Source organism: Triturus cristatus, chromosome 4_1 (genome assembly GCF_964204655.1).
Source record: "Triturus cristatus chromosome 4_1, aTriCri1.1, whole genome shotgun sequence".
In the NCBI taxonomy this organism is placed as follows: Eukaryota; Metazoa; Chordata; class Amphibia; order Caudata; family Salamandridae; genus Triturus; species Triturus cristatus.
The window spans coordinates 521,764,217-521,836,305 of NC_140585.1; the positions used below are offsets into that span (position 1 = coordinate 521,764,217).

A 72,089-nucleotide genomic window follows, 5' to 3' on the forward strand; every position below is an offset into this window, starting at 1 on the left:
CCTAACTCCACCCCCATAGGTAACCAGCCCTGATCCTTACCCAACCCCTACACATATTCCTAACCCTTGCCTTAAAATGAACCCTAACAAGCCATTGTCCAACACTAACACCGTAACCATAACCCCAACTTTACCCCAAGGAAAATCTTAACCCTTAAACTAACCACATTCGTACCCATAACTTTTAAAAATACTCCTCTTTTATTGAAACAAATTAACAAATTCTTGTGGATTGTATTTTTAATGTGCATGTTAAAAATAAGCACATTTTCATTTTTTAATGAACTGTTTTATAAAATTATTAGGGGTTTACTAAACGTTTATGCAACACAACTTTATTACTACTACATTGCTAGTGCAAACCGATTGTCCCTCTTCTGACTTTACGCCCAGGCGATAGGTGAGGGGAGGGAATGAGGGTCAAATACAAAATTCTTTTTGATTAAATTGATAGTCAGCTCTTAGCACATGAAGGTGTCATGGCTGCCACCACTTTGACCCTGTCCACTCAGCTTCCCTTCTTTTCCACTGCTCTTCTGAGAGATTACACACCTTTTAATTCCAGCAAGTATAAAGTACATTCTGCCTAATCTGATTGGCAGTCCCAACATTCCATCAAATGTGCCCATTGCAGGCTCCTAAAAATCTTGGTTGGTATTAATCTATGTGTTACTCTTTCACTAGAAGCCTGGGCGTTTTATCTGATCATTTGAACAATATAATATTTTGTTTCTATTGCAACTACAAGATACTATATCTACAGGCTTCATTGAATTCCACACCAGATGCATATCTCATATGAGATACGTTACACGCATCAGGGGTCACAGGGGTGAGGAACTTGGATCTTTGTTGAGTAAAAAATTCTTTGTTACCTACCTCACTTTTCCTTGCTAATGGCATCTACAGTGGCATACACAGCCGTACCACTGGTGCAAAGCCATTCCATCTCTTAGACTCTCTACACAGATGATAAATCCAGCCATTATGCTAACTCAAAACTTTGCACCAGACACTACTTCTAAATCTACCCCATAAAGTTCTTTAATTACATTCTTTTGTAGTCGCTCGGCTACATCTAGACTAACAGGGCCCAATTCATAAGCATTTTTGTGCACATGAATATAATTTAAGTACCTCAAAAAAAGCTGTTTGCAGCAAATAATATACTTTTCCTCAATAAAGAATTGAAATGATTTTCTCTATATGAATTATATTTTCACCAGCTTGTTTACATTTCCATCTGACCAAATAAACTGCTAGGCGCGAATTTGCAGTTCTTTGGTGAGTCCACCAGCAAAGTTGTTAAACGCCTACCAACTCGTTGTAGGTTCGTGTGAATTCCCAAATTATTTGCGGAAAATAGCCCAGCCCAAAAATATAGAAGGAAACTATTTTTCAGGGTGGCAATTAGAAGTGGGTGGAAACAAGGAGGGGGGATTATATGGGCAGAGGTTTCTACATGGGGAAAAATATGTTTCACGTGGAAAAAGATAAAAAATTACCAGTGCAAATGCACTTAAATTGCGCATTTTCCCTTATAGGAACATTCACCTCATCATACATTTGAGTATTCAGGTTTGGTCATATTATCTCAGCACACCTAGGAGCCGCATCCATTACAGATTACCATGAATATTCCAGGTATTCTTTACAAAGTTCCAAAATAGTCATTTTTTCTCGAAATGTAGGCGTACCCAGTACCCTTATGGGAAACAATGTCTGATGTTCTCAGGAGTTTTGTGAAATAGAACCGTGGTTTCTAAGTATAACAAAGACACCATGCGATGACCAATCTTTAAAATCAAGGGTTTTGTGCTTTGAAGCAGTGATCTTCTGACCATACTACATCTATGCATAAACCACCTTAGGAAAGCATTACAGGTCTGGGATCCTAATGAGGTGATGGCATTAAAGCATGCCCCATTCAAATGAAGACCTCCTCTAGCCTCTAATGGACTGCATTCCACCACCACCATATCTGCTCAAAACCACAACCTTACATCCTAGCCAAATTTCCAAAACCCTACCGCGGGCATTCACAAGCTCCCACACCCGATCATTCTTCCCTCCAACTGAAGAGCTTAAACAATTTCCCGACTGCAGCATCTAATAAGGAAGCTTCCATCCTGTTAAATAAAACCATGTTTGCTGATATTAATGAGACGCTGAATTAATTCAGAGGAATTCACGAGACATTCACGGCAGCTGGCCAACTACTGCTCCATCTTAAACTTACAATAAACCAGTAAGATTCTGGAGAGGGGGGGTATTTAAAAAGTACAAGAATATACCGTTTTTTTCAATTTACTAAAATTTCTTACTAGCAGACACATTTTGCGGATGCACATTTGTGCCACCAAGGGTTTTGCAAATTAGAAGTTGCACACATTGTGCCCAATTATATGGGAATTGACAATGGCACCCAAATAATGCATGTTATGCTTCATTCCTGCATGCACAAACAGAACAGTTTAATTCCTTGCTCCTGTGATTTGCATAAGGCTTCCCAATTGCAAATTGTGGGATGAATCACCCATATTTTGCACAGATATCATAATCCTGATTTGGGTGCAACAGACATTGCACCCAAAAACTGATTTTGTGGGCCAATGTTGATCAGGTCATAAGGAGCATACCGTGTTCTGGGTGCAACTCCTATTTATTCAGAAAAGGAGATTCCAAGTCACCCATGCGCTAACTGCACTAATATTCTTTGCCAACTTCCAAACTGCACAGCTCGTTCTACTTGCCCATGCATAACTGAGTAAAGAGTCGTGATGGTCAATAGAGTGGCATTCCGATCTTCACACTCTGGGAAGGATTCCAGGGTACGGAATTCAGCCTGGATTGCAAAACATACCCTGCAACATGTTCCAGGGTGCACAAACTGGGATTTCACAGCACCTGTCAACAAGCTTCCTAGTAGGATATTGGCGGTGGTAAATGTGTGGGCAGATAGTACAGAGCATGCATACGGGGAAATAGCACAAATGTAATTAGAGCATGAGAGAATAACACACGACTTACATGTAGGTTTTGCATGAACAACATACAAAACACGATTAGAGCTAGAGATTTTTCGTTTGTTTAACTTTAGATCCTTCAATTCAAACCGATTCATATTAAATGTCTCTCCTTCCAAATAGACCAATTAAAAATGGAAATCTGGTGCATTTTGCTTTCGACACGTTCTCCTCACTTAACACCTGGTTCACTAAGTTATATCTGCAAATATTAGTGAGAGATGAACTGAGAAACGTTTGTGAATGCCCACATGGTAACAACTTACAGGCCACCTCCTTTTTTCACACACTGTTGTGGGTAAGAATCTTTTAATATGAGTCGGAGTATACTGCACGTACCATTTGGATGAGTTACGACCATTACTCAGACGCAGACTACTTCTCGCGCAGCATCACGTGCAGGCCACTATTGAATAAAGGACCGTTTTTTCCAGAGGGACGTTGCAATAACAGCTAATAAACCTTTATCGGCCCCACTGTTGCCTACAAAGATTTACTTTCACCAATCCACCATACACCTCCGCCCTGCCTCACTCTCACTGGCACACACTCCCAGCATCTGCAAGAGTGAAACTGGAAGTCGCTCATTCTCCTACACCGCACCCAAGACATGGAATTACCTCTCTCAGCACATCAGAGCCTCCTCGATACTTCTTGAGTTCTGCAAGAAGCTAAGGACCTGGCTCTTCATACAAGCACCCTGGGGACTACACACCTGCCCAAGCGCCTGGATACCCTCTCAAGTGAGGAGTGCACTATACAAATAAACATGACATAACTTGCTGTGGAGAGGGGCAGCAAAGGGGCTCTGAAAATAGACCGGTTCATATGCTCATTCCACCCCTGACTGATCCCTCATAACGAACAGCCTTGCAGACATCTACGGCTCAATTACTGCTAGTAGCGGTGCCAGGTGTACGGCAGCTCCTTCTATTATGACCTTAATAAACCTACCAGACAGCTGTACGAGTCTCAAAGAACAGCCATTCCAGCTCCCGAGCTTTCTACTGTTTTTGGTCATTATCCAAATAGCCTTTCCACACATTGCGTCTTTGACTCCCAATGAAACAAGTTAACCAGACGTTCTACAACATATAGGAAATGTATCATGCGTGCATCCCTCTCCGGGAATCCGGTGTCGTGAAGCCCCGGCACTTGCTCGGCTGTCCTCATGTGAACTCCCTGTCAGCTTCTCTGCAGAGTGACTGAAAGGTGGGATGTTGTGCTTGGCGCCCTCCAGCTTACAGCATGAAGCACGCGTCAGCACCACGAAGGTCGCCTTCGTGGCGTGCAGTAGAGGCTGGCTGCAGGGGGCATGTCGTCACTACTCTGTCGCAGACATACGGATGCTCTGTTCAGCAGACAGCATTTATTTCCTCAATAATTTAAGACAGCGGTACCAAGCAAAAGCATTATCACAAAAGTGCAACTTTTGTTCTCATTTCAGCAGAACCCTAATGAAGAGACATTTTGAGTGAAAACCTCGATCAGAAGACACATTCCCTCCCCCCTACAAAAATAGCTTGTCAGACATCATTCGATGGGTGTATTAACAACTATTTACACGCAGCCCCTCCGAAGGCGCGTAGGATGTGTTTAACGTTGTTGAAACACAGCGTTTGAGGCAGAAGAGCAGGAAACAGCAGCAGCAGACGTCCATGACCGAGTGGCAGACCCAAGCTGTTGTGTCTCACCTCTTACATAACATTCAAGTGCGGCTTCTCACAGTGCTACCTTGGCAACAAACTAAAAATATCCAGGCGAGGTCTTCTTTTAAGTCTTATTAAAAATCTCTCGCTGTGATTGTCTGGTGTCTGGCAGCCTCCAGCTTGGGAAACCACTGTGTCAGAGCACTGGGCCTGGGGGGGCCTGCCTGGGACCACCCGGCAAAAGAACACAAGGACAACAACGCGGGAGTTGCTTTTGTTTTCTCACGTTTTAAAACTGGGTTCTAGTCAGACATCAAATAATTCATTTTGGGAGTTTAAAATCGTGTAAAAAAATAAACTAAGTCATTTATCTGCTTGGCATGGCAGACATAAATGATATGTGAGTTAGGGGGGCCAAGGGAACTGAAAAGAGTCATTTCCTTTGCCTTAACTGCTCCTATTCGTCACAATGCAAACATAAAAAACAATATTAGTACATTAGTTCAGCCCGGGTCACTGTGTCAATAAAGTGCTAACAAATATATTTCAATACCTGCACCCCCGCCCCATGCCATGTTTGAGCTGTTATTGAAGGGATGGTGCTGGCCAAATAAGTGCATTTTTACAATGTGGAATTTAAAGACAATAAAAAGCATTCAGAATTAAGGTGCAACATTCATTACCTGCAAATCGTACCCTCGGCCCTTAGATATATGAACTTAAGCCCATCTTAAAAATATATTTGTGTTTTTGAATGACTTAAAAGCAAGAGAAGCATACTGGGGTGGCGAAGAGCTCCTGGTGTCCAGGCACATTCGGGGGGGGGGGCAGTGCAGGAAAAAGCGCATTAAGGTACAGGAGCGGACATTATTCCTAGCCTAGAGGAGGCAGCCGCAGGGGGTGAATGGAGCTTTCAGCCTGGGTGACTTGCCGCTTTCACTTGCTGAAACAAACTGAGGAACCCTACAAACATGGCCTCTAGGGACAGGACGGAGACTACTTTATACAGCAGGAGAAACAGGCTTTCAAAATGCATACAAATGAAAGGGAACACAGCCCCTTCAAAAAGTGTAAAATCAGTTGTATCTGTTTACAAGATACTATTCGCGTCTGTGTTATTTAAATAGGAGCGGGGGTTCGCTTCCGGCAGCCTCAGGTGCTTTCCTTTGCAGGCTGCTGGCCCTCCTGCACAGGGGCCTCCATGTCCTCCGCCAGCCCTGCCTCAGAGATTGAGGCTGTCCCCGCCAAGAAAGCTTGAGCGCTGGCTGCCGTCAGTTCCTGGTTCAGGAGGGCTGACGAGGAGCAGCCCTTCTCTGGTGTCAGCACCGATGACAAGCAGGGGAAGGAGGCCACAGCGGCAGCAGCCGCGGCGGCAGCGGCAGCCTGGGCTTGGATTCCAGGATACAGCAATGGAAGGGTGGCTGCGGAGGGATACAGGTACTTGTCCAAATTGATCTTGTCCAGGAGGGGCATGTAGGCCGCAGCTGCTGATGGGGAAATGAAGTAGAAGGGCAGGCAAAAGGGGGTCTGTTGTCCAAATGGTGCCCCCCCAAACCCCATCAAGGAGCTGAGAAGGGCTGCGTCAGGCCTCATGGCTGGATCCGCCTCGATCAGTGCGCCGCCAGCGCAATCTGTTTTCAACCGTTTAGGTGGGGGGTCATCCGCAGGCTCTTGTTTGATGGAAATATTTTTGGCCGCAGGCCCCTTGCTCGTGCTACCGTCTGCCTCGGACTTCCCCTCACTTTTTTCCCCCTCTCCACCATAGCCACTATCAGTATCAGTGTCATTCTCGTTTTGCTCTGAATTGTTCGTTCTCTGTATCACTGGCACGCAGTTTGTCTGGTTCTCCAGTTTGGGGCCATTCCTGTCTTGTGCAGAAGTTACCCCTTTGCTGGCAGAGACCTGTTGAGCCAGAAGGTGGTGTGTGGACAGCAACTGAGAAGAAGACAAGTGCAAATGGTTGATCAGCTGAGCACACCTCTGTTCTCTGGAGCTCCAGTTCTCAAACCGGGACAGGTATTGCAAGACCTCTTTGGCACAAGTCTGGAATCCGGAGTGAAAGGCGTCCAGGTCGGACTGCACTGGCGAAGTAATGCCTCGTTCACCTGCGACAAAGGACGTGGACAGAACTTTGGTTAGTTTTAAGAGTCTCCATGAGTACATCAAACAGTAAAAGACAGCAGATATATAATATCTAAATGTGTGCAGCGTTGCGTGGTCATGTGGGATTTAGTGGTTCATGCATAGGCTTTGAGACTAAGAACTGTGATCCTGGCTTCTCCACTTTACAAAATGCTGTTCACTTGATACTTGCTATTGGTTACCATACTTACTGGTTGTGCAACAGGGAATGGAGAAAAGTTGTGCCTCGAACTGGACTAAATAACTCACATTTGATAAGTGGAGGAAAGTTAGCCTCATGTCCTTATGTGAAGCAAGAAAAAAGTAACACAATGACAAATTGCTCCTTTTTTACCCCAGTACAAAACTAACACGTTGCACAGTGGAATTCTCAATTTTTACCATGGTACAAACCATAAAATGAGATGGGTGTGAGTTAATAAATTGCATATCCTCAAACCTTACTTCTTCAAGACGTATATTAAGAGTGCCTTGAAGTGTAGAAATCACCTAGAGTAAGCGCTATTAGAGTACTAACCTTAATGTTTACAAAAAAGGAATACATGGAAGGCAATACAAAAAATTGAAAAAAAGGTTTACTCCTGTTGACGTGGAGGCGCTGGAGCTCAGTGTAGAAGGAAATGCCTCTACGTAAGAGAATTCCTGCTGCGGGCACAGCCAGCAGCATTTCAACAAACACTGAGACATCACTGAATGGTTCAATCGATTATAGATAAAGCATGCAGTCACAAATCACCAATCTGCATTTTGGTGGAAAAAGTGAATAATTGAGTGTAGTTCCTTATATCTGTCACTTCCTTAGATGCAAAGACTTAGGCAGCAAGTAAGGTCTGCAGGCCTTCTGTTCTACCCCCTTCCCTCTCTCCGGTGCAACACCACAGACGAAAGGGCGGTTAGCAACAGTGAACGAGAGAAAGGAGTGAAAAGTAGTTCTGAAAGTATGCAACAAGGAATGGTGTGGATGGGCTTGGTGGGCCTCAACTGCTGTCAAGATCTCCCTACATGTGTAAGGAATGAGTGAGAACTTTACTACCCACTGAAACAGGTAGACTCATTTTGTTTCTCTAGATTAGCACCACTCCTTTGGAAATGGGGGTGGGTAGTTGCATCTCCATAACAGGTGAATAAATATGTTATTGCATTGAACTCTTCCAAACTCTTCCACAGTGAGCAATGACAAGCTTCACCTGGGAAAAGGCTATCTTCCTATAAAACATGCCTCTTATTTTCTTACAAAAGACACCTGTACTAAGACAATTATGCAACTAGTTAACTGTAACTTAGGAAAGATGACTATTCATTCACTTAACGAGGATGTCTTTGGCCCTAATGCCAGCAAGAAAAATGTACCCTGTAATACTTCTGGAGAGTGCGCAACAAAGTGTGAAGTGAAACTATATCTGAGATTTTCATTCACGTTTTCCAGGCTACCAACTAGATTCTTACCAAAGAAGGTGGAAGACTGCCTAGTATCGGTGCATTGTAACATGTGGTGGTCGCCCACACCCCTGTGCCTGAGTGCTACTGTACCTGTGACACTATTGACTGCTACAGCCCTGCGGCTAGTGATGCCAACCCCCCATACTACGCCACCATACAACGCGGCTGCAAATAAGATCCTTCAGAGCTTCAGAGAGGTGACAGAGTGTGGGCTTCAAGGCACTTTGCGTGCTGCAAGCAGCCCTGTTCACTTCTCAGAGGGAAGGTGCGTGAATGCAGCACTTCCTCCTCTATGAGTGTCTTACTGGTACTGCAAGAAACAAGACTGTGCCACACAGAAAAACCCAAAGAATGCTAAGGATGATGGGGAGAATGTTTGAAGTTTCCCAGCAAAACCTATACGCATATAAACACTGAAAAATGTGCAAGGAGCCCAGGTGACAATTTTTTTTTCAAATCATATGAGAGGTATTTGGGAATGAAGAGGAGACTATACTGCTAGAAAACACATTTTAAAACCAACCAGACTCCCGAGAGTGATTTAACACAAGGGATTGGGGAGCGGATGGAAAGACGGGGCCAGGACAACAGTGGGTAAAACAACCATTGAGAATAAATATGTGTATTATTCCCAAAACTTCCAACCACCAGCCTGTGCTTGGTAAAAAATGAAATATCCAACTCTGCGTAAATAACCTTGATGTTCCTGTTCCTGCCTTCATGTGATTCTGGAACGCCTCAAGTGACTTGCAGTAGCCTTATGGTGCAGAGGTGGCGACTTTAACCCAAACATAAGATGCCGTAATCAGGTTTCTGTACTTCCTCGAGGACAATCTGTAACAGCGTTGTGAAATGTTACTGCGGCTACTACATAAAGTGTTGCCATACAGTATGACCTTATATAATGACAGTGACAGTTGTGGAATCCTGGTAAAAAATACTTTAAGGGCCCTGGTGAATCCCATGAAGTGCGAGAAAGTTAGTTGTTATTAGTGGGACAAAAGAAACAGCAATGTTTGAATAATTGAAAACAAGACTAGGGCACCCCTTATCTCAGTCTTAGGAAAACGCAGTGACCAGGGGATTAAATTGGGAAGGGAGTGCAGCGAGGAGAGAGGGTTTACAAAAGTTACCAGACTCCCTGGAAAGGATTGCAGCAACATAGCAATACATTGCTGATCATTTTTATATTGCAAGGTATTCGCTTTTGTGTCCACTCTACAGTCACATTCAAGATTTGACCTGTATTGCTGTGAGAAGAACTATATAAATGCATTTTACGTGTGTCCGCTTACTTAAGAAAGGTCATATGCTCTTTATGCATTACATAATGTGTTACAAATTGTACCAGACAAAGGTAATAGGCAAGGGCCCTAAGACGCACACAGCCGGCATGTTTGCCCAATATAATCCCCAAACAATAGACCTCACTGGGCGTCTAGGCTTTCGCCTCCTCCCTCAACACGGCTGAGACATCCATGTGCATGTCTCAAACAATCTACACTGGTGTTAGTGACTTGTCACCATCCTTCCCTGGGAGCTACAACAGTGAATATTCCCTCGCTTTCACTTCTGGATCTCCTCCTGGCCCCCATTAATCATGGTCGCAGGGCCTGCACCAGCCACAAAGAGGCTGTGAGAAGGGGCTATGATACTCAGGGGTTAGGTGAGTTACTGGAGGGACAGGAGTACATCTGGCCTTTCAAATACAATTGGTTTGCATATAATATCCTTACTATAGTAGAGGGTCCTCTAATTTCAGATGCTTGCATCGTGTTCACAGTGCCTGTCTGACGCCTTTGGCCTTTCTCTTTTTATTCCGCTGCACTTTAAAGATTCTAGGTAGGGCGTATCCAGGCCAGACGTCTCCTTGTGCTCAGCTCATGTCCTTGTGCTCATTCAATTATCCAAGTTTGAGGTGATTCTGTATCCGAGTTCTTCAGCCACGTTCCCAGGTCACCAACCAGATTCCAACCCAATAAGGTGGAACCTCATACTGACACCTGTGTTTTGTGAGACGTGGGGCACCCCTGGTTGCAGGGACAACGGGAAATACTACTTTAATGTAAAGCATCGAAATGAATGGGTAGGAGGAACACGTTGGAGAAATGTGGTCTAGTTGTTACATCCGACCCCTGATACCGGGGTTATAATCCAGCTTCTCCCCCATCCCCAACACACGCACGCACCTAAATGAACTGCGCAGTTCACTGAAAACCATGCTACCTCTCCGTGTCTCGGTACTCTTATCTGAAAAAATTGCATGCGATTAAAAATATGCTAAATGTGTGTGTTAAGTTCTATGCGATGGTCATTAACATTTGCATACAATAATTGCACCGTGGGAATCCCTCAACAGGCCGCGCGCGCCCGCGCCACGCCAGCCTTCTGGCATCCTCCAATGACTTACCGTTCTGTAAAGCAATTATTTTCTGGTGCTGTTGCTCTGTTAAAGCCGTCAATGCCTTCAAGTGCTTCAAAGTTAACTCCAGCACGACAGCCTTCTCCAAATGCCCCAGTGTCTGCAATGGGAAAGGAAGGAAGCCGCCAGTTACCTCGCGCGCCTTGGAGCGCTATTTTTCTAGAAACAGTTATTGCCTGCGCTCTGCGAGGTGCACTTTTTTTTCAATGCACTCCGTCTAAAGCTTTTTTTAAAATACAGCTTTTGGGAAGGTCAGACATCACACCCATTCGACAAGGCATTTACACATATCAACGTCAGGCTGAAGCTTATAGCACATTTCTTAAGAACATAATTTAGAAGTACCACAGTGCCCCCGAACCTTGCAGATAAATTACCCCAGTGAAAAAATAAACCCCAAAATTGAAAACAAAAAAATAGCTTACCGTCAACTTCAAATGCTCAGGTAAGAGATCTTTCAGCTGAGCAATACATTCATTGATCCTATCGCGCCTTTTCTTTTCAATGAGTCTGTGGGGCAGTTTGTACGTTTCCTAAAATTAATCAAATGAGACATACGTATTACCTAAAGGAGGTGGCGACGGCTGATTTGGGAGCAGAGGGGCTCCCACGCACTTACAGGAATGCGGACCGACCTTGTCTGCTGGCAAGTTGTCTGGTACAAAACTACCTATTTATTGCCAGATATAAGATGAACGCTGCTGTCTACGGAAAAGGTACACCGTACCGAGCCTGGCCATGTCCAACCACAGGTCAACAACCAAATTCGGAACGGGGCATGCTTACAAAATATAAATTACCTTGCTTTCATCGCGCTTCATCCCTCGCTTGGGCTTGCACATGTACAATGAGGGGTAGTCAACTCTGTAAAGAAGTACAAACCACGCATAATTAAAACCGATTTGGTATTTGCGCGCTCCCCGTCTTCGAATCCCCTTTCCAGGCAGAAGACGCTGCGCCCTTACCCAATGAAATCCCTGGGCTCCAGCAGCTGCCGCTGCTGCAGGTGGTGGAGGCCTTCGTCCATGTTTGGCCAGCGGCGGGTGGCGCAGGTCCGAGGCTGGTCGTCTTTGGTGAGCTCCCGGCTACCGTGCACATCCAGACTTCTGCAGTTAGAAGTGAGAACCGGTCTCTCGCCCCTCCGCCCTCAGACTGCTGCTTCTGCTTTGCAGAGAAAATAAATGGCTGCAAAAGTCATGCGAACAGCGCACACGCGCCCCCTGCCGGCTTGAAGTCGAGACAGACAGAAAATACACACTTGGAACAAAGAATTCCTCCGTCTCCGCCAGCTCTGTTTCGAGGAGGGTCTGACTTAAACACGAGCACCGCAAACTTGTGATATTTGTTGCACCCCTGAAAATGGGTTTAAAAAACATCAGTTGTAATGACGCATGTTATGTATGCTTCCTTTATTCGTAGTTCAGTTGGTCTCCGGTCGAGCATCTTGCAAAACACCATCTGCAAATCCAGGTGCCTGTGAACGGGCGCAAGGTGCCAATTAAAAGAAAACACCACTATGCATCTATTCATTTTCAAATGATATAATGGGCATGCCCGCATTGATAAAACGCGAAGTATCCAATGTGACCCCCCACCCCTCCCGTTTGGTTCAGCTTCCATGCAACAAACTGGACGCTCACTCTTTGTGAAGGTTCATAAAGAATTCACGTCTTCATTTGAGATTGTGAAATATTGGTACTCACATTATGCTCCCATAGTCTTTCAGTAACATTTTCCAAATGCCGCGAAATTCAATTAAACATTATCACCATGTTATCAACATGCATCATAACGAAACTGTCTCTTGGTGCTTTAATAAGTGCTACAAAATCCCACCTCAGTAGTATTTATTTTAATGACCTCTTAAGGCCAAATATGCTGTGCCAAAAATGTGAGACTACAGAGAACATATCTGCATAGGCACGCAACCCACTGAGTTACTTATGTCACCAGCTTAAAAAGTCCTTTCAGTCACACAAGGCTCCTGAAGCCAGTCCATGTAGCTCTGGACACTGACACGGAATCACGGGACATGAAGAGCGCTAGCATTATCATGACGCACACACGTGTCTGGTTGCTGTTCAAAACACACCGCGACAACGAAATGCTACTCACTTTGCGTACAGAGTAAGGGCAGTGCACATTTCAAGCTGCGGCTTCATATGCCACGTCCTACCTCAGCTTGCCGTAAATTAAGTTTCGACCTGCGTGCGCCGTGGTCCTCTCGGCAATAAGTTTGATAAGAGCATCTATGTACTATGGTGATAAGGCACTGGGTTTCACCTACCTGCGAGGCAAATTAAATTATGTTTGAACTTTCTGTCTGCTCCGTGCACTCAGAGGCACTGGTTGCTCTTGCAAGATTTCTCAAGTGTTTTTTCACTGTCAATGCTCACGTGCTGCGCATGGTCACGCTCCCAAGCCCATCGGAATCCAGTCTTGATCACATGAGTAATCTCCATGTATTTCTGACAAAAACAACACGCCTTTCTTGTTCAATGTGGCAATATCCACTCACGGACTTCTGGCCAAATTCTTCTGCTAACCCCGAGCTGCTTGTCACATTGGTCTGCTTTTGCACATGGTACGTATTCAGAAATAACTAAGGGGCAGATTTACAAGAAAGTGGCGCATCTGTAAAGATGTGTCACTTTCCCTGCGCCACCTTGAGAAACCCTTGCGCCACTATGGATGCGTTGTATTTAATAATGTTTTTGCATGTGTCACCCCGAGTGGAACGGGTATGCCCAGACATTGGTCCCGTGCTCTCCATGCCACTGGAATCAAGCTATCCTGGCTGAAGAGGGGTGAAACCCCGAAACCGGTCCTAGGATGCTTGTTACCAGTCCAGGGAGGACCTGGCTTGGCATTTCGGGCTGGACTGTTCCCATTGGGCACAGGGTCAAGACTGATTTGCATATGGCTGGGTTCAAACTGGAATGGCATGGTGAGCAAAAAAACGATGGATTTAGGCCCAGATCTCTGTACTGGGCTGAATGTATGACATTCTTCTGCATTCTGTCCATCAACTGTTGTTTTTGCATGTGTCACCCCGAATGGGACGGGTATGCCCGGACATGGGTCCCGTGCTCTCCATGCCACTGGAATCAAGCTATCCTGGCTGAAGAGGGGTGAAACCCCGAAATCAGGCCTAGGATGCTTGTTTCCAGTCCAGGGAGGACCTGACTTGGCAGTTCGGGCTGGACTGTTCCCATGAGGCACAGGGTCAAGACTGATTTGCATATGGCTGGGTTCAAACTGGAATGGCATGGTGAGCAAAAAAACGATGGATTTAGGCCCACATCTCTGTACTGGGGTGATTGTATGACATTGTTCTGCATTCTGTCCATCAACTGTTGTTTTTGTATTTATAATATGGCGCACCTTGGTGCAAGGATTGACAGATGCGTCAGAAATTCGGAAGCATCTGTTGACGCAAAAGTCTCGCATTGCTGGAGTCGTGTCGCAAGCACGACACAACTCCAGCAATGCAGGGGGAAGCCTATCCTCATTGTGCTGTGTCACTCCTTACGCCTGGTTCAAGCAGGCGTAAGAATTTGACGCAGTGGAATCCTAGAAGTGGCGCAGTGAAATCTTGTAGATTTCACTGCGTCACTTCTACAAGGCTTTTTTGCGTTGGAACGTCCACCCTGCATACATTATACCTGACGCAGGTATAATGTGGTGCAGGGCTTTACAACGTGACGCATCTCCCTAGATGCGCCACGTTGTAAATAAGACGCATTTTTACGCTGCTGCTGCGTCACAAAAAGTGACGCAACAGTGGTGCAAAAATGCCCCAAGGGGCTTGTAAATCTGCCCCTAAGTACGCTAATTCTAAAGCAGAATATTTGACCAAAATACACCAAAGCACACCAAGTGGATGTAACTATTATCCAAAGACTTCCACACTGTGTGGTACAATTCGCCATAGATCAATGTCCTTTTTGTAGAAATCCACAAAGAGTCTTGAATCAGGTCCTTTTGCTTGTTTTATTTCATTTCTTTAAACAAGGAAAACAGCAGCAGCCGACGTACGTTTCGCCCCCCTGGGCTCTCTCAAGGCTCGGATATGAAAATTGAGTTCATTTCCGTATTTTCAAACGCATAGTATTGGTTAGCTACCCTCAGTACTGATCCTTCCAAACGGAATGTATTTGGTGCAATATCGATCGGACTGGCAGAAGCATCAACTTCTTTTAAAATACATGTATCTCCTCTCAGGGATCTTCATCCTTCTTCATCCTTATGTCCACAAATAGAATGGAAGTATTAGCCCCACATCCTCTTTCTTCATCGTCCATTTTACACCCTTCACCTTTTACTTCTTCTCACTTTCCTCTATTTTAGTTAATTAATGCCCCTTCATTATCTCGGCCTCTCCAGTGATGCAGCATGGCATCCAAGTACAATAAAGTGAAAGGATGGCTGTACTACAGGGCTACTCACATTGCAAGACTACACATTGGATTGGGGATTGGCTAGAGTACCCACAGATAGGGGATAAACATAGTTTGTGTTAAAGGTGTAATGAAATGAAGTGAGGCATTGATTATGAAACTCTGCCTTTGCATTTATATTAACATCATGTTTGTTAGAACTGTGAAAATAAAATACAAAAATAAAAATCTTGGACCCATTTTAACATGCAGAACTCTTAATTAGGCTCATTATCCCTCCAAACTACGCATAACTGCGTACCATAAACACCCATTATTTACAGACCGTTAGAGCCAGACTGAGGCGTGGTGTTACTACAAAAGCAACACATCATTACCTTATCATGTGGACTCCTGGTCCCGTCTCAAGATACCTGGGAGGAATTCTGCACTCAGAGGGAAGGTCCTGACTCTACCAACCCGGTGGCCATGTGATAACCATAAGTGCTGGGACAGACAGGTGGTAACACAATGAACTGAACCTGAGCTAAAAGTGCTGCAGGGACTTGGACGCCCAACTACATGGAGTCTGTGTCTCATTGTCTGTCCTAAGTGAGGTAGCCACCGCAAAGATGTGATGACTGCTATGTGCTGAACTCTGCTGGAGAAGATACTTTCTGAATCTCGGCTTGACCTTTGTAGAGTAAATATGTCTGATTCTCGAGCACCTGCGTGGTTCAGGAACAAGATGAACAGTTCCACCGTCAGGTTTTTGGGTTCAATTTGGCAATCATTTATTGACTAACAGAAAGCAGGTCAATACGTTGTTTAAAGTTTGATAGTGTTACAGCTTCCTTGGGCCCTATATGCACAACACAGGCTCGCTGCAACATTCCTCAAAATAAAACACAATAGCGACATTACCAGGACGACTCTCATACGGCACGTGACCTGATAGCAAAGGTAAATTGAGAGGGTGTTTCACCTCTTACTCCTACCCTGTCTAAAACTACATTACTGCAAGCTACAAAAAAGTAATGAAAATATCACTGTCTTTAATAAATAGTTTTAAAACATAGTTCCCATGAATATCCTCTTCAGCAAACATTAGTCACCAAGTCCTTTCCGATCCTGGCTGCAGAACTGAAACCAGGGGTCGCATTGGCACAGCCAGGGTTCGCAAAGGGCAAGTTAGGGGTCACAGCTGCTACCCCTGGTGACCTCTAAATGACATCCATATGTTGCCATTAGCATCCAAATGTTCAATCCAAAGGCAAGCCAGTCTGCGCCCATCCGCACCTGCACTGTGCCCAGCGCCACGACCCCTGTCCCTCCCACCCCTGAAGATACATCATTGCCAAGCTCTACACCCTCAACCAGGATGCCGCAACAAACACAGCCACTGCGCTGACCTACGCTCCTCCACGGTAAGACCTTTCACCTGCACCCATTACCACTTCACCTGCCAATGTACACACACCAGCCAACCGACCAGTTCCACCCGAAACACATCAAACACACCACCTGAACAAAAACACCAACTCACATGTGCCCTTCTCAACACACACTCACTATGCAAGCAGTTCACCGAATTATGGGACCTCATAACCACTCTCACACCCAACATCGTCTTACTCGCTGAGACCTGGCTCAAACTCACATTTGTCCCAGACATTGCCACAGCAATCCCCAATGGATATAAAATCACTCACCAGGACCACTCCAACAACCCGGGGGAAGGAAGGAACAGCCATATTCCACAAAGAGACCATACAGTGTACCACCACCACCGACAACACCACCCCATGGAACATCTGAACTTCAATCTCCACTTGGACGATAAGACAACCATCAGAGGCACCCTCGCATACCAACCCCCAGGCTAGCGCTCCAGCTTTTGCAACACCATAACAGACTTCATTGCGCTCCTAGCCTTAGACTCCAAGGACTACATCTTCCTCAGTGACCTAAATTTCTACATCAGTGACCCCAACGACAAAATCACTGCACACCTTTTCGACAGTATGAGCATACTCGGATTGACCCAGATCATCTATGACTCTACACACACCGCAGGACACATGCTAGACCCAATTTTCACCTCCAGCAACCGCGTCAAATACAGCCATGTCACAGAACGCACATAGACCAATCACTCCATCTTTCACTTCAGCATCTTCAGCATCTTCAGCCCCTACACCGCCACCCCCAAGGTGACCAACACCCCCCACCAGATGTGGAACTAAATCTCAGAGACCAGCTGGGCAAACACCCTCAACATTCCAACCCTTCTCTCGTCACCAACCTTGAACAGGAAATGAGAAACTACAATGCCTGGATTATCAATTGTGCAGACAGCATCATACCCATTGAGAGCAATATCCAGAGAAAATCCTCGCAAAAGGCCAGCTGGTACACCCAAAAATTCAGAACAATGAAATGGGACAGCAAACAGTTGGAAGAGAGATGACGTGCCAGCATGGACACCTTCAGCAGGGCATCTCCCTCAACTTCTACCACTGCCTGCTGAGAGCAATAAAGAAAACAGTCCTTGCTGCACTCATCGAAACCAGCGCCAACAAAACCATGGAACTTTTCAACATCATTAAGGAATTCTCCAACCTGGCTGGCAGCAAAATCAACATCAGCCACCAATGACATCTGAACCATCCTCATCGAGGAGAAACAGTAGATTTGATCCTCTTAACCTCTCAGCAGCCTTCGACACCGTATCCCACCACACACTGATTGAAAAACTCCACCAAATCGCCATCCAAGGGTAGGTGCTCAGGTGAATCATCTCCTTCCTCACCAGAAGAACCCAGAGGATCCACCCACCAGCTTTCACCTCTGAACCCAGGGAGATCTCCTGCAGTGCCCCTCAGGGATCATCCTTCAGCCCCACGCTCTTCAACATATATATGACCCCGCTGGCTAACATCATCAGATCTCACGGTTTCAACATAATGTCCTTTGCAGATGACACCCAACTCATCTTCTCACTCACCGATTACCTCACCACCACCAGAACCAACTTCTACAGAGCATGGCAAACGTTGCATACTGGATGAAGGACAACTGTCTGCAGCTGAACACAGACAAGACGGAAGTACAAATTATTTGGTAACAGCAGCAATACATGGAACAATTCCTGATGGCCATCAGACCTAGGACCCGCACCCTCTCCCTCTGAACACACCAGAAACCTCAGAATCCTAATTGACAACAAGCTCACCATGAAATCACAGATCAACGTCGTCTCATCTGCCTGCTTACTCACCATGCGCATGCTATGTAAGATCTTCAAGTGGCTATCCCTACACATGAGATGCACCATGACACAGGCCCTCATCACTGGCTGACTGCACCACGTCAATGCCTTCTATGTAGGAATCGTCGCATACCTTCTACAGAGACTTCAGATCATATAGAAAACCGCAGCCAGACTCATCCTCTACCTTCCCTGACAAACCCACCTCACACCCCACCGCAGGTGACTCAACTGGCTCCCCGTACAGAAGAGGCGCTAATTCAAGCTGCTGACCCACACACCCAAGGCTCTACACAACCAAGGACCTGCATACAGTAATCACCACCTGAACTTTCACCAACCGTTGAGAAGACTATGTTCTGCCTCCCTTTCAATTGCACATACTCCTCGCATCCACCGAAGCAGTAGAGGAGGACTCTCCTTCTCACACATTGCAGCAAAGACTTGGAACAGCCTCCCCACACACCTTTGGAACATCACCTCACTTCCGGAATTCCGAAAGGCCCTCAATATTTGGCTGTTCGAATAAGCCTCTGGGACCTGCAAGTGCCTGGATTCCCTATCGGGTGATTAGCCGTTCTTTATAAATCCTGATTGATTGATTGATTCATTAATTGAAGGACTGAGAAGGGCTAGCCAGCCACCTTTTGAAATCTAAAACAGAACACAATGAGCCGGCCTAGAGAGGTTGTTGCAGGGGTCTGGAGGATCAGTTTGTTTCAGAGTGACTAAGCAGTAGAGGTCTAGTGTATCATGCATAGAACCTTGAACTTTACCTTAGGGCTCTATAGATAGCAGTGACATTCTCTAAATTGTGGGTACCATATAGAAGACAAGGTGTAGGTGTTTAAGTAGTCCAGAGACCAGTACCAAACAAAGCAAAAGCTGCCACTTTCTAGACAGAAGCTAATGAGAACCATCACTGCTTTCACCATTCCAGTGGGAGTAGGGTAAGCAAAATGTTCTTCACAACCCTCTAGCATTATCAGGAGACCAAAAAGGGCTGGCTGAGTCAGAATAGACATGGCAGAGAGAATAAGGTCAACTCTTCCTGTAGTGGGAAAAACACTGATCTCGAAAGAGCAGGATTCCTTCAAACCACCGTGTCCTCTAACTTATGGCTGTAATGCCTCTGTCTCTGGCTGCCCATTTACTCATGATTTTCACTCATACATTGTTGGAATTAAACTATTGAGACAGCCCACTTGGAAATGGGTTTGAGCAAGACGTGAGAGATAAGTGTATAACTGAAAGCAAGAGGACCATGTTAAGGCATCTAGTGTTTGGCATTTACTTTTAAAAGACTGGGGAACATGCAGACACTTGCAGGATACCACAGTCAACTGGCTGCAAGTCAGGGGAAGAAGAAGGGATCAAAACAGACTGACTTAGTTTACTCAGAAAGAAAGTACATGAAGTTTCTGTGGCACAAGCCACTGTCACTCCAACCTCACTGTGGCATTTGATCATGTTAGCGTGATCGATGGCATAAATGCTGCCACCATGTCAACCAAAGCAGAGCAGAGACACCACCACCATCAGATGCCATCCTGAGGTCATCAGAATGGACCTGTTTTATTATAGTGTGCACACTTACCAGAAATCCCTCTCACATTGAAAGAATTTCCGTTCTAATAGATGGAAAATCCACAGTGATGTTACAGTTACTTTCTGCTAAACACCATAACATTCAGAGACTTAGACAAAGTTTGACAATTACGGAACCTCCTTCAATTTGTGCAGGAAGGGGTCAATTCTCTGCTGAAGCATGTTCTGCTGGTGAAAATGACTCCTGCAATGGAGAGCTAACACCATCCTTCACAAATTGGAGGATTTTTCATTACCATGCAGTTATAAATCAAGTTTTTAGTCATATGTTCTCTGTCACTCTTCTTATGACATGAGATGAGTTCATACCCACAGAGAGGCACCTTGATCATACAATTAACCTCAAACCTAAATGCAATCTTATTAAAATCCCCAATCAATTCCCTAGGCACCTTCGACTAGGGAGGTTATATCTTGCGTCCTTAATTCCTGAATCTGCTTCCTTCATCCAAGCAGTTAGTTCCCTTCACCTTCAAGATTTGGATCTCATAATAAATAAGGGAGCTCCATAATGATTATGACAATTAAGATTAGTGAAACTGAGTCATTGCCACTTCATCCATCTTACTCATCACATTCCTTACAATATGATGAATATGTCTTAGACCAAGTACTGGACACTAACGAATTGCTGTACTCGAAAATCCCAATACACAGTTTTATTGCAGAATGAACAGCAAATCTTTCAGTGACATCACACAGATCATACAAAAACTAAAGTCTGCAGAAGAAGCACCCATGGACTGAATTTGAAATGGAGAATGAACATGAGAGGAATGCCAACTGAAAGTATTGTAAATATTTTGCAGTGATGCTTTCAGTAGTAAGAATCAGGAAGCAAGAAGGCTTATCTGCTCATTAGGTAGTCCCAAGGTGTGAGTGTGTAAATCACAAACCTCAAGAGTTAGAGAGACCGTGGGTCTCGCTAACTCCCAGGGTGTGGAATTAACAGGATTCTGAGTTCAACCCTGGAAAACCCTGAAGAATTTCTGAAGGAATCAGTAATTTCTAATCTGATTCACCCAATGAGTCCCCATTGTCCCTAATCTGAGGGGAAACGTGAGAGGTCCACAGGAACTTTGCAGTTCTCATAATTCGCAGTGAGATGGTGCCGTAGTTACCAGCTGCATTAGGAACTACAAGCTTCACATAATGAGGGCTACAGACTCAGTTTTAATACCTACTGGCAAGGCAAGGCTTGCTGAGGCAAAGCTTTAGTAATCAACAGCCTAATAGCATGTGTAAAGGTGCTAGACCATATGTTTCTAGCACTTACAACTTGGCACAAATATCATAAATAGACACAAGAGATAAAGATAGCCGCTAATTTCGGTAAACAGACATAATATCGAATAAAAAATATCGACTGGACAGAATATCGAGTTTTTAATATAGAATGGACAGAATATCGAATTGCCAAATTAAAGTGGTGAAGAATATCGAAAATCAGGTAAGAATTATCGATTTAAATAATATAGAAGTAAGTAATATCGACAGTCATAATATAGTTGTTAAAAATATCGAATTTTTTTATAGTGTTTTAAGTGTTAGTATATGTGTTAAAAGTATGTATCAATTTTGGAATGTATGTTTGAATATTTTTAAAGTAATTAATTTTATGTTATTTAATTTTTGTGTAATTTAATTCCGTAGCGGGTTGTGGGTTTATAGGGCATTAGGGTGGGAAGTAATTTAATTATAGTACATTAAATAATAATTTTTAGGAATTAATAATTATTTTTAATTTAATTTTGCGTTTTACTTCTGTAGCCGGTTGTGGGTTTATAGGGGAATAGGGTGGGAAGTAATTTAATTGTTATTAGGTAATTATTAATTGGTATTGAAAATTAATTGGTTGTTGATTAATTATTAATTGGTAACTCATTTGTATTAATTGGTAATTAATTTGTATTAATTGTTTAATTGATAATTATGTTAATTGTATTAATTTATTATTTGTAGCGGGTTGTGGGTTTATAGGGGAATATGGTGGGAAGTAATTTAATTATAAATAATTAAATATTGAAATAATTTTTGTATATTGATAATTAGTTTATTATTAATTAATTAGTAATTGGTTTTATTTGTATTTATTAATGTTTGGTATTGAAAATTAATTGGTTGTTAATTATTAATAGGTAATTAATTAAAAAAATATTGGTATTTTTAATTAATTAATTATTACACAGTGTGTGATTGGTAATTCATTTTAATACGTTTTTTGGTATTAATAATTAATTTCTTTTTAATAAAATATTAAATTATTATTTTCCCTACTATTGCACTCACTGGAGTGGGAATAATAATTTTTACCCCTACGCTATCTAACGCTTTACCTACTGTTGCACTCTTTGGAGTGGGAATAGTAAATTTTACCCTCCTGCTATCCAACGCTTTCCCTACTGTTGCATTCTCTGGAGTGGGAATAGTAATTTTTACCCCTACGCTATCCAACGCTTTCCCTACTGTTGCACTCTCTGGAGTGGGAATAGTAATTTTTACCCCTACTCTATCCAATGCTTTCCCTACTGTTGCACTCTTTGGAGTGGGAATAGTAATTGTTACGCCTACGCTATCCAACGCTTTCCCTACTGTTGCACTCACTGGAGTGGGAATAGTACATTTTACCCTCCCGCTATCCAACGCTTTACCTACAGTTGCACTCTCTGGAGTGGGAATAGTAATTTTTATACCTACGCTATCCAATGCTTTCCCTATTATTGCACTCTCTGGAGTGGGAATAGTAATTTTTACCCTCCCGCTATCCAACGCTTTCCCTACTGTTGCACCCTCTGGAGTGGTAATAGTAAATTTTACCCGCCCGCTATCCTACGCAAAAAATATTGAATATTTTTAATTAATATTACGTTAATATGTATATATATATATATTTTTACTTACATTAAATATTTATTAATGTTAAAGTCATTTAAATATTTTTAAGTGTGTTTCAGTTAATTATATGTATTATTTCATTAATTTTACATTACTTTTAAGACATTTAAAAAATTCGATATTTTGACTAACTATATTTTTTACAACGATATTTTGGTTTCTATATTTTTGTACTTACCTGTTTGGAGATAGGGGTTCGATATTTTGGCATTCTATATTTTTTCCACGATATTTTGGTAGGTCGATATTCTCCTTCTCGATATTTTGTCAGTGATCCGCTAATTTCCAATAAAAAAGCAGAGCTCTAATAATGTGCAATGTCTCAAGTTTATTCTTCTGGGAATTCAAGAGATGAAAAAAGCAATGGGAGAAAAATATGTGAAAAGCTGGAAGAACCATCAGAGTCAAAGCAACTTTAGTGTAAGTCCAACAATATCTATAAAGAATTTAGAGGAAGGTTCATGATCTAGAATAATCTCACCCTTTTTGGTCCTCTCCATTAATTCATGGAGATGTAGCACTCTGTATATTTCTGGCTTGGCCAAGTTTTTTTTCCAAGTCAGTCCTACTCCCATAACGAGAGAGAAGTGGGTTAGAAACTGGAAAGCTGGAATATCATGTTGAATTCTTAAATCATAAAGGTCCAGTCACTTGCTATTTTCATAGAGGTTTCCCATATATCTCACCCGCGACCATATTGATACACTGATTAATTTAGCAATTCGTTGAAATTTGGGAAAGCAACATATTACTAAATATAGGGCACAAGCTACTCTAGTCACAGACTTCCTGAAGCATATCTTACAACTATGTTTAGTCATGCTCTGAAGCCTTGTGTACAGTCCTCTGATGTGCTTTTATCTATCAGTACAGGGCCCATTCCCTGGGATATGCAGTATATTTTTCCTAACACAGCAAGGTACACCCATTCTGCAACCCCGTGTTACTGGATGGACAGATAACAGGCTTCAAAGCCTGCCACAGTCAGACCACCCTCTGTTACTGATACCTGTAGCTTGGTGTGTGTGACTCTACGTCTTCCACAGCCCCTTACTAGATCTATCAGTGGAGAGATTAAAACTTTTAAGACCTGCCCAGGTATTGCCAATGGTATGTTTACAAAATGACACAGTAATCTGCGTAACACAGACATTTTGGAAAGGGCTATCCTCCCAATTACCAAAAAATAGAAGTCTGTGCTAGAATAAAATAGAGCCACGGCCAAAGGTTAATATTTTAGTTATGTCACCTTCTATGGTATTGTCAAATTTATTAAACATTTGGACCCTTAGAAGGGAATTATTTCCTATTTCAGTACTGTGCTTGATAAACTTTCTTGTGTTCCAAAAGTACATAAAATGTCACCCATACAGAGAGAGATTGCATAGGTAGAGCCCCAGACCTCTATCACATGCATTACCCTTTCCTTGTTGAGCTAGTTCACAAGGGGTTCTATAGCCAATGTGAAGAGCATCAGTGAAAACCGGCACCCAGGCCAGTTCAAGTTTCTGCTATACACAAGTCCATATTCATCTTGCCTATCTTAAGCCATGACATGAGATTAGTGTACAGCAAGCTAAACCATGTTATTTTCTCTTTATCAAAATGCATAGCTCCTGATGTCACTAGCTCGGAGTCTCAAAGGCAATTTCCATGTTAAGACATTGAACAATCTATTAGATTGGAGCTTTGGGAGGTTTTTTTAATCCGCACTCATCAGATATAATGGTTGATAGGCCACTTTATCTAGTAGGTCCTGAAGAGGCTTGAACACTTCTACAATAGCACCCTGTCTGATAGTTTGGGGCCACAACCACTGTTCCTAGCAGTTGTATACAACCTCAGAAACTCTTTACAGGTGGCATAGAATCCAGCTAGTAGACAATCAAGCTCTGAGGTCTTGCCTCTTGACAAGTGTTCCACAATATTCCCAGGTTTAGTCATGGTGAACTGGGCATCCAGCCTCTTGTTTCTGTTTCAGGCCCACTACTTACAGGTAAGTGCTCAAGCCAGATATATCAGACCTGTCAGGTTTGTGATGCAGCAATGAGTAATATTTAACAAAACTAGCATTCATTTCTGAAAGTGTTTGAACAATCTGCTCCAGATTTCCCCTAATTGCACCAGAAGTGAAGCTTTTACCATCAGTCTGAGCCAGGTACTTGAGTAGTCTTATCATCTTTGCAATGTTGCTTATACATACACCCCAGTAGTCGAGAAGCCTGAATATTTAAACCCCTACTGCTAAGTAGCTCTCCTCTTACTATGATCTCCATGGGTAACATAGTTCTACCCACCCTATGACGTTTTCAAGGTTCAATATTTTTCTCACCAAAATCTTACCTCATGAGATATCTTCTTGCAAATTCCTCTTATGTGACCTTGAATGCTTCCCACTCCACCAGTATATCTGAACAAAGGTCCCAGCGGGCTAATTTATCAATTTAACCATTTGGTGGATCAACCGGAGCCTCAATCAGGATGTAGAGTTGAAATTAAGTATTTATTTTGACAGATTGACTGAAGCCGAAAGAATGATACCATGTTGTGACTTAGGAAATTACACCATAGAGCAGGGGTCTTCAAACTGTGGGGCGCGACCCCCAGGGGGGCCATGGAGCGATGCAAAGGGGGTCGCGCATTCCCAGTCACACTTCTGAGGCCCAAGGGCTTCAGCCCCCCCTCTTCCCCCGTCCTGTGTCTCAGCCCGTGCTGCTGCAGTGCAACTCGAGCTGCTGGAGACTCAGCTGGGCAGTGTCTGGAGTCTTATCTCCGGCACGCCCGTCCGAGTTTTTCACAGGTCTTTAAAGACCATTTGCATATTTAGATGCCTTTGTAAACTGGTTACAGAGGCTTAGTGTTTTTTCCTGGTTCCAGTACCCCCTGCGTCCCCACTCTGCCTATTCCTTACATTTGTATTTTACATTTACTGCAGAAGTGTGAGAATGCATTTCATGAAAAGGAATATAAAGTAGGGTTGCCAAAAGAAAAATGCCTGCCATGTTTAAAGAGCCTGCAAAGGTCTCCTCTTCACACTAAATAGACTTATAAATAAAAAAGAATGTATTCATTTATTTTGTCACTTTTCTGTCTTTGTTCTCTTATCAGTCATGGATCATTGAGGCAGCCCTAGAACACAATTAAAAGTGCTTTCTATTTATATTTGCTGTTCTATGCACAGATAAGTGCTTAAAATACAGCTTTAGGTGACTGCTTATTTTTGTACCGACTGGGCCATCAAAATAATCTGCTGGCAAGCCTAACCATAGGACTGGAAGTTTGTTGCAGGATCAGCACATTATTTATTTCACACTGATCACCATGCACTCACACCATTCACCCGCTCACCCTGCACTCACAGTGATCACTCTGCACTCACAATGCACTTGCGCTGTTCACCCTATACCTCACCTTGCAGTCACACGAGCACACTACTCACCCTGCACTCATGTGACACTTCACTCACCTGTCCCCCTCACTGCTCAATATGCAACTCACTCAAACAAGCCCACCAGTAATCATATATTCATTCTTTTCAGAAAAACGCTGAAGACATGGCTCTTTAGTCTTGACTAGGCCTGGCTCCAGTGCTAAACCTCCCTGCACGCAATGCTTGCTGCTAGAGCGCCAGGACACCTCTGTTGCTGAGGTAGCTGTTTGCGCTATCAAGCTCCAGTATTATTATTCGTCCCATTCTGAACTTGCATCTGCACCCAAATTCGTATGGCCACCTCACTCACCCTGCAGTCACTCCTCTCACCCTACTCTTACATTGTTGCATCGCTCACCATGCACTCACATGGGCACTCTTGCTACCCACACAGTGCAGAGGGTTAATGTGCCTGCTACAAAGAGTATGTACCATGCAGATTACAGAAATGAGTGTGAGTAAGTAAACTGTGAGTAGCGCTATAAAAAATGAAATGTTTGTCAGAAAGGTGCTATAGAGAGATGAGGTGCATTGTTGGTAAGTGGTAGTGAGGGAATTCATGGAAATGAAGGAAACGGGGGTGGGGCACCAAAAAAGACTATTGCACCATGTGCAACCAGTGTTAGGGCCCGCCCTGGCTGGGGAGTGTTAGCCCCCCCCACCCCCCAAAGTTCTGGTCTAGTGGCTCCCCTGCTTCTGCCTATTATTATTATTTATATTTGTAGTGCGCTACTGTTACCAAAAGGTGTCCTGGGGCTAATAACCATCTGCTGCCTGAAGGCAAATGAGAAACACACAGAAGGATAAGGAGAACCTGCCAAATGGGGTAACCTACAGAGCATAGAGAAAGGTTTGTATATCTTTCCTAAAGGATAATAAATTCTTGGTGGAGCGAAGCAAAGGAGGGTGCAAGTTCCATAACTGTGCGGCCTGCATCAAAACAGCGAGACAGACAGCTCATCCCTTCTTCAATTAGGGAACAATAAGCAGAGTGGCAAAGGCCAAGAGGAGCATACGGGTCCGACCCGTATGCTTTGTTGAGGAGCGATGAGAGGATGGGAGAGGACAGCAAGGTAGTGAGAGAATTTGATTGAAGAGGTCAGGGATGAGGAGAAATGTGAATTGCCGAAGTGTGGACACGCAAGAAGTGAGTGTGAACCAAACGTGAGGGCTTCTGTTAGAAGAAAGGGGAGATGTGAAAGATGAATGGGGGGACTGGAGAGGTTTAAGATACAATAGACAAAAATTTGAATGGAGAGACAAGGTGAATGAGAAGTGATGAGGGGCACGGGAAGTGACAGGGCCAGAGAGGCCATGAGATAAATTCAAGAGAATGTTAGAGATGAGGACAGTGAAAAGACAGAATGGCAAGAGGTGATTAAAGGTGAAGTGAGAGGTTGAATGGGGAGAGTTCAGAAATTGTACAAAGGGGTGAAAGAAAATGGCCTGCAAAGTGAGAGAGGGATTTGGGGTTGGGAGAGGAGAGAGGGATGGAAGGGAGGGGGTGAGAGGAAAGCTGCATGGGTAAACTGCTTAACTCTGCAGAAAACCGCCAGGGTTTTAAGGGAACCCTGCTGCTCCCGGCCAGGGCCAGGTGAGCTTCTAATGTGGCAGCACGTAATCCTGCGGAGTGGAAGGTCCTTCACAAAGGTTGACTAGAAATCTTTCTGATTTTAATTGCTGTATTTTGGTTATAAACACGTACTAATGGGGTAAAATCTTTCCTCAGTGTTACTGTGTGTAAAAAATTAATTTCAAAACAATGAAGCAATGCTATCCCAAAATACGCAGCATCACATAACATCATTTACATTTTCTTCCCACACAATTTAGTCAAGCCTCTCACGTAATTTGGTCCTCACCTGCCTCATAATTCCAGTAGCCCTGCCTACAGGTTTAGAATTTTTGTTAGGAGGGGGTCCTTACACCTCAAAATGTTGACAGGGGGGTCTCGGCATCCAAAAGTTTGAAGACCTCTGCCATAGAGAGATATGAGAGTGCTGGCTTAATTTTGTAAGTGGGGTGGGGAAAAGTTGGTAAGCAAGCAGAGTTGAGTCAGTGGCACAGTTGGGTTGCCCTCTCAGTGCACGCACATAGCAGTAGGTATGCACAAGCTTGCTTTAGCTCGGAACCTCATCTAATGAGATGAGACTCAGTTGTTGGGTAACCTACTTAAACAGGAAGTCTCTGCTCTAGCTCAACTGTATTCTTGTAATGAAGCCACTTGCGTCCACCTCTGGTAAAGGTATTATTGATGAAGAGGAGGCTCTGATGGTGTCTTGTTTCGACCTCCAAGCCATGACTGATGAGGCTGTGAGTACAGAATTAACACAGTCCAGTGCCAAAAAGCAAAAGACAGACCTGAAGGATGAGAGGAAGTTGATTTGAGCACAGGAACAAATATGTGTAAAGGGCTCAGCTCCAAGACTTGCTAAAACATAAGGGATATTTTGGGATTCTAGCCAAAAGATCAACCGGTTGACAACTGTTTTACTCAGTACCATATGCCTTCAGTGAATGACATACAGCGAGGTCATTGAAAACTGTTAGAAATTTGGTCTCTAGTTGGCAGAGGTATGCACCCTGACCAAGTAGGAACCACCACTTTAGTCAGGGTAAGTTTAGTACACAATAAAAGTTTACCTGTGCCCACCCTCTGGTAGCCTGACACAGAGCAGTAGGCTAAACTAAAGAGGCAATGTGCAAAGTATTTGTGCACACACACACCCACACACAGTAACACAGTGGAAACACCACAAAAGTACTCCACACCTGTTTAGAAAAATAACCAATATTTATCTGAGTAAAACAAAACCAAAATGACAAACATCCAACATACACAAGTCAAGATATGACTTTTGCAAGATTGAATTAAAATGCGGTGCGTAGAAGTCAATAGCTCCAACTGGGACTATCAAGTCGTGCTTGGCCGGGGCAAATCCAAAAGTTCAATCCGACCGCGAGGGAGCGCGGGCCGGTTACTGGAGTCACACTCACACAGACCCTTTGATAGTACATTGGATGCATCAATGCTCAGGGATGAGGTGTTGAAATCCAGAGGTGATGCGTTGCAGGCGATGCGTCAGATCAGAAGTCAGGCAAAGTCGCTCCGAGGCATCGATGTTGAAAGGTCAGGCTGAAGGTGATGCATCGATGAGAAGTCATGCCAGGCCGTGGATGCATTGGAGTCCAGAGGGTGAGTCACAGACATCGGTGAAGCGGTATACAAGACTCACGCAGCAGCGTTTTTTCGGATGCGCTTTGGCAAAGTCAAGGCTGCGTTGTAAGTCGAAGTCAATACGTTGTGCACTCAGCGAGTGGGGACGAAGGTCTCCTGTGCAGGCAGCAGTGACGCATCATTTTCGTATGGATGCACCAGTTCTGAAATACTTTTTTTTTAATGATGCATCCCAGGATGGCAGGAATAGCCAAGGCCTGCAGAGAAGGTTTGAAGTTTCTGGCTACTCGGGGACGGGGTGAGGGCAGAGACTGAAAATGACTCTGTCTTTTCCTTCTTGCCAGAGAAGACAAGGCCAGTGTCTACTTCTGCTCTGTCGCTGGCAGCTGCTCCCCCTCCCTTTCTTCCTCTTACGCCCTCTTTCTGTCTCGCTCCTCTTCACTGAAAACCGTGACTTCAAGAAACGGTTCTCATCCTCTCTTTCATCCTTTCATTTATTTGTTCCCCTATGAAATGGATCCAAGAAAGAATAATACTTTTGCTGCAAATGTTGTCTTTTTCTGACTTTATTCTATTCCAAAGTACAGCCTCGGGATGGAGAGAAATAAGGTTCAACTATGAAATAACTAACTAAATGAAGCAAGATAGTGTTCACAAAGCGGCCAGATTGATTTTATTCACAACCAAACACATTAGCGCCACTATGCAGAGTTTGCCAGTGAAGCTCTACTTTAGTTTTATCTTTTCTTTGAACCAGCATTATTTTCCCTGAATGAGGAATTGCACCACTCCTGGAGATACTGCAATGCCGGATTGATCGGTGGATTGGAAAACAAAATGCGTACCGCGGCGCGGTGTTCATGGATGTGGTCTTTTATAACTATACTGCTTGCATTTTGTAAGGATATAAGCAATGGACATTGAAGCAGGTCCTTCCGGGCCCTGTAGTCATGTCTTTAACTTTTCAAGCACAAGCACTCACTGATTTCTGTATAGTGAGTGTAAATGCGTTAAATTATCCATGTTGTTCCTGCTTACATTTCACATGCTTAATTTAATCTTGCATTCCCTATGAGTGTTTGCTTTTTTCAGGATGTTGTTACGTTTTTTTAGGCAGCATATTGCGTAATTTGAACTGAGTCGCATCCAAGTATTTATAGGAGGGCACAATTGTGTTGTAGTTGAAGGGCGTGTGAGTTGCTCTCAGTGGGGCAGTATGGTGTTCAGTGGGAGAGAGGATGTGGCACTATGGTCAGAGCTGCCGAATTTGGAACTAGGAAACCAGGTTCAGCCTTCATGACCAGTCCCCCAGACCACTCTCCTGAGGGAGCACATTCTCAGGCCCCGCTAGACCTTAAAAGTCCTGGTGTCTTAGCACCAGCAAGTGGACCCTAGCGGTGGCACATGTGGGTTAACCTTGGAGGCCTGTTCACCACAATCCATACTGAAGTTCACCTCTAGTCTTGCGGGCAGGTTTATGAAGCAGCACACCCTAGAGCAAAAGTGACTCTGTCACTAAGGTCACAGGACCCTTGAGAAGTGCCAGCTCTAGGGCGGTGCGACCGGTGTGTTTGCACCGGGTGCTGACTTCGGGTGGCAAGTATTTTATGGTTTTAAAAGTGCTTGCTGCCTCCTTCCTGGCCTCCAGCAATTTTCGGAAACAATAAAAATGTTATGATAACTCTGTTGATTAATGTTCTTCCTAGAGAGAGATCGGAGGTTTGTCTAGTGGAAGTTTTGATTCATGGAAACGTTGTGCAGAAGATTAATGTGCCTGCTGCAAAGAACATGTACCATGCAGACCACAAAGTGCGCATAATGTAAATAGGTCAGTGGGTTACTGATTTTGTAAGACAGATCTTTGGTTACTTGTAGTTTGGAAGTTAAAATCCTAACATAGAACAGTGAGCTATTGTAATGTAAGAGCTGCATGCAAACTGCAAGGTATACATTAGATCATTATCGTTTTTCCCCCCAGTATGTGATTATCCTAATGTTGCAAAAAGTGTTCATTTGGAAAGAAATCAATTCTGATTATTAAAGAGAACCTCCAACACTGGTATTACGTTTTAAATTCTGAGTTTGTGCTTGTCCAGACCAATCACTATAAAACTATACTGACCACTAGTATGGATGTCATGTGACTTCTACACCTTTTAGTCCTTTGTCTTATGTTACATTTACAATATAGTGATTTACACATGTATAATTGATTGTCTCTGTGTAGTGTGTGTGATGTAAAGTGCTCTGAAACCATACACTGGTATGAGTGGTGCTGTAAATCAAATTAAATGCATCTGAGAGCTAGTGTGGTTATGGAGACTTGAGGAGCACTGTTAAAGGGTGGAATTGAAGGAATCCGTGGCAGAGGTGGTCATTGGGGGGCACCAACAAACATTGTTGCACAGGGCGCCACCAGCTCTAAAGCCAGCCCTTCCCTTGAGGCCAGTCTGCCTCACCCATTGGTACCTCCATCGGCCTTGTTTCAGCAGTAGTAGCTGCAACTCACTAGGGATTGGCAATACAGGATTTGCACGCACAAGAAACTACATTCGCAAACTTCACATTCTCTCTGCTTCATGCAAAAGCACTTTTAGGATGTGCTGCCTGCTTTGGGGCCACTGGAATTATGCAGCAAAAGAAGACAAAATAATGCTGCAATGTTGACTAAATTATGAAGCAAAAAAAAGGCTGCAACGTTATGCAGTTTATTTTCTGACACTTTATTATTTTGACATTTTTACACATGCTAACAGTCTCTGGAAAGATTGTGCCTTATTAGCACTAGTGTAACATGCAAATGCAGCAGTGAGAAAGGTGATCAGTCAACCTTTGCAAAGGGCCGTCCACTTCGCAGCAACACAAGTCACATTTATTTGTTACTTTTGATCCGATTGAGCTACAAACAATTTATTAGTTAAAATTGTCAGATTATGTAGCAGATGTTGTATTATGTGGCAAATATGGCAGAACCATAATTATATAGAAAACGTTTGCAAACTAGCATATTTTTCCCATTCATGTTTGAACTGCTCTTGTGGAAAAAGGGAGGAGAAGTTCTGATGACAGAAGCTCCATGGATCACAGACAAATGGCTTGTGCTTCCACTTTTAAGCGTATTTGGGACATTCTGTGATTGGAAGCATATCCCACTTTGTGATTGTATTTTAATGTCAATAACTCATATTAAACCTTAAATAATTATGTGTATCCATTGATTGAATTATATAAAATAATACGCTGTAAGTGGTCAGTGAAATGCCAAACAAATACAAAAAATTGGGATGTTTTGCGCATTCTGGCCACACCTCTGACTCCGCCCACAGATCCAGCTCTCGGGTTATTCCCACCCTCTGATTCTCCACCCACAGTTCCCCTACTTTTTTTCCCCCCACTTTGACCACTGGTCAGAGGTCCAGTACTTATACCCATTTTTGCCTTTGAAGTTGGGAGACTTCAAGGAAATGTCTTTGTAATGCACAAGACGCCCCTGCCCTTCCTGGCACTGGCTCCAGACACACTACATTGGAGTATTCAGCTCTTTGTGCGGGGAAAGGCACAGCCCCATTCAGGTGCAAGTGTCAGCTCCTCCCACCACTCTAGTTCAGGAAGACCCAGCAGCCTGGTGATGGTTTATTAGGATATGTACGGCACAGCTCGATTCCCTTTGTGTGACTGTCTAGAGGGAATGCACAAAGCCCAGCTGTTACCCTGACCCAGACCTGTATTCTAGGGACAGGCAGAGGCATAGAATGGTTAAAGTAAGAATGGCAACTTTCTAAAAGGGATATTTTCAGACCTGCAATTTAAAAAACCAACTTCACAAAAGATGTGTTTTTAAATTGTGAGTCCAGAGATACGAAACTCCAGTTATCTATTTGTTCCTAATTGGAAGTTACACTTGTAAAGTGGTACAAAGCAGCTCCAATGCTAACCTATGGAGGGATTGGCCTTGCTGCAGTGAAAAATGAATTTAGACGTTTTTCACTACCAGCACATGTAAACTCAAAAGTACATGTCCTACCTTTTAACTGCACTGCACCCTGCTCATGGGGCTACCGAGGGCCTGCCTTAGGGTTGCCTTACATGAAATAAAAGGGATGGTTTGGACCTGGCGAGTAGGTGAACGTGCCAGGTCAAAATGGCCATTTAGTACTGAACCCACAGGCTCTGTAGTGGCAGGCCTGAGGCATATTTGAAGGTCTACTTGTGTGGGTGGGGAAAACAGTGCTGCAGGCCCACTAGCAGCATTTGATTTATAGGCCCTGGGCACATGTGGTGCACTGGAATAGAGACTTTTCAGTAAATCAAATATGCCAATCATGGAGAAACAAAATGCCATTACATTTTAGACACAGAGCACATGCACTTTAACACTGGCCATCAGTAAAAAAGTGCCCATAGGGCAAGGGGATAGGGTCCTAACCAAGGCCAACTTATGTACCCTGTATCTTACTTCTACAGACCCCCAACAGCACAAGGCCCACCGATACCCTTCAACCATTGAACACAGGTCCCCAGGAGTACCAACACTACCAACAGAATCCTTTTTTAGGGTCTCGCCAGGGCCCCAGGAGGGGAAGAAAAAGGAAGAGGAGTCAAGTACATTGGGAAGCAGACGTGAAACAAAACAGAGTTTCTACCAGGAGCATGACCGGTACCCAGAACAACCAAGCCACAACAAGCAGATGAATAGTCTAGTGGTAAATCTCACTGACTTCATCCTCTCGCACACACAGATGGAAATCCTAGAAAAAGGATTGGGCTTTGTCCCTACGGAGAAGATGGACAAATTCAAACTATGTACGGAGGTGAACGAATTCATCAGAAAACTGAAACTGAGGTCATACTTTGCCAACAAGGAACCCAGCACAGAAGCACAAGATGACACAGGGCTAAGGGTCAAGTCCACTTTCAGCTCCCCAAGCGCTACCTTACTATTGGAGATTTTGGCTTTTGAAAAAGCAGTGTTAAAAGATCTAGAAGAAATCAACCCAGAAGACACCAGAATATACCACTATACAACAAAAGAGCAGAAACAAGCAATAAGGGAGCTGGCCAATAATAAGTTACTTGGTTATAAAACCAGCTGATAAAGGTGGAGCCATAGTCATTCAATTAGCAGAGGCATACCATCGAGAGTGAATGAGACTCCTACAGGATCTGTGGAAATGTGGATTTTCCTGATCAGTTATGTCCCCTATCTTGGACCCCAACGGTTCTATATGCATGTTACAAGTACATGTATGTTCCCTCCAGTTTCAGTTTCTAAGACGCAAACATATGTGTGTCTACCGTTGACATGTTCTCTGTCAGATCCACCATCACAGGGTTGGATATTCGATTCCTAAGTATGAAAAGCCACCGACTTTATATGGCTAAGTTACTCCATTTTTACAGTTCAGGCAAGTAGGCCCGATTCTGTCCTCAAAGCCTTTCCCTGCTCTCTGTCTTTGACAGCTTCAGCTTGAGCTCGCATCTGTATCCATGAACTTTGTCCTACTCCCTGTGCAGCTAACGGTGACTGCCTCGGCCAGTTTTCGCCTGTCTGCCAAGAAGTTGTATTTCACCTTCGAATTATCTATTTTACTCTTCAGCCGATGCATTCCTGTCCAGTGATTTAGGTAAACATTTCCTTTAGCTCACAAGCAAAGGACTCAGCCTTTCCGTCCTCCTGCAAGTGATTCATAGCCCTGTTGCCATGGAAAGTTTTCTATCCCTCGCATCTCATATAGACACTTAGACGCTTGTACACGCACACAGTCAGTATAGAATAGATTCTGTCCGAGAGTTCTTCCTTGTGGATAACATAGTTCTTTAAACATAGGATGTTAGATATGATTTGGGATTAGGTTGACTTGACCCCAGACTTCTCGTCTCCACATGTAGAGCTAAATGTCAAGTCCCCTTCACCCCCTAGTTGCACGTCAATTACACGTCATGCTGCCGCGCGCGCATCTATGCCAAGTATTATCTTATAGATCCACCTATGTCTGATAATTCTAACCAATCATGTTTCTTTTATTCCTTATTACGCCTAGTTTCGATTATGTCACTGTTTTGTCACTTTTCTTATCAAATGTTACGCCTTCTACATTCGTTTCATTGTAATGCACTTATTATAAAAATACATGTCTGTTAATGAATTATTGTACTTCACTTCCTGAACCCTCGTGGTGACGGAACCTGAAGGCCGCGACTCGAGTCGGCCATTTTGAATGGAATAAAGCCCATTAGAAAACCTCTTATACCACGGATTCTGCCTCTTGTTATTTTGAGCTATTTACTTTATTTTAAGATTCCGTATGAAATTCAGTCCGGTATTTTTATTTACCACATAATGGCGCCCGAATAGGGACACTTTCTCATCTCACGCGCCGGCGGTGCGTTGCAGGCCCGGTCTCCTGCCACAGCTGGACGGACCATAAAACGCGTACCAGCAGGATTTCCTGTAAGCTCCCTCCGGTCAAGCGGGGGCGACTGAGGCTGCGATCAACCCAGACGAGGCGGTGAGAAGTGCGAAGTATCCCGACCAGAGCCTAGCTGAGAGAGCAAGATCCGAGGTATACAGAGGCCCACCAGGTTTTCCGAAATCCCGACGTCCAGAGGGTCCGATGTCCGCAGTTATCGAGTCCTGTCCATTCTCTGAGGCCTTCCGTTTCAAGGAGCTACTCGGTGAGTACCATCGCCGGGGAGGCGTGTTGACGCGCACATAGGTTGTGCCGGTCAAGACGGATTTGGGTACACAAATCCGGTCTGCACTGTTTAGCAGTGTATATGTACTGTTTAGCAGTATATCAAGTATTCCGAAGTATTCAGTTATTGTCAAGAATTCAGCGTGGTGATTAGTTAGGCAGACTGTCATCATTGTCGACCATTGTTATAATGTTTAATGTTTAAAGTTTAAAGTATTCAGAAATGTCTTGCATATTGTGGTATGAATGACTGTTCATTGTTCACTGTTCATTATTGTGTTTCTCGTATTAAGCAAGTTCAAGAGTAAGTATCAGATCAGTTGTAAATATGCCGCTCTTCTCGAAGTTAAGACAGATTACTACCAGAAAAGGGGTGCTTGAAGAAGCAGTTCCTATTCCTCCTAGGGATACTCCAGGGCATTTCATGTACCATAAACATGGCTTAGATGCCATATTGTTTCTTGATCTATGGGTAGATTATACCAAAGGATTACCGGAAAGTCAAAGGTGGCCCATAGCGGGAACCTGGGATGCAGAGTGCATCATGAAAGTGGAGGAAGAGTTATGGAAAAGAAAGGTCAGACAGTCACAGAAAGACGCTGTTGAGTTATGGCGTAAAGAATCTCATAGACGAACAGAAAAAGCACGTAGACAAGAAGAGAGGAGTAAAGAAAGTTCAAATAAAGTTCAAGAAAATCTATTAAATGAGGAAGGTATCCGAGTGAAATCAGAACAAGTGAATAGACAAAGAAATGCTCTTATGAATGGTATGTATCCCCTTCTAGCCGAAGGACTACCTAAGGCTGCTCCAGAGATACCAAAAGACTTGCCACCCCCATTATTTCCAATTAAGGTACATCCAAAGGGGCATCCCAGAACCGCAGAAGATGTTTTTCTTTCCTCATATCTAGACGATGCAGCTCCCGAGTATGCTAACGCCACACCACATAGACCGTCTGGCGGAGGGGTCCAACGTCAGGATCAGGTATCTGTCCCCGTGCAACAGCAAGTCCCGATACAAGCTTCGGCAAGCACATCTGTTTCCGCATCTGTCTCCGCAGTCGACTCTACAGAGGTATCGACACCCATAGTTGCTGTGTCACGTTCAACGAACCCATTCACACCCGACGCCCCAGATAGGGCCACGGGAGGTGCTAGCAGTACTTTTACACCACCTAGAATAAATAAACTTGTCTTTCAAGAGTCAGCGCATTCACGTACACCTAAATTCGTAAGTGAACGTACGCTTAAAGAACTCCTTGTAAATTGTAGATATGACCCAGTGGTTGGTAAAGAGGACGAAATGGTCCTGGCATCATTACGTATCAGGCGAGCCGCAGAATATTTAGCAAGGTTACCAGGGATGACTACGCATCTAGATAACATATATCATTTTGTTCAAACAGGACGAGATCCAGGATGTATTAACAGAGCTATGGAATTCCAGAAAGTAGAGATACAGGGGGAACTGTTACGTTTCCTCATAAACTGTGTAATCAGAAATCAAGATCGTCCGGGGGTAGACCCGAATGCAATGCTTATTCTTACAAGATGGAGTCAGAATATATCAGAAGGGAGACACGATAAGCAAAATTGTATAATAGCCATGTGCCGAAAAATACGTAAAGAAATAGAGCGTATTCATGAAGAGAGATTGGGAACAGACGAGTTTGAGCAAGATGAAGTGTCCGAATCAGGGAATTCCGCAAGACAGTCAGAGACCATAGCTTATGTAGGCAGAGGAAGATCTTGTGAAAATACTAGATGTTTTTCTGATCCCATACACTCCGTATGTCCAAATAATAGCAGAACGTATCCGACGCCTGTAATAAATCTGAAGTCTCCTGAACATTCGTTTCAAGCCGCAGATAAGATACTACGAGAACGAAGAGGTTACCACCTCCTCGATTCTATGGATGAGCAAGAATTAGCCAGATCAGCCGTTCACTGGATTGACAGTCCTGAAAAATACGGTGATGAGACCATAGCACACACGTTTCTCAACCTCAGTACAGATGAACAACGCTTAGCTGGAATCTATATGATTCAGCAACTTCTCATATTATATAAGAGCCAACATGCTGACCCTGGTCCTTTACCTGATATATTAACGGAACTACTCACAAACAGATGGAGAGGTTCTAGTAATAAGCTAATTAAAGAGATATTAGTGTCACGTAAGCAGTACGTCCTTTTTGTAAGTCCGGATTCTCTCTCGCTGCCCCACAGAGAAAGAACGCCGTACTATATGGATAGACAAAATCCTTTACGAGAAGTGCACCCAATAAAAGGCGAAGACAATGAGTTTCACCGTGTATTTGTTTACACACCCATATCAAAAATGGAATTATTAGAAATGAAGAAAGTAGTACCTAGTCATGACAAAGACCCAGCGGGTTTCCACCGAGAAATTAAAGACATGTTACTGATGGGAGAGTACACCTTTCCTGATATTATGACGATATTAAAGGTGCTTTTGCCTGCTGGCATATATGAAAAACTGAAAGAAAAAGAGTGGGAAGTGGGAGACCAAAAGATAGACTGGACAGCATTAGCAGAGGAAGAAAGGAGCCGAGCTGCAGGTTCAGGGCTCGGGGATAAAGTTAAACTGTTACCAGGTTTACTAGTACAGGTACTGCCACGTTTATTAACTACAAAAAAGGAAGATTGGGGTGCAATCACAGCCTGCAAACAAAAGCAAGATGAAGACACAAGCGATTATTATGCTCGATTTGAAAAATGTTTTGGTATAAATAGTGGTATAAAAGCAAGTAGTGACTCATATCCACATTTATTTGTGACAAAATTGGTGGAAAATGCATTGCCTCCAGTGAAGAATAGAATATTGAAATTCGAGAGTACCTGGCAAAGTAACACTCCGTCGCAAATGCTACAAATGTTACAGTATCATCACAATAGAATTAGGGATGAACAAGAACACGAGCATAGACGCATGAAGGATACAAAAATGAAAATGCTAGTTTCTCAGACAGTACCAGCAGATGGTCACAAAAAGGGTGTGACACATTCTGGTGATTCTGCAGTTCCTGTAAAAGGAACCTGCAATTACTGTAAACAACTAGGCCATTATGTACATGATTGTCAAGTCCTGAAACGTAATATAGCTACAGGTATTGCAAAAGAGAGACCACGATTAGTTAGACAAGATCAGAATGAACAAGGAGCTATGCAGCATGGACAGTCCATGCCAGTTCAGCAACAGTCTATGCCAGCCTCACAGCAACCCATACAGTTTGTGCCAGCTGCACCACCGTTGCCTGCTACTGCCACACAAACCACAACACGACAAATGTATCAGACTGCACAGTATGAATACCCTGAGTATCAGCGCTACGCATGAACCAGCCTAGAGAGGGAAGTCGACTTACCGCTTATCGAGATTCCTGTAGATCAAGAAGGACCTTATGTACATAGTGAATTATTAGGTCAAGATAGAAAATTCTTACTCGATACAGGGGCAAGTCGAACAACCATAAAACGTAGTGAAGTTCCAGGGGCACCCCTCTCAGGCTCTCAAAATGTTTCCCTTGGTTTTTCAGGAAAACCTATTGTTAATGAAGTATCACAGCCTCTACCACTTACGTTAGGACCTTTGACACGAACTACAGATTTATTGCTTACTAAATCATGCCCAGAAAATCTGTTAGGAATTAAGACTCTGAAAGCACTAGGAGCCATAATATGTTGTTCTCCGGAAGGAGTAAGGTTGTTTTTACGTGATTTTAAAGGTCACTATGTGTCTAGAGACATGGATCCCCGACTACAGACTTTACCAGTACATCTATGGGCACAAGGCCCTACGGATGTTGGCTGCATGAACATTACACCCTATCGAGTTACATTGAAAGCAGGAGTGGTACTACCACGAATGCGACAATACAAGTTACCGCATGATGCTGTAGTGGCTTTGTTGAAAATCATTGATGAGCTAATTGCCCAGGGAGTAGTTGTAGAAACAGACTCCAATGTATGTAATTCACCGATAATTCCGATTCTTAAACGAACTGATCCTACTGCTCCGCCAGTATACCGATTGGTTATTGATTTGCGTGAACTAAACAAGTGTATTGTACCACAATTCCCTGTGGTCCCTGATATATCATCATTGTTGACAGCAATTGATTCCGAAGCAACATTCTTTACTGTAATCGATCTCAAGAATGCCTTTTTCAGCGTCCCAATAGATCCGGAAAGCCAATACTTGTTCGGATTCAGTTTAAATGGGCGCAGTTTTAAATTCTCACGCGCTCCCCAAGGATTTACAGAAAGCCCCAGCATCTACAGCCAAGCACTGAAAAGAGAACTTGACAGTATCCACATGCCAGTCAATACTGCACTGCTTCAATATGTCGATGATCTGCTGATCACCGCAAGAAGCGAGTCAGAATGTGAAAAAGCTTCTCTGACAGTTTTACATTTCCTAGCCGACAAGGGGCACAAGGTGTCCCCTTCTAAGCTGCAATTCTGTGTTCAGCGAGTTATTTATCTTGGTCACTCGCTGTCCAAGGAGGGAAGGCAGCTTACACCAGATCGCATTCAGTTAATTGCTAACATGTCAATACCCCAGACACAAAAGGAGGTGCGAGCTTTCATAGGCCTCACTTCATATTGTAGGCAGTGGATCCCTCAGTACGCATTTCTAGCAAAACCACTTATTCAGTTAACCACACAGGAGGCAGCCACATCGACTGTTCTCCCTTGGACTCAGGAACATACACAAGCTTTTGAAAGCCTAAAGGAAGCTTTATGTCAAGCACCTGTTTTAGCAACGCCATGTTATAGCAAACATTTTACACTCTTTGTTACAGAACGCGAAGGTACTGCCTTGTCAGTACTCACTCAGGATCAAGCAGGATCATGCAAGCCATGTGCTTATTTTTCCAGTACATTAGATCCCGTAGCTCAGGCTTTGCCTGCATGCCTGAAATCAGTGGCAGCGACAGCTTTAGCAATCAGACAAAGCGATGCCATAGTATTAGGACACCCATTGACAGTTCAAGTACCACATGCAGTAGAGGTTCTTGTGAACCGAACACAAACACAACACTTGACCATAGCAAGACTTACCGGTTATGAACTGACATTGTTTCAACCACACATAGAGATCCGACGGTGTAATACATTGAATCCTGCTACACTATTACCTGTAATTGGAACAGACCCACTAGCTCATGATTGTGTTGAAATCATTGAAATAAAGACGAAACCTAGACAAGACTTGACAGACGTTCCATTGTTAGATCCAGACCTGACGTTGTATGTAGACGGATCATGCATGAGAGCAAGTACAGGAGATTTAGTGGCCGCGTATGCAGTCACAACAGACACTGAAGTTATTGAAACAAATTGTATAGATACTTTGTCAGCCCAAGCAGCAGAACTCATTGCTCTAACGCAAGCCTGTATTCAAGCCACAAATAAGAAAGTTAATGTATACACTGACTCACGTTATGCATTCGGAGTTGTACACGACTTCGGCGTGCTGTGGCGAGAGAGAGGTTATTTAACGTCCCATGGTGCCCACATTCAGCACGGACCCCTCATTCATGCTTTGTTAGACGCAATACATCTACCCACTGCTATATCGATTATGAAATGTAAAGCACACACGAAGGTTACTGATACCATTTCTCAAGGCAATGATTTAGCTGACAGAACAGCTAAACAGACTGCTCAGAATCGCACATTAGACATGACAAAGCCAATAGTTCAGACACCAACACAGTGTATGACGATTAAGGATCCCGCACTTGATGTAATTGACATACAGACACATGCCACAGCAGAAGAAATAAAGAAGTGGACTGAACTAGGAGGGATCCAGACAGATCAAGGGTGGATGACAAAGGAGAAATCTGTATGGTTTCTCCCTGATTCCATGGTTCAAGCCATTATAGCTACAGTTCACAGTCCAGCACATTTAGGAGAGAAGGCTATGCTAGACAGCATTCAGCACATTTGGTTCAACAAACATTTACGAGCAGCAGCTAAACAAAAAGTTCGTACCTGTATGATATGTTGTCAGTTTAATCCAGGAAAGAGTGTTCCCGTAGAGCAGGGTGGATTTCAGCCTCCTGACCATCCTTTTGAAGTCCTCCAGATGGATTATATTCAGATGGAACGTTGTCGAGGATTCAAATATGTCCTCGTAGTTGTCTGCGCTCTCTCCCGTTGGACAGAGGCGTATCCCGTATCAGATTACACTGCCCCGACTACTGCCAAGCAGCTAGTTCGAGAATTCTTCCCACGGTACGGTTTACCACGTGTTGTATATTCAGATAACGGTCAGCCTTTCTCATCCGAATTAATGAAACATGTCTCACTCTTGTTGGGATATCAGTGGAAATTCCACTGTGTCCGACACCCCGAGGCAGCAGGTCTCGTAGAAAGACATAACCAGACACTGAAAATCAGACTGTCCAAAATATGTAGAGAGAAAGGTGTCGACTGGATAGTAGCATTACCAGTTGCACTCTTTTATATGAGAATGGTAGCACACTCTAGAACAGGGCTATCCCCGTATGAGGTGATCTTTGGTAGACCACCGAATATGTGGGGGACGCCTATACCACGCAAAATAACTGACATTGACTGTAACATGCTGACAGATTACTTGGCTTCCTTGATGTCTGCACTACAATCTTCTCGTTCACAGGTAGCTGCAGCCTTTCCCGACAACACTGAGGCGAAACCCCATGACATTGTTCCGGGTAATCTTGTCTTTGTGAGAAATTTCGACAGGAAAAGTCAATTGGAGCCCAGGTGGAAAGCACCGAAGTTGGTCCTGTTGACCACAAGAACAGCCGTGAAGATCGAGGGACGTAAAGGGTGGATTCATTCAAGTCACGTCAAAAAATTTCATGGACTACCTTCAGATATAGACACTGTGCCCTGCACTCCCTCACAGACTGATTCAAAACTTCCTTTTGTTGAAAAGAATGACTCTCAGTGCTATAAATTAAAGCTTAGGCCCAAACAGTCGAGCAATTTGATTGTTTAAGTCCTCTCCAAGGTGAAGCGGTTGAATTGTCTCCGACATGTATCCCTTGGACCTGAGTAGAGAAAATACCCGAGAAATGTTGAAACGACAGGCGTATTGTAAATCACTGCGTAGCCACTGTATTGTGACTTTATTAATTTTGTTTTTCTTGAGTTTTTTAATAGTTACTGCAAGTATATTGTTGCATATGTATTATCCTGATTCTAAACGTGTTTTCAATATAACTGATGAACACTCTTTTAGTGACCTACCGCCACATGAGTTGTCCTATAGACTTGCGCTGCGTAATAACACATTCATTAGTATGTTACATCATTCCCATCAGACTAGTAATGCCACCAATTGTTGGGTGTGTGGCCGACTCCCTCCCTATCAGAATAACAAAGGAGTTCTGCCTTTCTTTCCACATCCGTTCACACACAATGGCTCCTGTGGAGCATGGTTTAGTTTATTAAATTCCATAGACCCAGACACAGCAGTTTATCAACAACATTGGATATGGGGAAATCTGAATCTAGTTTTATTCAAAGTCTGTCACCCTAATAAGGAGGGTCACCCCAGTAGAACAGGAACTGATTTAGAAAATGAAGTGTATAAATTAGGTAATTTTACGCCTAATCTTATGATTTTGAATGTCAAATCCGAAGTTGAACTAATTCTGCCCACTATGTCAGTATTTCCAGTTAAGGGTGAATTATGTGTAAGAAAAGTTGGTTCCATACACATGGGCCATAGCCAATGCGTTACTACAGTAGAATATAGTGATCAAGGTAAATCTTCATTTAGAGCTTCTCGCCATTCTTACTTTATATGTGGTCAGACGGCATATATGCGTCTGCCTCTAGATTGGGATGGTACCTGTTACATAGCATTCCTTTTGCCACCTGTTTTCCTAGCTCCCCCTGATTATTATCGAAATGTTCATTTAGTACACAATAGAGAGCAAAGAGATCTCCCAGTTGTCGATTATACTGAAACAGCATGGGACAAGTATGTAGATTTCAATAAAGGTATCTTTCCCTATATAGGTACAATATCAAATAGTAAGCTGATACGCAGACTCACCAAGACTCTTGAAGCTGTAGTAAACGAGACTATAGCCGCCCTAGGCAATCTGACAGAGGAACAATCAGTGATGAGAATTGTTGTTCTCCAGAATCGTCTTGTCCTTGACGTCATCCTGGCCGATAGGGGCGGAGCTTGCAGGGTCATCGGATCCAGCTGCTGCATATTCATACCAGAAAATTCGCCATCTGTATATAAAGCTATAACACGCCTTCATAAGATTGTAAGCCAGATACACGAGAATCCAGGCACTTGGACGTGGTCCGGGTGGTTTTGGAGTGTGATATCAGCCTGGGGATGGAGAGTTCTATCCTTCCTAGGTATTGGCCTTCTTATGCTCTTCAGTTGTTGTTTATGCCTACAATGTGGACCAGCGATTTGTGGTCTGTGTGCCACATCGTGTATTCCACATCAAGGTTTTCGTTCAAAATACCGGAAGAAGAAGGAAGAAGAAATGATGCTCCATGAGCAAATCAATGGAATGATGAAGATTGATGTCTCGTGAAGGGCAAGAAGGGGACAAGGAGGGAATGTGGAAATGTGGATTTTCCTGATCAGTTATGTCCCCTATCTTGGACCCCAACGGTTCTATATGCATGTTACAAGTACATGTATGTTCCCTCCAGTTTCAGTTTCTAAGACGCAAACATATGTGTGTCTACCGTTGACATGTTCTCTGTCAGATCCACCATCACAGGGTTGGATATTCGATTCCTAAGTATGAAAAGCCACCGACTTTATATGGCTAAGTTACTCCATTTTTACAGTTCAGGCAAGTAGGCCCGATTCTGTCCTCAAAGCCTTTCCCTGCTCTCTGTCTTTGACAGCTTCAGCTTGAGCTCGCATCTGTATCCATGAACTTTGTCCTACTCCCTGTGCAGCTAACGGTGACTGCCTCGGCCAGTTTTCGCCTGTCTGCCAAGAAGTTGTATTTCACCTTCGAATTATCTATTTTACTCTTCAGCCGATGCATTCCTGTCCAGTGATTTAGGTAAACATTTCCTTTAGCTCACAAGCAAAGGACTCAGCCTTTCCGTCCTCCTGCAAGTGATTCATAGCCCTGTTGCCATGGAAAGTTTTCTATCCCTCGCATCTCATATAGACACTTAGACGCTTGTACACGCACACAGTCAGTATAGAATAGATTCTGTCCGAGAGTTCTTCCTTGTGGATAACATAGTTCTTTAAACATAGGATGTTAGATATGATTTGGGATTAGGTTGACTTGACCCCAGACTTCTCGTCTCCACATGTAGAGCTAAATGTCAAGTCCCCTTCACCCCCTAGTTGCACGTCAATTACACGTCATGCTGCCGCGCGCGCATCTATGCCAAGTATTATCTTATAGATCCACCTATGTCTGATAATTCTAACCAATCATGTTTCTTTTATTCCTTATTACGCCTAGTTTCGATTATGTCACTGTTTTGTCACTTTTCTTATCAAATGTTACGCCTTCTACATTCGTTTCATTGTAATGCACTTATTATAAAAATACATGTCTGTTAATGAATTATTGTACTTCACTTCCTGAACCCTCGTGGTGACGGAACCTGAAGGCCGCGACTCGAGTCGGCCATTTTGAATGGAATAAAGCCCATTAGAAAACCTCTTATACCACGGATTCTGCCTCTTGTTATTTTGAGCTATTTACTTTATTTTAAGATTCCGTATGAAATTCAGTCCGGTATTTTTATTTACCACAGATCACAGGAACTATGAGGTGCTAACTGAAGACCCCAACAGAAATTCTGTGAGTGCATATCACAAGCATGGTAGAAGAAGCACTTGCTCATGACTGGATCTCACAAAAGGAAGGAGATTTCCTAATAAATAAATTCTCTGTGACAGCATACTTTTACCCAACCCTAAAAATCCATAAGACCCTTACACATCCACCTGGGCGACCAATTTTGTCAGGCATCGGGTCCATACTAGAACCACTATCACAGTTAGCTGATGCTTTCTTAGACCAATGATCCAACATACAGACACCTACATGAAGGACACCAAGGATGTTCTCAGACTTCTACAAAATAGATCATTTGACCCTGAGACTGAATTCCTAACGGGCTTGGATGTTGAAGACCTGTACACCAGTCTCCCACATGATGAAACATTGCACATCATTGAGAATATACAGTTTGAAGTGGATTGGGAGTACCAACCCCACGAAACATTGTGATGGAATGCTGCAAATGGGCCTTAACCAGGAATTTCTTTCAGTTTTTAAGACTCCCTTTACCTTCAGAAACATGGGACCAGCATGGGAAGCACTTTTGCTCCAAATACAGCAGGACTGTATGTGCACCATCTGGAGAAACAAGATCCTGAGTCCTGGCAACCCTTTCCTGTCTCACATCCAGATGTGGAAACAATACATTGATGACATCCTGATCATATGAAAAGGCAATGAAGAAACAGCACACCAGTTCCTAATATGGTTGAAGTGCCAAAACGAGTTCCTGAAGTTCACACACACCATATCAAGCAAGGAACCAGTATTCCTAGATCTCAACATCATCTCGCAAAGGGGAGAACTAAAGAAAACGACACATATAAAACCTACTGCAAAGAATTGCCTCCTAATTTACGACAGTTTCCATATGAGACAGCTAAGGGACAATCTCCTGTTCTGCCAATTCCTGAGACTGAGAAGGAACTGCTCTAATCTAAATGATTTCAAACAACAAGCTATTGATTTATGTCACAAACTGGTGGAAAGGAATTACCCTACCTGAGTCATTGACCAGGCAATGAAGCAAGCCAGAAAGAACAACAGGGAGGCCCTCCTGGAGGAAAGATCTCCGAAGCCAAGAGAGCAAAGACCCATCTGCATCACCACCTACAATACATCGTCAAACCAAGAGAGCAAGATAGTCAACAGACACTGGCGAATCCTGAACTGTGGAACTTTGAAATTACCAAAACCAATGTTCTCGCACAAAAGAGGTAGGAGTTTGAGGTAGAAGATAATACACACCAGACCACGCAAGAAAAAGGATGGGGAAACATCACAAGGATTCCTCTCCCCCTTAACAGGTCAAGTTCAAAAGCTTTATTCGGTTTGTAATAACAACCATATAAACGATAAAAGAAAACAACGGTAAACATTATGTGCAAATTACGCTTAAAAGTATCTTGTGCCAACTATATTCCTATATTAGTGGATAGCAGCATGAACATTATGTGCAAATGACGCTATAAAGTGTCATATGCCAACTATATTCCTAATCAATTTCATTTTGAAAATGGCGCTTTATCAACTATATTCGATTCTGTGCAAATTACTTAACCGCTATAAGCCAAGTACCTGGTCGTTTTATAAACAAACTTAAAAGATGATGGATTTCCTAGCAGCAATACTTTTTAAAATATACAACGCTACATAAAAGCAGACGTCCGGGCTTTCCATGGTAGAAACTAACCTCATAGCATTTTTAGTAGTCCGGACATTATGTTTTAAAAACAGGGGTTTTAAATAAAATTTCTTTAATGGGGAATAAAATTAGCAAAACATAAAAAAATGACAACAACTTTGCTTAGACATATTATCGCAAGGACACGCAGAGCTGGTACTTTTTTTCATAATCGGGAAGGCCCAAGATGGTGGACAATTCCTAGCCTTAGTCGTGTTAAAACAAAGCGATGAGTGATAGGCCTGGCAACCAACTTTAAGGTTTAGTTGTTGGTAGTAAATCAAAGTGGGTTGTTTCCCAATTAATCTCTCGCGGTCCATCTTTTTATATTCTAGGAAGGTTTCTTTAATCTCCCTTTTTGCAATTAAAGTCACGTTCTCTAGTTCTGAGTAGATATTACAATTAAACAAAAGACTGTACCAATAATCGATAAAGCTCAACCAGGGGATACGGGAGCAATAATCCAGCTTCAAGCAATCTTTAATTATACATTGTGTAAATACTGTTTCCTCTTTCGACCATATAGAGTGCCATAATAGAAGAGGGCGTAAAGCAGCTAGATCTGAAATGTATTTTAGTCCCACTTCCTGATGTATCAGGTCTGTAGAGGCCGAAGGGGGAACACTCAGCAAAAAAAGTGTTTTCGTCTTGCTGTAATGATTTCTCGGAATGGTGCCCCCAGATGCCAGCTCCATAAAGAGCAGAAGAGACGCATCTGGCATTATAAATAGTAACCATATCTTTAATTCTTCTGGCTCCCACTTTGGTTGAAAATCTAAAAATACTATCGGTATTTCTACTCATTTTATTTCGTATGTTATCAAATTCACGTAGCCATTTTCCATCTCCAGTAAAGGTTAGGCCAAGATAACAAAAGGATTTAACTGAATTCATTTTAGTGCCTTCCAGGAAAAAGGCCTTACTTAACGTAGATGCATTTTTCCCGCATGACATAACAACTGTCTTGCATTTATTGATTAAAAGTTTCCTGTCCTTAGTAAACAGTATAAAATTATTAATAAGGCACTGAAGGCCTATTGGGGTACGTGACAATAAAACCGCGTCATCTGCATATAATAAAATTGGTACAGCCTGGCCTTCTATCAAAGGGGCATCTGCAGATAACTCTTCTAAGGTTTCATCCACTTGATTAATAAAAAGTGAAAACAAAAGTGGGGCCGAACGCAACCCTGGCGAATGCCCCTTTTAACATAAAAAAAACGGGATGCATTCACCTGCTGTACCATAGCGCACTCTGCTGGAAAGACGTTCATAGAGTCTTGCCAGGAAATAAACTATTTCTTTGGGGGCACCAGTGTCCAGCAGTATGCGCCACAGAATAGAATGATCCACTAGATCAAACGCGCTACTTAAATCAGCAAAACATAAAAACAAATTGCCCCCTTTGGCTAAAGTATACTTACTAATAAGCAAGTCAAGGTTGACACACTGTTCCAGTGTGCCTAAGCCCTTCCTAAACCCATATTGGGCTTGTGAAAGGATTTTGTTGTCTAAGGCCCAAGATTCCAGCCTTTTCAACAGAATCCTACTCATTACCTTAATAGATGAATCTAATAATGATATTGGGCGATAGTTACAAGCTTCTGATTTAGAACATTTTTAAAAAGGGGGATAATTAAAGAATGTCCCCAAGATGGTGGGAAATGATCTACTGCAGCGGCATTAAAAATCCTAGTTAAAATCGGGGCCCAAAGATTAATCTCATTCTTGTACAAATCAATAGGAACCATATCCGGCCCTGGGGCTTTGCCTCCTTTACTAACCGCTAATCCTTCATATACTTCATCAATATTTATCCATAATGGTAAAACAGGCCAGATAGAATCAGTGGGAAAACCATCATCAATCCTGTCCGGGTTAAAAATATTAGTAAAATGATCGATCCAAGCATTGCAGTTTACATACGAGGTTAATTCTGGTTGGCAATCATCTTTTAAAAAAGGGCTATTCACTGTCTTCCAGAATAATTTAATTTACTATTATTAGTTGCTGCAGCCAGACTAAGTTTCTCCCATGCTTCGCTTTGCAATTCTTTTTTGCGTGCTTCAATAGTCCGTTTATAATTTAAACGTAATTCTTGTATGTTAAATTTATTACGTGGCTTAATTCCTAGCGCTAGCTTCAAATTATTTAAGGCCTGTGTGCAATTCCTATTGAACCATCCTGCGTGTAGTTTTTTTGTTACATTCTAATTTCTGGTAAAAAGGTCCTCTATAATCTTGGTTATTTTAAGGAAGCTAGGAATCAGGAGTGTTGGATTTAACTCTTCACTAAGGCAGTGATCTACTTCCTGTCTACATTTTGAAATCATTTCTTTTAGTATTTTCTGGGGGTCAACGCCGGACCATTTGATCCTCGTACCATTTACTCTTGAGGGAATAATATTAGTAATGCTCTTAGTGATATTTGATTGTCTTTTCCTCCAGCATAATAGTGTTAACGAAATGCTGTTGTGATCACTCATAGCCTGTTCTGTAATCCACATGTTGGCATGATCAGTATTACATGAAATCAAAACGTGGTCAATGCTAGTAGCGGCGTTCCTGCCTGTAAATGTAGGGCATTTGATGTTATCCTTATTCATGGTACAACTCAAGAGTTCGGGATCGAACTTAGCTATTAAGGAATTTAATGCTGTGCCATATTCACCATGTGGAAAATGTATAGAATCAACAACATCCTCCGCATTGAGGCCTTTCGAAAAACCACAAATTTTTGTTTGGGCTAGCGGACACACTTGAATGTTAAAATCGCCGACCCATAGGATAATAGCTTGAGTATCTGGTATTGACAATGCCCTCTCAATTTCTATTTCCAGTTTGTAAATTACACTCCCCCATCTCCATTAAAAATGTTATTATAATAGTTAACTAGGAGCAAATCTCTGCCCTTATGGAATTGAAGCCTCATAAGCTGACAGTGATAATCTATTGTTATACAGCTTTTAATATTACATTCCACAAGTTTGTTGGAAATGAGAATTAGCAGGCCGCCCTTAGCCCTTCCAGATCTGGAGTCAATAGCATTAATCCAATTTGAGGTATACCCCTCTACAAAAATTGGATCTCTATGCCAAGTCTCTTGTAGACAGATTATATCATATTTGGAGGTAATAAAATCTTTCCAAAATGGCGTGTCCAATTTCTTTTTAAGACCTGCTATGTTCCATGTCACTATTGTATATCCTTCATTTTCTCCTGCCATTACAGGCTTATTCCTCAAGTGAAGTTTATTAGAGCTGTCCACAGGTAAAGGCTCTAAAGTTGTAGCACTTGCTGTCATCTCAATTTCAAACTGCCCTTCCCCGATTGTTTTTTGCAGTTCACTGCCTATATTTGCATCCATATTTCGATAGGACTTATTATAAACTTCTTGAACTGTGGGCGGAGGGAATAACAGCCCAGCCTTTATTGTTGCGCCTTGTGTTATGACATCATCGGTCCCTATTAAATTAGATGCCTGCCCTATTCCTTCAGCTAAAGCAAGTTAGTCGTTGTCTTCCAAAGAGTTTAGTACCTGATATCTGTTATATAAAGGAACATTTATACCAGATGATGGTTGCGCTAATGATAGTGCTTGGTTGGGAAAAGGGGATTGTGAAATAAATTACCCTGATTCCTACTCAGCCTTAGATGCCTATAGAAATATCCCAGTGGCAAAAGAGTCATATTATAATCTCGAGGGGACGGTGGTGGAGCATTCCCTAAGCTATTTTTCGCCCAAGCAGTAGACTTGAAATGAATAATAATACAATCTCCTTCGAATTTTTTGTTAATCAAAGGGCCTATCCATCCTACCCGTTGTGTTAACAATATCTGGTTAGCCCCTGACAACGGAAAACCACAGTTGTTAGACAGCCAATGCAAGGTTTTATTTTTAAGTGCATCATGGTTTTCCCCCTGGTCTTTCCTTAACTTGGGTACATTCGCTAAAACTGCCACATATGCACCACATTCAGGGGGTAAATCAATAAATGAAGCTGTTTTATTTGTTTCAGAAGGTAAAAAATTCGCATTAACTGTTCTATTAATATCTACTGCAGGTGAATTGCTAACCCCAGCTGGTAGTTTCTCCCTTTGATCTTTGCCACAAATTAAAAAAGGGGCATGTTTTGTTTTGCTCTGCGTTAGATTTTCCTTCAGCACTTGACTATAAGTTTGGTTCTCTACAGAGGGTCTCTCTGTCTGGTTAATTACATTGACTGTTGGTGGATTAATACTTTCATTGATCATAATTGGATTTTCCATTCTTGCATATATTTTCTCAAAGTTACCATGTAGTTTTTTTATTTCCTTAGCTAAATTGTCTATTCTATCGTGAAGTGGCCTAAGTAGCTCAGTTAGTTTATCTAGAATAACTTCTGTGGGTATTACATTTGACACATTATTAGGGGCTAAATCATTAATTGTATTGGCTAAAGCGCCCCGCGAAGGGTATTTCTTATCCTTCTTAGCCTTAGGGTTCCCTTTACCATATATTTTCTTTTTTTGGGCAGTAATTTTTGGCAGGGGAGATGAAGGGACATTAGGAGCGGCAATCAATACAATGGGTGAGTAAGTAGTACTAGAAATACGAGAATGCTCATCTGCAATATCGTTCGCATCCTCAACAGCAACAGACCCATCTCTTGTGGTTACAGGGGGTACAGAAATAGATAATCTGTCTTCATTGTCCAAAATTACTTCGTCACTAGGCATAACACCAAGCATTGTACTAAACCCTGTAGACAGACGTCTCTCCGTACGATTGATCTCCTCTGATAAAGCGCTAACAGCCTTGACTAAATATGTGTCTATAGTGTTGCAAGTTTTATCCATCAGAGGTTTAATCGCCCGCCTCTGCGCCATTTCGCGCTAAGATCAGTGCTCTGTCCTTCACTCAGGGTTAGAAGGTATCGATAACAGAGATTATACTCTTTAGACAATTTAACCAAGTCAGTACCTTTCAACAGAGTTATGTTGGGATGACCTAAAGCATGCTGACGTCAGAGGGATGGCCCAGCCCAGCCTTTTCTGGCCTATGATGGCCTGAGATGGTCCCGCCCTTGACCCGGGCTTCTCCCGGCGCGTACCGCGCGCGTCCCGCGGGGCGAGGTTCCAGGCAGACCTTTATGCGCCTCCTGGCGCTTGCAGATGACGTGCACAGCAACCTCACAGCAGACAGGGATGATGGGAATTGCAGTTCGGTATGGTGGAGCTAAGCCCGGCCGACAGTTCAGCCCCCAGCAAAGAAAAGATTCACAGGGGTCTCGACCCCAGGCAGACCTTTAGCGCCTCCTGGCGCTTGCAGATGACGTGCACAGCAACCTCACAGCAGACAGGGATGATGGGAATTGCAGTTCGGTATGGCGGAGCAAAGCCCGGCCAATGGAGACAGCGGAGCAAATCCCGGCTCGGGATTCTGCTGAGGCAGGATACGACCAAGGATGGAGGCTCAACGAAGAGAGTCCTGGCCAAACAAGCGGCGGAGCTAAGCCCGGCCGACAGTTCAGCCCCCAGCAAAGAAAAGATTCACAGGGGACTCGGCCCCAGGCAGACCTTTATGAGCCTCCTGGCGCTTGCAGATGATGTGCACAGCAACCTCACAGCAGACAGGGATGATGGGAATTGCAGTTCGGTATGGCGGAGCAAAGCCCGGCCAATGGAGACAGCGGAGCAAAGCACGGCCCGGGATTCTGCTGAGGCAGGATACGACCAAAGATGGAGGCTCAACGAAGAGAGTCCCGGCCAAACAAGCGGCGGAGCTAAGCCCGGCCGATAGTTCAGCCCCCAGCAAAGAAAAGATTCACCAGGTCACTACCCAGGCGTAAACTGCAGTGTTTGCCATTTGACCACCTGGAGCGAGAGTAATGTTCAACAACAATACTAACGGGGAACAAAGAAAGTACACAAACTGCAACTCGAACTGTGTCATTTACATGATCACATGTCCATGCCAGCTCTATTACATTGAAATGACGAAACGCATGGTCAAGACACCCATTTGTGAACATCTTAGTAATCTGAGGTGTGACCGGGCAACAACAAAAATGTCTGCACATTACATCGAGAATAGACACATGGCACAGGATCGCCGATGGACCATCTTAGAACAGGTCTCTAATGACACCCAGCTACTTGAGAAAGAACAGCGCTGTGTTTTTCATCTGAAAACACATACCAATGGATTCAACAAAGGCATACCATGGAGCCAATTTTCATGATCCAAGTAACCGATAACCCACGACTATCCTCTAGAAATACGAATCTACAGAAAGTGCAGAAGAAGCATTAATACACGGCGTATGACACAGTCCCCTCCACGACTGTGCTCTCAAGTGATTATCAGCCACTTCCTAATAGCTAACACAGAGTAGGCAAGGCCCCTACGGCACTTAAGATTATTCAAAGTGGGGTCCCCCCATTAGCACCACTTTAAGGATTAAGCATTTTTGTTTTTTTTTAGAGCATTACGGAGTCCTGGAAGAACCTTTATAAGCCTCTCTGATTTCCTCCCTCAGTCTTTACAGACTGACATATGATAAAGGATTTTGATTTACATCTTTTTTTGTTACATGGGCGGATACATTGTATGAAAAACCACCCCTCCCTCTTTCTCCAGTGCCGATTGGGGATTTTTCCAGCCTTTTTTCGTTCCTCTCCAGTCTATTTTTTTTTACATTCATTATTTTCATTGTTTGTCAATAGACCACAATTTCGAGGCATCCTACATTTTGCAAAATACCACATTTTGCATTGAACTAGCCATGACCTGCCTATTTTTCTAACATAATCATTCTGCCATCTTTGTACATATATTTTCCCAAAAGGTTGGCCGCCTGTTCATTTTTCATTCTAATTAAAACTGACTGCTCAGGCTGATCATATTCACTCTGCTGGTTAGCAGGTGCAAACCGGTAAAGCTGTGGAGAAAGAATACAGGAAGAAGTGCTAACGGGCGGCCATCTTGAACGGTTAGCAGTCTAGCTGTCGCGAACATGAGAATGCCCAGCACGTGACCGTCTGACATTTAACAGGACAGTCTCCACTCACACATTCATCTTCGGAGCCACGGGCAGGCAAAGAATGCAGGGCGAGGTTGCAGCTTTGAGGACGTGGGTACGGCATAGCCAACCCCCTTGACAACAAGCATTTCCATTGCCATTCCAATGAGAATTTCAATTATAATTATCAAGGCTTCCCGATCATTTAGGAAATACTTGTTTCTTTTAGTGGGTGACTGCAAGCGCCTCCTGTGTTTAAGCTCATGGGGCCTGAATTTGGCATAAACCATGTATGTTTTTCTCAATACTATACACATTTTTTTCACCTGCACACCATGTGTTTATTTTAAAATGGATCATTTCCTCACTACCAATCTAGTCATATCCATGTAAACATGTATGGAGTAGCTACCCTGGCTTCTCCTTCAGCATGTGGTAAACTACCTGATAGAGTGTAGGATTTATGTTAAATGTTCTGTATTGTCTTGTTTGTATTTCTAAGGGCAGCACGACACTACCAAGGTTAGTGTAAGGATTTTTAACCCACTAGTCTGACCCTCCCACTCTCATATCACTGTTCACTTTATAGTCCACACCCTACAAAGTGCTCTCACGTCTCCGTCGGTCGTAGCACGCCCCATCCCGGAGCGGGGGGGGGGGTAGAACCCTGAAGTATGGCCACCAAGGTACATTTTGGTGGGTGAGTGTTATTTTAAGAAAACATTGTTTTCTTTGAATACTTGAATACTATAAAGTTCACTGAGATGATAGCTACTTAGAGCACAGTTGGACTCCTTTTGGTTGTTCATGTAAATACAAAATAGACTGGCCAGCCAGAGATCAAGGTGGCCAAAACAATAATGACCTATGTGTGTTGAGGGTCTACTGTAATTCTAGGAAATCAAAGAAGGAAAAAAGGAATTCGATCAAAATTGCAAGTCATCTATATACACATCACTTATAGGATTTCAAGTGTGAATTTCCCAAAATTTTATTTTTTGGTCTATAATCATTTATGGCATACGCCTGTGTTGTCACAAAAGTTGACAATCACAAGGACACTTGTCCTAATTGTTGCGTGGGCTTTTGAATACTTTACCTAATTACAGAGAAAATAATATCCACCCTCAAGCCACAACGGGTACATCCTGAAGCACCAAACTGAAAAATAAATTATAAAATGTACATTGGACCAGGCAGTACCGCAATACTTTATGCAAATTGTACAGGTTTTTTGGAGGTGCAGTTATCTACTCCCACCAAAGTGTTGCTGAACAAACTCAAATCATGCATTATAACAACATGGGTACGTTGCTAACAAGAGAATGGAGCTTGCTCCATATTCAATATGCTGCAGTATTACTGCACATCTTGCATTAATGAAACACTACAAAGATTACCTCCAAGGGGAATAACAATAGCTTACGGCAGGAGTGCACTAAAACCCATAAGGGGAATGAGTGTTGAGAACCAATATCGTGATGAAACACAGTAGGAGGGGCCCAGTGTGGTCTGTATGGCGACCGGTGTGATAGTGTTATACACAAACGTAAGCAGGAAGGGTTTCCAAACTTACAGGGGGGCCGAGAGGAACTAATGAGGGGAGTGCACCCTCCCGTGTCTACACACTGTTTTACCAAAAGTACTCCCCACTGTCAACTCGCAACAGAGTTTCTGAATGCATTTGAACAATCCTAGAGCTCTAAAGGTATGAAGGTCCCTACGTGAAGTCAAAAAGGACCACCACTATTGAGTGGGGAAGGAGGCAACTCCTTTTGTTTTATATTCCCTCACACACCCTAGGGGTGTCATGCTTCATCATTGGGACACTACCTATACCAGGGGGCACTCATTCCCGCCCTGAAGAAAGTCCAGCACCCTTCATGGGGCTTAATAGGACTGAAACATGTTGGCTATAGGGTCTTAGGATCATAATATCCCCATTGACCCTTTACTTTTATTTTATTATTACCCCCAGCAGGTCCAAGAATAAAAGGAAAACTGGGATCTGCTGCCGGGCTTTTAATCTTTATCCCCCTGGCCAAAACATCTTCCTAAGAGCTCCCTGAAAAATGGTCGAGCCCACCTCGACTTCTCGGCGTCGAGGTGTCCCAATGATGAAGCATGACACCACTAGGGTGTGTGAGGGAATATAAAACAAAAGGAGTTGCCAGGGTGGCTGGTCCCTTAAAGAGGTCATATGCAGTCTCCAATTTTGATCTTTGTATGGCAACCTAATCAGCTTATTCGACTCAGAATTTTTTAAAAAAGACTTCCAATTCTTGTTTGACTCTCTCCCTGAGCAGAACAATTACAAGGAAATCCTAAAAAAATAAAGCAATTATGGCTCAGTTCCTGTCTGATGTCTCCTTTGACTTCCTCTGGTCTTCAGCCACCCCTCTGGGGGCTGCAATAGCTGCAATATCTGTTGTTTCTCAAAATGTAGAAGCCAAATCAGGCCCTGAAGTCACCTATTTTTCATCATCAGTTCCTAGGTGATAAACTATTTGCCTCACAGTTAAATAACTTGCTGGGGAAACCAGCAGAGAAGAAAATAATTCTCCAAACTTTTGAGCCTTACAATGCTAAGAGATCATTTATGCAAAAACATTAAGCCCAGGGTTTCCAGGACAGGCGTCCCTTTCGAAGCTGGACTTGTGGTTGGGGAGCAGCTGCTGCTGGAAATCCCTGATCGCTACAACCTCAAGCCCAGGAGCAGCAAAAACAATTATTATTATTATTATTATTATTATTATTATTATTATTACTGAGTTTTGTATTGCGCCTGGTTACCCTTGGGCATCCCCGCGCTCTTCCAGAAAAAAAAAAGGCACCATAACACAAGACAGCGGCATTAAGCAGGGAACAGGTAGGTCTTTAAAAGTTTTCGGAAACGTAAAGTAGTCGTTTCAGAGCGAAGAAATTACAGAAGGGAGTTCCACAGAGTTGCAACGTTTATGGAAAATCTTCTGCCGCCAGTCCTGGCCTTCCTCACTCTCGTGACTTGCAGCAGATGTTGGTGATCCGAGCGCAATGTATGAGGGGCCTTGTAGGGTTGAACCATCTCCAGTAGGATGGGTGGCCCTTTACCCTGCAGGATTTTGTGGGCCATGCAGAGTGCTTTAAAATTCACCCTCTCTCTGATAGGAAGCCAGTGAAGCGCCTTAAGCGCCGGGCGGGCAGATTGACGCCTGGGAAGATCCGTCAGGAGCCTAGCAGCAGCATTTTGTACTTGCTGCAGTTTGTTTAGGGTTGTTTCTGGGGCCCCCAGAAACAGCGCGTTGCTGAAATCCAACCATGAGATGATGAGTCCCTGGATTAGCAGCCTCCTCGAAGCCATCGGGAGAAGAGGTAAGATCTTCCGGGCAGCCCGGAGCAGACCAAAGCACACGCCTGCTGTTATTTTAGCGTGTGTCCTAAAAGAGAGGTCCTGCTCCAGCCACACCCCCAAGCTCTTAATCTCCTGTTTGGGGGTGGGTGCCACTCCCAGGCAGCTGGGCCAGTTGCTCGGTGAGAGGGAGGGAGGGGAATTCCCCAGCATCATCAATTCGGTTTTTCGAACCGTTAAGTTTGAGTGCTGAGCTGCACATCCATGTAAAGATCTGAGATAAGCAGGTGTGCAGCCGGTCGGGTTGGTTAGCCGACTGGGGGAGCCCTACCACCAACTGGGTATCATCGGCGTAGCTGATGATCTTGATACCCAGTGGCAGCACCACACTCTCCAGTGGGGCCATATAAATGTTAAACAATGTAGGGCTCAACGATGAGCCCTGTGGTACACCACACTGGAGAGGGACAGATGTTGATTTCTCCTGGCCTTCCCAAACCTCAAACGTCCGGCCCTCCAAAAATGACGCGAACCATTTCAGGGCCATCCCGGAGACCCCCACCCCCGCCAGCCGTTGGAGTAACACCTGGTGGTCTACGGTGTCAAATGCCGCATTAAGGTCAAGGAGGATCACTGCCACCGATCCCCCTGAATCCAAAATGCTCCTGGCATTCTCCACGACTGCGAGCAGGGCAGTGTCCGTCCCCTGACCAGGGCGAAAACCCGTTTGGGAATCACCCAGGAGGGAATTGGATTCCAAAAAACCCGATAGACGCCTGTTCACGAGTTTCTCCGCCACCTTGCTAATGTCGGGGAGCAAAGAGATAGGCCTAAAATTAGCAAGGTCGGCGGGGTCCAGGCTAGGCTTCTTCAAAAGGGCCTTGACAACTGCTCCCTTCCAACTGGGGGGCACCACTCCTTTGGAGAAAGAAAGATTTATAAGGTCAGTCACAGAGCCGCCGATGATAGAGGCGACCTGCTTCAGGTATTTCATCGGTACAGGGTCTCTCGGTGACCCACTCTTCACAGTCGCCAGAACCCCGAGAGCTTCCTCCACCGTAACTAGACCAAAGGAATCCAGCTCCACTGCCCGCGGCCCAGGGCAAAGCCCTGGGCTGCCACCCGAGTATGTCTCCTGGGCTAGCTGAGGAAGGGAGGCCAAGATGTTTTCAACTTTGGTCTTGAAGAAAGAAGCAAGTTCGGAACATTTCTCACGTGGGTTGTCGTGAGTAACCAGGGGTTCAGGAGTTTGCAGGAGTTCTCTGATAACCCTGAAGGATTCCTTCGAAGAGTTGGAAGAGAGACCTATTCTCTCCTCGAAAAACACAGCCTTCGCTGCCTTGATGGCAGATTTATAGGTACCGAGAGCCACCCGATATTCTGTCCAGCTGTTTTTACTTCAGTCCTTCCTCCAAGTCCGCTCCATCCTCTTGCAGCCCTTCCTGAGTGTTCTCAGCTCTGGTGAATACCAGGGGGCTGATCCCACTCTTCTACCCCTGGTAAGTAATCTTTTCTTAGGTAGAATGGCATCGAGCGAATTGGCCAACCAGGTGCTAAGGTACACATCGGCTACCAGCGGATCGGACCCAAGAAGGGGCCGGGACGACTCCAAATGTGTTGCCCAGATGTCCACTAGAAGCCTAGACCAGGCTCTTCCAACCGTAAATACCCTGGGAGTTGATGCCACTGCGACATCAAGCTGCCATTGGGCCGGGACCATAAAATGGTCTGTCCAGGGCAGAGCCAGCGCGGGCAATATTTTGAGGCGATCCGAGTTTGAAAATATGGAATCAAGCAGATGTCCCTTTGCATGTGTTGCACCCGAGTTGGCCAGGCTGATCTCAAACGCCTTGATGTCGAACTGCAGATCTGCACCCAGAGAGCAAGAGGGGTCGTCAAAGTGAATGTTGAAATCACCCAATGCCACAAAGTTGGCAGTAGAGGAGGCAAGGAGCGCGACCGTTTCGAGAAAGGAGTTGATAAAATTGCCCATAGTCCCAAGGGGGCGGTAAATCAAAAGGCCAGCCAGGGACGCCGTAGGCGACAGACGTAGGGAGAACTGACAGCTCTCGCAGTCGCTCAACCATCCATCTTGAACCTTACACACTAACGTATCCCTGTAAAGGATGGCAATTCCCCCGCCCCGGCCCACCGGTCTGTCTAGATGAAATATGAGGAAGCCTGGTGGAAGTGCTCTAACCATGTCCGGGCCGGAGCATGAGGAAATCCAGGTCTCCGTTAGGAACAAGACATCCAATTTATGGTCAAGGATGAGAGAGTTAATTTCCGTCGCGTGGTTGGGTAAAGAGCGGCAGTTCAGCAAAGCTAGTGATAACACAGAGTTATCCAAATCCGGATTGCAGGCCCCACAAGGGAGGAACGGGTATCCGTCCGCGTGAGCAAAGCTACAAGTAGATACAATAGGGGACCGCCAAGAAAGAAGGTCATCCCTCCTATACCTAATACATGTAGGAGGTGGCTCCTGTGAGACAGGCAGGGGGACCAGCCCTGAGCCCGTCTGGGCCCGGACGGGCCCAGGCGGGCTGAACTCTGGCGTAACTCCGGCGTCAGTCCGGCGTCCCTGCTGCGCGTGGCCGCTGCGCGTCAACATGGCTACCTAAATACTCTCCTAGCGAGGTAGAGAGAGGACTTCAACACGCGCTAGGACCCACTCACCTAAGATGGCCGCCACGGGACAGGGGCCGAGGACCCACAAAGAGCGGTGATTTCACTATTATAGTGCAAGTATGGTGACAGAGGTGGGGGTATGCGAGGCCAGGCTGATTAAGAACAGGGGGTAAGTGTTCAGAAACAAGCTAAATAAAAGGCAAAAAACGGGTATTTTAAAATCAAGGAACTGCCAAGAGCAGCGCTCCAGGTATAGCGCTCACGCTGGAATAGGGCGGCGCTGCAGGATTTGCCTACCTAAATACTCTCCTAGCGAGGTAGAGAGAGGACTTCAACACGCGCTAGGACCCACTCACCTAAGATGGCCGCCACGGGACAGGGGCGGAGGACCCACAAAGAGCGGTGATTTCACTATTATAGCGCAAGTATGGTGACAGAGGCGGGGGTATGCGAGGCCAGGCTGATTAAGAACAGGGGATAAGTGTTCAGAAACAAGCTAAATAAAAGGCAAAAAACGGGTATTTTAAAATCAAGGAACTGCCAAGAGCAGCACTCCAGGTATAGCGCTCACGCTGGAATAGGGCGGCGCTGCAGGATTTGCCTACCTAAATACTCTCCTAGCGAGGTAGAGAGAGGACTTCAACACGCGCTAGGACCCACTCACCTAGGATGGCCACCACGGGACAGGGGGGGAGGACCCACAAAGAGCGGTGATTTCACTATTATAGTGCAAGTATGGTGACAGAGGTGGGGGTATGCGAGGCCAGGCTGATTAAGAACAGGGGATAAGTGTTCAGAAACAAGCTAAATAAAAGGCAAAAAACGGGTATTTTAAAATCAAGGAACTGCCAAGAGCAGCGCTCCAGGTATAGCGCTCACGCTGGAATAGGGCGGCGCTGCAGGATTTGCCTACCTAAATACTCTCCTAGCGAGGTAGAGAGAGGACTTCAACACGCGCTAGGACCCACTCACCTAAGATGGCCGCCACGGGACAGGGGCGGAGGACCCACAAAGAGCGGTGATTTCACTATTATAGTGCAAGTATGGTGACAGAGGTGGGGGTATGCGAGGCCAGGCTGATTAAGAACAGGGGATAAGTGTTCAGAAACAAGCTAAATAAAAGGCAAAAAACGGGTATTTTAAAATCAAGGAACTGCCAAGAGCAGCGCTCCAGGTATAGCGCTCACGCTGGAATAGGGCGGCGCTGCAGGATTTGCCTACCTAAATACTCTCCTAGCGAGGTAGAGAGAGGACTTCAACACGCGCTAGGACCCACTCACCTAAGATGGCCGCCATGGGACAGGGGCGGAGGACCCACAAAGAGCGGTGATTTCACTATTATAGTGCAAGTATGGTGACAGAGGTGGGGGTATGCGAGGCCAGGCTGATTAAGAACAGGGGATAAGTGTTCAGAAACAAGCTAAATAAAAGGCAAAAAACGGGTATTTTAAAATCAAGGAACTGCCAAGAGCAGCGCTCCAGGTATAGCGCTCACGCTGGAATAGTGCGGCGCTGCAGGATTTGCCTACCTAAATACTCTCCTAGCGAGGTAGAGAGAGGACTTCAACACGCGCTAGGACCCACTCACCTAAGATGGCCGCCACGGGACAGGGGCGGAGGACCCACAAAGAGTGGTGATTTCACTATTATAGTGCAAGTATGGTGACAGAGGTGGGGGTATGCGAGGCCAGGCTGATTAAGAACAGGGGATAAGTGTTCAGAAACAAGCTAAATAAAAGGCAAAAAACGGGTATTTTAAAATCAAGGAACTGCCAAGAGCAGCGCTCCAGGTATAGCGCTCACGCTGGAATAGGCAATCATACCACCATACTTGTGAGAAGAATATAAGAATTTCCAGAGCCATGTTGCTAAAAGGAGCAATAGCCCAAGTACAAAAACTCAAGACTGCTGGTCCTTGTGCCAAAAACTGACAGCAGATATCGTCCTCCACTAGGCTTTCAGAGAATCCGGAAATACAAAAGATACATCCCAATAAAGATTGTCTCTTCAGTGAGTATTTCCTCTGATCTCAGATGTAGACCTCTAGATGACACTGGATTTACAGGAAGCTTATTTTCACATTTCAATACACATACATTCCAAGACATTTCTCTGGTTTGTGGTGAAGAACGAGCATCTAAAGTTCAAAGTACTACCCTTTTGCCTCTCATTCTCTTAGAGGGTCTTTCCAAAGGCACTAGCTTTAGTATTAGGTCATTTCCATTTGATTGGTGTGCATTTGTTCCCTAATTTAGACAACAGTTTAATTGTTGCATCCTCTCTTTTGAAGGTGGATGAAAAGCTGGTATGCAACGTCCTGAATTCCCTAGTTTCTTGAACAAATGAAAGTCCCAACATGTCAGAAGAACTTTATTGGTGCCCTGTTCAATACTGAAAAAGCAAGTTTTTTGTGAAAAGACTAAATCTACAGTTACAGTTACAACTGCTTCTGTCCTAGTATGCCACCCCTTGACAGTGGTTATAGGTCCAGGCTTATGCAATCATGTCCAGCAGTAGTGCTTAGGTCTCATTATTACTTGAAACTTCTGGTTCAACATCTCACAGTTCATTGGTCTCCATCCTACCTAAACTGCCAATTGGAGATTCCAGTCTTCCAAGAAATAATCTATAGCCTTCAATGGCGGTTTAATAAAAAGAGGTTACCAATGGTGGAACTCCTGCCACAGATCCTAACAACAAATGTGAGTCAGTTGGGGTGGTGAGCAATACTATGGGATCTAGGAGTCCAGGGCAGGTGGTTCCAAAAAGAGTCCCTGCATTCTTCAAATTGGCGGGAGCTAGCAGCTGTTGGATGGGCTCTGCTAAACTTTGCAAACTCCCTGATCAGCAGCTTGGTGATTGTAAGAACAGATAATCAGGGTGAATAGTCCAATATAAACAGGGAGGGAGGCATGGGTTCTCACGCCCTAGCCAATGTAGCTAATGACATATTTTTATGGACAGAGGAGAATCTATTCGCAATACGAGCTATGTATATTCCAGTATTACAGGGGAGGACAAACTCAAGGGAGACAGCTTCCACCAGATTATATCCTCATCAACAGATTTCCACCTCAGTCAAAAAAAAATTCGGATGAAAATAGATCACTTCGGACAGCTCACTCTCAAAATGTTCACATAAGTGAGGAATGAGCTATTTCCCCGTTTCCCTACAGAGATGTTGCGCTAGGATGCTTCTGTGCTAGATGTATTAGCAATCATGTTGCCAGTTAGGTTTTTTGAGGGTGGTAGCCTGTGGCATCCAAGCATACAAAATTGATTCCATATACTAAACATTTAAAACATTTCTGTACTTGATGTTCAGGAGCAGGCTGTAATCCAGTATATGGATTTTTGAAGCAGGAATTTTCTCAAGGTTTAGCCCCCTCTACAGTAGACAGCCATTAAGCCCTGTAGAGATTCTAGAGAAAATCTATCTGAGATTATTCTTCGAAGAAAGAAACTCCTGAAAAGTTGAATATTGAGAAAACCAGTAGACCTTACTCCAATTCCTTTCCGGGACCTTTCTTCTGTATTGGAGGGTGTACAGAAAGAGCCTTTTATGCCTCTAGATCAAGCCAATATTTCCTGAGTAACATCTGAGACGTCTTTTCTAGTTACAATAAACTCGGTAAGGACGTTATGGGAATTTACCCCCTTGTTCATTTCTTACCCATATTTGAAGTTCTTTCCAGACAAAGTAGTACTTAGACCCAAACCAAAATGTTTAAAAAATATTCAATTCACTTAAAAATTTTCTCAAGGAATAATTTTTCCAGAATTCCAATTATCAGACGATATCCATTCGTCCCTTAATGTAAGAAGAATTCGGTGAATATATTTGGAAAAGAAAAGACATTTTAGAACATTTCAATCACTCTTTGTCTCTTACGGGATAGCAAGCAAGGGAAATAAAGCTTCAAGATTTTCCAGTGAATGGGTAAGGCAAGCAATGTCTCAGTCTTATTTCTCTATGAGACTAGAGTTGCCAGGAAACATCCTAGATAGATTGATAAGAGCAATGGCCACCGCATGGGTAGGGACTGGCGGACTTTCACTGCAGTAGGTATGCAGGGCAGCTGCACGGGCAAGCGTAAATACCTTTTTGTATGACTTTAGGATGGGCTTGTTTACCATTGACACATACAGTTTTGGTTCATTTGTGTTAATACGGTAATGAAGTAATTGTTGCATAAATATATTTTGAGCAGCTTACAATTTTGTATGAGTGAAGTAGAGTGGCACAGTGTGTCATAAAGTGGAGTGGCATAGAGTGGAGTGTTGTAGAGTAGAATGAGGGAGAGTGTTGTAGAGTCCAGTGTCGTAGAGTGAAGTGTCGTAAAGAGGAGTGTTATACAGTGAAGTGTCATTGAGTGTGGTAGAGTGGATTGGCATAGAGTGAAGTGGTGTAGAGTGGAGTAGTGGAGGAGAGCGCAGTAGAGTGGACTAGTGTGTCATACAGTAAAGTGGAGTAAAGTGGCATGGAGTGGCATAGAGGGAGTTGCGTAGATTATTGTAGAGCGCAGTGCAGTTTTGTAGAGCAGAATAGAGTGTAGAGGAGGGGCGCAGAGTGGAGTAGAGTGTTACACAGTGGAGTAGAGTGGAGAGCCATAGAGTGTCATGGCATAGAGTGGAGTGGCGTGGTGTAGGATGGAGTGGCTTGTCGTCTAGTAGAATGGAATGGCATAAAGAGGAGTGGCATGCGTTATAGTGAAGTGGAGTGGCGTGTCATAGAGTGCTGTGTCGTAAAGTGTTTTAGAGTGGAGACGCACAGAGTGAAGTGGTATACAGTGGAGAAGCATGCCATACAGTGAAGTTGCATCTGGTACAGTGGAGTGGCATGTGGTAGACTGCAGTGGCATCTTGTAGAGTAGACTGGCGTATCATAGAGTGGAGTGGTGAATCATCAAGTTTCTTTTGTCATACATATTTTTAAAAAATGAAAATAGGTTTCACGGTGCTTCCTATGTAGTTTTGCTGCAGTGCTGTAGTACTCCTTAAACCTTTTAAAAATATATACAATAAAAATACTTTTCCCTATCTATTCAAGCTTTGGTAAAATTCCTCATTTCTTTCCATAGGTTTTAAAAATAGTAATAAGCTATATCTCACTTAGAAACCCAGAAGACAGCCAAAGCCAATGTATGGTCAAAGCAATATGACTGCCTTTTTATTTTGCAAGAGCTTACATTAATCCATAATGTTGTGTTTTGTCACTTTTGTCATTGCTATGTACCACAGTATCCATGGCCCAATATAGCACTAAGTTTTGTCTCTTAATACTGGAAAATTCTTGAACCAATTTTGATCTACCAACAAAAAGGACACTTCCACATCATAATCTGTATCCCTGATAAATTTCATTAAAATCCGTTACCAGCCCAAAACCCCTATCTGTTTGCATTCTAACTGTATATATATGTGTGTGTTTGTATATATATATATATGCATATATATATATATATATATATATATATATATATATATATATATATATATATATATATATATATATATATATTACCTACTGGCGGTCGCCAGTAGGTAGTTATAGTTAGGACCCCTTTTCCATAGGAAAACCTCAACATTCTATTTTGAATAACTTTGGCGCCGGTCGATGAATCCTCGCGAATTTCTCAAAATAGGTGGGGCGCTACGCTCCGCTCCTACCCTGAAAGTCTCGGGGGGATTCGTCAAGCGGGGGCTGAGATAAAAGGGGGTCCCAAAACGCGTTTTTCCCATGCATTTTTCCATAGGACCTTTAGAACGAGCTACAGCCCGAACGGCTGAACAGAATTACTAGAAATTTGGCAGAGAGGTAGTCCCTAGGTCAAGGAAGTGCCTTTTGTAGGTTTGGTGTAAATCTGTTCAGTAGATTCTGAGAAAATAGCCTTTAAATCAATATATATATCTGAGCCCGCTTACGGTACGCTTACCGTACGCTTACCGTAAGCGTACGGTGGCGTGCGCAAGCGCGATTCTGATTGGCTCTTAGATCTTAGTAAACATTCGAATCGGCCGAAACCAGGAAGCGGCGGCCGCCATTTTGTCTCTCGCACTGAGTGTTGTTTATCAAACAAGATGGCCAAAAACATGTTACGGGGCTGTTTTGACAACTCCCTCCCACATAGTCATGTTGAGGGAGTCCCCAAACATCCCCCAAGAGCAAAAACGGTTTTATTTTTTTTTCGGCAATTTCGCCGAGTACGCTTACCGTACGCTTACCGTAAGCGTACGGTAAAAAAAAAAAAAAAAACACTATCCACACTTACCCCACCCCCTGTGCTTTTGGTGGCCGTTGGCCACCAAATGTACAGGGCTTATTAATAGGTAAAAAAACCTAAATTTTGGCAACATGAAATTAAAAAATCGAAATAAAAAAAACACTATCCACATTGACCCCACCCCCTGTGCTTTTGGTGGCCGAAGGCCACCAAATGTACAGGGCTTATTAAAGTTGATAAAAACCGTGCACGGAACGAACTGCGTTAAGTGGGCGCGCACGCCTCGAATGGCGTAAAGTAACTTAGCATTTAAAAAACCGTACAAATTCACTGAAAAAAACCATAGGTTTCACACACGTTATAGTTAGGAATTAGCATTTAAAAAACCTTGCAAATTCACTGAAAAAACCATAGGTTTCACACATGTTATAGTTAGCGGAAATTTTACTGATAAAAAACCAGTGAAATTGCCCCGTTATAGTTAGTGCTGGCAACTATAACTCACGCGACCGCAATCCTCTGCTGATGCTAATACTGTATTTAGACACTTATTTGCCCATGTCTTCTTCCATACATTTTTAGCTATACATATATTTCAAATATTTTTTTTTCATAAAGACACATATGTCATCAGCAGAAGATTGCGGTCGCGTGAGTTATAGTTGCCAGCACTAACTATAACGGGGCAATTTCACTGGTTTTTTATCAGTAAAATTTCCGCTAACTATAACATGTGTGAAACCTATGGTTTTTTCAGTGAATATATATATATATATATATGTATATATATATGTATGTATATATATATATATATATATATATATATAATGCGGTCGCCAGTAGATAATTATAGTTAGGACCGTGTTTCCATAGGAAATCTCAAAATTCTATTTTGAATAACTTTGGCGCCGGTTGACGAATCTTCGCAAAATTTTCAAAACTAATGGGGCTCTCCGCTCAGCTCCTACCCTGAAAGTCTCGGGGGGATTCGACAAGCGGGGGCCAAGAAAAAGGGGGGTCCCAAAACACGTTTTCCCCATGCATTTTCCCATAGGAGAAAATTGCATTTAAAAGCAAATACATATCTATAGCCGCGCACCGTGCGCGCACCCTTACGTGCGCAAGTGTAATTCTGATTGGTTGTTACATGTCAGTCAACGTTCGAATCGGTCGAAATCAGGAAGTGTCGGCCGCCATTTTGTTTTTTTTCAGTGCGAGAGTGAAAAAGGAAGGTGGAGAATGTGAAAAGGGGGCAGGGTAGAGAGTTCCTGACCCCCTAGCCTTGGTCAGGGGGTCCCTGAAGGACCCCGAAGGCAGAAAAAAACATGTAACTTTTTTTTTTTATATCGCGTAAACCACCATTTTTTTTTTTAAGTAGTTTATTGAAAAATAAGTATATAAAAAAATTTAAAATACATATATAACTTAGCATTTAAAAAAACGTACAAATTCACTGAAAAAACCATAGGTTTCACACACGTTATAGTTAGGAATTAGCATTGAAAAAACCTTGCAAATTCAGTTAAAAAACCATAGGTTTCCCACATGTTATAGTTAGGTGGATATTTCACTCGTAAAAAAACAATGAAATTCCCCCGTTATAGTTAGTTGAGATAACTATAACTCGCGCGACCACCACTCTATCACAACGATGATGTCATGAGTGATGTCATGAGTGATGCCACTGACCATGTCATGAGTGATGTAATATGTGACGTCATGAGCAGAGGATTGCGGGCGCGCGAGTTATAGTTACCTCAACTAACTATAACGGGGGAATTTCATTGGTTTTTTACGAGTGAAATATCCACCTAACTATAACATGTGTGAAACCTAAGGTTTTTTAAGTGAATATATATATATATTTATTGACGGAAGAAAATATAGGTTTCAGGGACTTTATAGTAAGAAATTAGCATTTAAAAAATATTTGAAATTCACTGAAAAAAACACAGGTTTCAGGGAAGTTATAGTTAGAAATTAGCATTTAAAAAACCTTAGAAATTCACAGAAAAAAAACACAGGTTTCAGGGACGTTATAGTTAGTTGGATATTTCACTCATATAAAACCAGAGAAATTCGGCCATTATAGTTAGTTCAGCTAACTATAACTCCCGCCTCCACAGCTGATGACGTCACATATTATATCATTCATGACATGGTCAGTGACATCACTGATGACATCACTGATGACATCCCAAATGACATCACTGATGACATCACTGATGACATCATCCAGTGACTGTGTGTTTCTATAAAGTTTAAATATGTTTTATACATATGCCAAGGTGTATTGAAGAATGGGTGGGTGTATAAGTGTTTGGATGGATGATTTAGTAGGTGCGTGATTGACTGTATAAGTGAGTGATTAAATGTGTCTTACTGAATGCATGGGTTAGTGACTGATACAGACATTCACACAGTTTAGATTGTCAGTTGATGTGTGAGGGGTTCCATGGGTTGGTGAGTAGCTAAATGAGGATCTATATAGGTTATTGATTGGTTGTCTGAATAACTGTAGGGGTGCCTGAGTGTCTGTGTGGGTGGGTGGGGGTGTGACTCTATGCATAGATGTGTGAGTGGATGATTCACTGGGTGTATGGGTTCAAGACAGCATCTGTGAAGGGCTGTATGGTTGGGTGAGTGTGTGTATGGGTATGTTGGTGAGTGAATGGATGCCTCAGTGGTACATGTGTAACTGCATATGTGAAAGGCAGTATATGTGAGTGTTGGAGTGTATAAATGACTATATGTGAGAGTGAGTGATTCTGAGAGTGTCTGTATGGATCAGTGAGTGCTTGTATTAGTTATTGTATAAGAGTGTAAGTATGTGTTAGTATATGTTTGAATAAGTGAGGTGGAGTGTCTATAACTGTATAGGTGAGTAAATGGGAGTGTGATTGATTCTTTGCACGACTGGCTAAGTGTGTGAGTAAATCTATGGATGAGTGGCGGTGTGTGAATGTCTATATAGATATGTGAGTGGATATGATAATGCCGTATTGATGGTTGATTGCACGTATGAGTGACTATATGGGTGAATGAGTGGATGTGTGTGTAGACCTAGGAATTAGTGAGTGGGTATGTACTAACTTGTATTCGTGTGTTTAGGAATTAGTGAGTGGGTATGTACTAACTGGTATGGTGTGTCTGTGCATCAGATTAGCACATGGACGATGTCATCAGTGATGTCCTTTGAGATGTCATCCGTGATGTCATCAATGATGTCACTGACCATATCATGACTGATGTAATATGTGACGTCATCAGCAATGCATTGCGGGGGTGCGAGTTATAGTTAGCTGAACTAACTAAAACAGCCGAATTTCTCTGGTTTTGTAAGAGTGAAATATCCAACTAACTATAACGTCCCTAAAACCTGTTGTTTTTTTAATGAATTTCTAAGGTTTTTCAAATGCTAATTTCTAACTTTAACGTCCCTGAAACCTATTTTTTTTTTGCAGTGAATTTCAAAGGTTTTTTAAATGCTCATTTCTAACTATAACGTCCCTGAAACCTATGACTTTTTCAGTGAATTTCAAAGGTTGTTTAAATGCTAATTTCTAACTATAAAGTCCCTGAAACCTATGGCTTTTTCAGTGAATTTCAAAGGTTTTTTAAATGCTAATTTCTAATTATAATGTCCCTGAAACCTATGGCTTTTTCAGTGAATTTCAAAGGTTTTTAAATGCTAATTTCTAACTATACCTACAAAGGTAGGACATGTGAAGAAAGAGGAATGAAAGCACAGAAAGAAGCAAGACAAATGCAGAAAGAGGCAACAGAAGTCCAGAAAGATGAAGAAAAGTGCAGGAAGAAGCAAGAGATGTGCAGAAAGAACCAACAGAGGAGAAGAAAGTCTTTCTGTGCCCCCACCATTTGCTGATGGGTACTGGTGGTAACTGACTCTGACTAACCAGGCCTAGAGCCAGTGCTATGCTGAAAGACACTTAGAATACAGTGAAAACACCTATATACACTAGGGAACACTATGCGTTGGGGTACCCCTGTGATTAGCATGACCTCCTCTGTATTTGCCATTAGTTAGTGCCTGGGCCATTGCATGAGTACATGGGTAGTGACTGGATGATTAGAGTGCTGCAAAGATAGTGCATGGTAATTTTAGAACTGCTTGTGTTTTGGCGCAGTGAATAGATAATGACATGGAACTGGCTGGGTGATTGGAGGAGTGCATGGGTAGTGACAAGGAGATGGCTGGACTGCATCAGTAGTGCTCAGGGGATTGTAGCAGTGCATGTGTTAGTGCATGGGTCATTGCATGAGTACATGGGTAGTGAATGGATGATTAGAGTACTGCAAGGAGAGTGCATGGTGAATGTATAAGTGCTTGTGTTTTGGCGGAGTGATTGGATAAGGACATGGAACTGGCTGGGTGATTGGAGGAGTGCATGGGTAGTGACAAGGAGATGGCTGGACTGCATCAGTAGTGCTCAGGGGATAGTAGCAGTGCACGTGTTAGTGCCTGGGTCATTGCATGAGTACATGGGTACTGACTGGCTGATTAGAGTAGTGCAAGGAGAGTGCATGGTGAATTTATAAGTGCTTGTGTTTTGGCACAGTGATTAGGTAAGGACATGGAACTGGCTGGGTGATTGGAAGAGTGCATGGGTAGTGACAAGGAGATCGCTGGACTGTATCAGTAGTGCTCAGGGGATTGTAGCAGTGCATGTGTTAGTGCATGGGTCATTGCATGAGTACATGGGTAGTGACTGGGTGATTAGAGTACTGCAAGGATAGTGCATGGTGAATTTATAAGTGCTTGTGTTTTGGCGCAGTAATTAGATAAGGACATGGAACTGGCTGGGTGATTGGAGGAGTGCATGGGTAGTGACAAGGAGATGGCTGGACTGCATCAGTAGTGCTCAGGGGATTGTAGCATTACATGTGTTAGTGCATGGGTCATTGCATAAGTGCATGGGTACTGACTGGATGATTAGAGTGCTGCAAGGAGAGTGCATGGTGAATTTATAAGTGCTTGGGTTTTGGCGGAGTGATTGGATAAGTACACACATGTCACATCAGGCCTGCCCCCTCCCTTGACCACTGTGCAAATACCCCTGGCAGCTTTTAAGTTGGGGGATTAATCCCCCGTGAATTCTGAGGGTCCCTTGGGTCCAACTGGCCCACCAGGTACCTCCAGTAAGTGCCACAGAGCTGCGTTGCAGAGAGATGGTCCGAGATCACGCCCCTTTTTACAACTCTCTGCAACGCAGCTCTTAGGCACTTACTGGAGGTACCTGGTGGG

The 72,089-nt window shown here is 43.5% G+C and overlaps 1 protein-coding gene across 1 annotated transcript; it reads right to left on the minus strand.

Annotated features, from left to right (window-relative positions):
• Positions 1-4,376: 4,376 nt before the first annotated feature.
• On the minus strand, positions 4,377-11,847 carry BHLHE41 (basic helix-loop-helix family member e41). Its single transcript, XM_085652782.1, has 5 exons — positions 11,645-11,847; positions 11,480-11,543; positions 11,105-11,212; positions 10,668-10,779; positions 4,377-6,780 (listed from the first exon to the last, which is right to left on the minus strand). Exons 1-5 carry the CDS (start codon positions 11,704-11,706, stop codon positions 5,828-5,830), a joined length of 1,299 nt encoding a protein of 432 aa, XP_085508908.1. The 5' UTR covers positions 11,707-11,847; the 3' UTR covers positions 4,377-5,827.
• Between the last annotated feature and the right edge of the window lie 60,242 nt (positions 11,848-72,089).

Coding starts and splice junctions, on each gene's coding strand:
- BHLHE41 (XM_085652782.1), bottom strand. CDS start 11,706: ATGGACGAAGGCCTCCACCACCTGCAGCAGCGGCAGCTGCTGGAGCCC. Junction 11,544..11,644: donor GAGCCCAGGGATTTCATTGG/GTAAGGGCGCAG, acceptor ACTTCTTTACAG/AGTTGACTACCCCTCATTGT. Junction 11,213..11,479: donor TGAAGCGCGATGAAAGCAAG/GTAATTTATATT, acceptor GATTAATTTTAG/GAAACGTACAAACTGCCCCA.